Below are 72,089 nucleotides of genomic sequence, written 5' to 3' on the forward strand. Positions count from 1 at the left end.
GTCCATATGTTCCTGTTCAGTCAAGTATCTCAAAACAAAGAGCTTGTCTAAATGTAAAGTTGCACTAACTGAAACAGCAGCTTGATCTATGCCTATTAAAGCAATCTAAACCACATATTACTCGCAGTCCAAGGTCAGTGCTCCCACAGAGGCAGCCAGAAACAAACACATATCAGCTCTCTGCTGTGGCAATCCATGTATCACCAGCAACACTGACAAATGTGCTGAAGCCCAGCAGCTGAATGGTGGGCAGACAGCTTGGCCCTGCTTTACTGTGCTCCAGTTCATAATCCTTGGCAGAGACACCACATTAAAGGCTGTAACATCAGGTAACTGCAGCAAGAGCTGGATGTGCATAGGGTTTCAAAGCCCTTATAGAGTTAAAGCAGTATTTAAGTAACAAGAACACAACTTTTTCTGCAAGCCTTAACTGGAGCTAAGCAAAATGAAAGCCCAAACAAGCCCAATTTTTCATACACAGTTTGCATAAATTTATTCAAGTCAACACTCAAATGCAGTGACATTGTAAAAGTCTGAAAACTGCAAGGAGGTAATTTCTTACTAGAGACTAAAATTAGATATAACATGAGAAAATAACTAGAACCAAATTTACAGAAAACTGAAGTATACACAGGATCAGAATTTAATCACCAGCTGCTGCAACTCACAATCTCTTTCTCAGTCAAAGGAAAGGCTGCCTGTGCTGAAAAATTCATCAGTATATGGCCACCTCTTAACTGCAAGAAGTCCTCCCACAACTCTAAAATTACACCCATATAAATAAATAATGAGAAAACTCTCCTTCATATGAACACAAAATTATTTTCATTTTCACAGTATGTGTCTGAATTTCTTAGCTATTTATCTCTCTATAATTAGAGGGAGAGGACTATGTGTGATTTCAAACACAAACGTCCTACCAAAGCAAACTGGGGGGAGTGCATTCTCTAACAAAGAGAATCCGCTGGTCTGATCATTTAAGACTCGGTAGCATGTCTTAATAAAAAGATTTTTCTACTTTGATAAATTACAGAAGAATGTTGTTACGAGCAGATGAAGTCCCAGCCTCAAAGACCAGTTAACCAGCTACAGGTATCTTTAATTTTAGTTATAGATTTCTGAATTAGGGCAACATGGTCTGTCTCAGAGTTCCTTTATTTATCCTATAAGAGTATATAACAAAAATCTTCACACTCTCACAAAAATTACCATGCATTACTATCTCAGCTCATCAAGATATCTCAGTACAAACTTGACCTTCCATTCAATCTGAGTCATTAATAAGGAAGCATTATTATACACAGTTCAGATCCATGCAATACAGTATAATAAAGCTCAGCCACGGGCATACAGATCATGTGGAATTAAATTTACATCCATGGCCATGGCTAAAGTAAAGAATTAATTTTACTTGGTTTAGTTATCAACCAAGTGAAAACACAAGCTGCATCACATGATACTCATGAGTTTGACTGCCTCTCTCCTGTCCAGTGCAAAATCTATATGCCTTAACCAGGGAAAGATTGTTTTCTATTGATTTGTACTTTGTTGAGATACTTGTATGCCTAAAAGCATGAAAGCTTCAAATGAAATTTGCCTGTAATTGAAGCATTCCTAGCATCTATTTCCTGATTTGATTGCCACATATTTCATAAGGATGGATTTTCAGACTCTCTCACAGGGTACTTCCAGCAGATAAAGAACAACCTTTTAAACCTAGACATTCCAATGTCGATAGTCATTGATGGTCTGGCTTGAAAAGCACAAAAAACAGGAGAAAGACATGAAAAGCACACAATTTGCACTAGAAATTAGATCATATATACAGACAATAATTATCCATCTTTGGTTTTCTGCACAAGCAAAGCCTGTTAACTGGATCCCAACTACAAAAGAGAAGAAAACCAGATCAAATAATGTCTTGCATCCCAAAGAACCTGGACTTATTACCTGAGATTCCCTCTTTCCCAGACAATCTTTCCAATGATACCTTGACGAATTTTTCCATATTGCCGTATCAGTCATTTACCATTAGCTTAATCTGTTTTCCATTCTGCCACAGTTTAATAATTTGTACTATTAATGAGTTGTTTTACAGCTAGTTTAGGCAAATTTCAGGCAGGCTTATGATTAAAGCATAGATATAGTAGAAGACTTAGATATGAATTTAAAGCAAGGATAACTACTGAACATTAAAGTGAATTTTCTTTCAGGTGGAGTCTGCCAATCAGATGTGCTATGCCTCACTTGATCACAGTGTCAAGAGAAAATGCAGAAAACCAAGGAGAAAGAAAGATCCTTCATTAGAGGATGATGAAGAAGAAAGATCATCTAACCCCATGGTGGCTTCCAAAGTTAGCATTTACCTCAATAGTGAGCAGCTGGCTGCCGAAAACACAGCAAAAGCAGAAGCCATTCATGATGATCCCATCAGATTAATGGGCTTGATTCATAATACAAAAGGGGAGAACCGAATATGTAATGAACCAAAGATGTAAGCATAAAGTGAGATTTGCTTTTTCATTCTGGAGGAACAATGAATGATCAGAGAAAATATTCTGGAAAGCTGACATACTAAACAGTGGTATGAAATGGGTAATTTAAGTGTTCCAAACTGTCTACCAAGCATATTTATAGACTAAGCAAGACATAGGTCCAGACTGCCACTCAGATAGCTCTGCTCTTCTGAAGACAATTTGAAAGAGTTGCAGAAGCTGGTAGCTCAGCATTCACATGGTAGCGATTCCAGTCAGAATTGATCCTGTTTTAAACAATCGTCAGCTTTCAAGCAGTCCTATAAGACCCCTTTGTTGACTATAGAGCTCTAGCAGAGTACAGCTGTTCCATATTAACTTCAATACTTTTGAAGTGAGATTGCGTTTTGTACTTGCACGCTTGGTGGTTAGTTGTTTTACCAATTAAGAACTGATCTGCTGTTCCACACTGTGAACCTTCTGACTCTGACTGGTCTATGGCAATGACTGGAGAATAATTTAACAACTGATTTAAAGTAGTAATTGTACATTTCACAGGACTTAGCAGTATCTTTATGTACCTTTAGTTTCCTCTAACAATACTAGAATACATCTCAAATCTCAACTCCTCTGCTGTTGTATACAGCTGTATTAAAGGGCCCACAAAGATATTATCACACCATCTGTAACATTAAATCTAGGAAGGATTTCTTCCTTCTAATACTCCATGTTATGTTTATATTCCTATTGAGTTTTCCATTGCCACCCTTAACTAACTATTTTACAAAAAAAAACAAACAAAAAAACAAAGCTTTTTATTTCCCCAAACCCTTCACTTATGTAATGTGTGCACATACATTTGAAGACTAAGCACTTTAAATGGTAAGTTTTATAGAGTGGGTATTTATTTTTATATTCTGGGAGTCATTAAGTAGTTGCAGCAGGAAACAATAAAGCAAGTTGATGTAACGTGTCTGCCTCTAGGTGTCAGACACTTCTGCCTTCTCAAAAAGTCAGGATATTGGAGCCTTTAAAATCCACAGAGTACTGCCAAGGAGCTTAAAACTCTGAAGTCCTAAAACTTGCCAGGTCCTGAAAGAGACAGACCTGGAAACAAAAGGCCCATAGTACAGAGCCAACACCTTCCAACAGTAGAAATAGATGGACACATCAAGGGATGAGACAAATTTATGAAACAAAACAAAACAAAACAAACAAACAAAAAAAAAAGGTTAAATTCAACCTGTCATTTCAATCTGGTAACTAATTTAATGGAAATGAGGTACCCACTTCTCTCATTGAGTGTACACGTAACAGTAAGCTCACTTCATGGGATTTAAGTACATTTAGTTTCCTTTCTATTCTCAGTCTTCATTGTTTAGTACAGCTATGTGTTTACGCTAATTTTCATCAGCTGCTTTCCCTTGCAACATAGTTTGTTCATAGAGCAGGGCATTTTTTGTAAACATTCTCTATATTGTGTATAATGTGTATCTATACACATTTCCACATTTAATCAATGCCTCCAGTAAATTACTGATTGTGGCTCTCGGGATGATCTTTAATAGCCTATCAATTATTTCTAAGGCATTTGTAATGCTGCCACATTCAAATTTAGCTTTTTTCTTTTGGCTCTTTACCCTCCATCTGTTTAAATAAGCAAACAAACAACCTAATTTTTTTTTAACGAGTTTTGGGGTAGTTTTCAAGTGACTACTGAATCCTTACATAAAAAAGCATGTTCAGTATTGTTCCATCTTCAAGACATTAGAGAAAGACCTACATAAACTATTACATAGTAGTTAAATTCTTTACATATAAAGCAAGTTTCAGCTAATTACAACATAAGAGGAGATGCTAGGTTCTAGGTTTATACTGTCTCAGTAACCTCATCTGTTTTACTACTGTTCCTTAAAAAAAACTTTATAGCAAAAAGCAGCAGTGTAAAGCTTTTTCTTATTAACAGTAAGCTTAACATTCAAGTACCAGTTCAATGGAAGAGTAAAGAATGAGTAAAAAAGAGGAAATATGGTGGGAAAAGGCAAAACTGTTTGGAAGGGTAGAAGAATGGAACTCAAAACATGAGAGATCAGGTAGCACCACTGACATCTTTGTAAGACGAGGCAGATGTATTTCATCAGTAATTATAGCATTTGGTAATCACTGCAGATGTACCCGGCTAAACAGTATTGTTAGGAGTAACAACAGACTTTTGCTTGTATCATACTTTTAAGAGTCTGCTGGCTCACATGGCGTAGGAGGATCAACTCTAAAAATAGAAAACTCTTTCTCCCTTTTTTGCTACTGCTAGCACCCAAAACACGGCATTGGTAGGATCTTATCTTCCAACACTTAAAGGCTTTCCAAGAATGACCTCTTTAAATTCTTTCAAAGTAATCTTCATGAAGACAATTTTGCTATGTTGAATAAACCAACTTACCTTCCTTACCTGTCTGAGCTGCATTGAAGTTGCTGTGTAGAAGTCATACCTAGATTCAGAACAGGTCCAAAACCCAAATCCAGTTGACTTCTAAATTACGTTAGAACCAAACCCGATGAATTATGCAATCTCTCAGTACTAGTGTATCAAGAAATACTGGGAAATAATGACCTCAACAAATCCAAGAGGAAGATAGTTCATAAAATATATTCCCTACAGTGCATCCGTGTCTGGAAAAGGAAGACAAAAGAGCCCCAAGAGCATTCCTAAAAGACGCTATTTTGCTGCTGTCATGGAAAGACACATGATATCCAAATTATGAAGGATGGAGTGTGTGTGCAGAAGTTCTTATTGCAGAGAAAACCTCACTAGAGCTGGCTTCTTGTCCTATTCAAGAACAATACCTAAGATAACAAGATTTTGGTTTTAAGAGCTAATAAAACCCTCCTGTGTGTCTGGAAATACAGTAGAGCCAAAGAAAACCAATTCCTTCCTTTGCTGAAGCTCAGAAAGCTAACAAGGGGCAGTGCTGATAAAACAGCAAGTACCTGCTCTGACACCACAAACACAATCCCCTTGCCAAGAAAGGCCACAGCAGTGAAAACCTGTGGGACCCTCCGACCTCATTCTCATGGATTTGCTCATGCAGGTATACAAACTCCTCCTGAGAGAATTCACATAGGTGAAATAAAATGTTGAAGGCAGGTATTTGTTCAGAACAGTTTTTTATTTAGAACATATACTGTGCCAGGTACAACTCTGTCAAAACACAGAATGCAATTATCTAATCTAATAAAAAGTATAGAATCTTATTGAACAATCAACTCTGGAACATTTCAACATTAACATTGCACAGCAGAGTCAAGTCATAGCATACAGCTGTGATTTGGGTCTGCACAGATACATCCAAACACCATGAAAGAGCAGCAACTTAGGTAAATGAGTTTGTTCCTTATTATTAATACAAGTAAGAATTAAAGTGTATCAGCAAATACAAAGAATACAGATCACACTCTGTTATTACAAATACCATCAAATATAAAATTCCAACTTAGCCATAAATTGAGTATGAAGTGTCCTGTTAAAATGGACGAACCCTTTCCCAAAGATTTGAACTACAAGGAAGTATAAATCAGAACTAGCTGTGTACTGCTTACATATAATCATACATCCTTGATTCCTGGAAGAAGAAACAACACTGAATAAAACACAACCTATATAGAACTTTTTTAAACTGTAACAGTGCATTAATGCTTCCTGGTGAACTTGAACCAGAGAGTCATCCAAGGGATGATTTTCACAGTTGGTCTTTCCCATCACTGTAGCTTAGTTTTCTGCATACCCTAGGGAAAAAAAAAAAAAAAAAAAAAAAAAAACCCAAAACCTTTGTTTAGATGATTGAGTAAATGACACAAAAACAGTGTATTTGCTGAAACTCCAAGGAACAGGATTAAATTGAAACAAATTGTCAAAGCAAGGTATCTGAACGTCTTGACTGTGAACAGCAGCAGGGCTCCTTGTCTGCTTTCCTATGTGCTTTCAGATGGAAAGGAAGCTTTTCATGCAATGTCATTTAATGCCTCAGTAGTGCTACTAGATCAATCTACATTATGAATATCCATTAAACTTTGAGATGCAATCTTGGAATGTATTCACAACTAGTTAAAAGGTAAAGACAAGTGAGAACACCTTGCATATTACTTAAGAAATGGCATAAATTTTCTCTCCTATTTTAAACTAATTTGGTTTACATGCAACAATTAAATATAGCAGTAAAGCTGTAGGACAGTGTTCACACAGAGCTGAAGAGAAGTTCCTTAGATATGAACATTTCCTTTTCAGAAATCTCTTTCATAATCATCTTCTAGATAAAGTCAATCTGGTTCCAGAGAGAAAGACATTATTCCTTTTCTTTTCACAACCATTCATTACAAAATAGAGCATTTTTCCACATGGCTTAGGCTATAAACATCTGAGGGATCTGAAGCCATTTAAAAAGCTTCACTGCTGGGAACCACAGAAAGCTAAAAATATCACACCACAGGCCTCAGGAAGCTTTCCAGCTGACAGTCCATTTTGGCTACAAATCAGTAAACATGTATTTGTGTAAGTAAAGAAGAAAGGAATAAGATTTCATTCCAGATGACTTGGAAGAATACTCTGAAATCTCGACTTCTCTACTTATATGCGGTAAAGAAAGAAAAACCATTTCCTTTAAAACAGTGAGTAATCTTACAGGAATGGCTTTTTTGTATGGGGAGACAGGATGACATAGTAAGGAAAAAAACAAAAGGAAGAAATCCAAGACCTGAGAAGAACTTTGCTCAGCTAAGTGGGCATACTCAACATCACAGAAACATCCTTGCATACTCATCCGCTTGTCTCCAATCTTCCATTATATAAGAAATAATCCAAATATAATCTTCATCAATATTTTATGTATTTGTAATACAAGCCTCTAAATTTCAATTCCATCTTTGCGTAAACTGAAACTTTTTCCTTTACATCATTGAACTTCTTTTCTAATTAAATTCTCCATACAAGTAGTTTAAAAAAGCTTTCAGCCTTCCTTTGAACTTCTAATTCAAACACTGTCAGTTGATGTTGATATCACCCATATAGCCATCCCATCAAGCTTGAGCTTGATGAGCTCAAGCATAGTGAAAATATTTCCTGACTGAGCTTGGGATGTGTCAGGTGACAAATACATAGTGTCTGGTGACAAATTACACTTATGGCAAAAAAGCACGTCAAAAATGTTTTGCTAAATAAAATTAGGAATTTTTTAGAGAGCTTGTAATGATTTTAAAATCCTTAGAATATTAAATGCTTGTAATTAACAATCCAAGAGATCTGAAGCTTGATAGTCCTTTAAAAGTTACCTATTTTTTATGAAAACCCGACATTTTAAGCCAATATTCAGCGAACTGAAACGGGTGTCCTGCTTCCAGAGATCTAAATACACTGCCAGTAGTGATAATAGCAGGAGGAGAGGATCCCTGACATGTTCCAAACACGGGCACTGCTTGTTCACACAGAGCCAAAATGCAGGTAGTGATGCCCAACTGCACAGAGGCCAACTTTTGCAAGTCCTTTTAAATGGCAATATGCTGCACTCTTCTCTTGTCAGCTTAAACACAGAGCCACAATCAAAACAATTCCATAGCACATCTATATATAATAACTGCCTTTATAATGAACACCAGATAAGGATTACAGCAGGTATTCAGTCAGGTCATCTCACTGCCTTGTGCTCAGCAGCTCTCCTTGCTGGAGTCTGGCTAATTTTGACCACAGACACTTGCCTCTCAGTGTTCCAAGTCTGCAGGTGTGATTACCTTGGGCTCTCCCACACTCATTTCCATTCTACAAGTATGCATGTCACTTCCCTATCTTTAATACAGGCGTAAAGGAGCAAGAATTAATTTTGAAATCTCTTTTAAAAAGACGTTATTATTACCTTGGAGGACACTTCCTCACATTTCTGAAAGAGCTGCAATTCTCCATTGCCCCAGGCCAACCAGAGTGTGCACCTGCAGTCCCAGATTCTGGTGATTAGAAACAATGGATGAAAAGGGCATGAACATCACAGAATACTGTTTAAGTATCAGCATATTTAAACATTGGAAGCGCTTCAATGGGCAAATTTCCTTAAGAAAATACTCTTGCATGAATTAATGAAGTGTCTGAAACTAACCTTGCAGGAAAGTGCCAGGAATACCACGAAAACTTTCATCTGAAGAATCATGAGATCCAGAGCCCTGAAAATAAAGCAGCAACTTATAACTATTCATTAAAAATATATACTGTTTCACAACTTGCCTCAAAAGAAATGACTGTGAACTTGGAAATAAGTCTCTCATTTAAATCAACAAGTTTAATGATTCCTGTGAAACCCTATAAAGACTGTTTGTTTCACCTTGTCCATCTATAAAAGTAATCTCATCATTTCAGGACAACACCATAACTGAGTCACTATTTGAGACCATTTCTTCCAGTGACATTGTCTATTAAAATGGAGTAAAAACTTTCATTTAGAACCATTCCAAATTTATTAAGTATAGAGAGCTTCATCACATGGATCCAGGAGACCTGATGTCCCCAAGTCCCCAGAGCTGTAAAAGCTGACTGACCAAAAAGCACCAGAAGTATGCTATCCCTAGTTAAAACAGTTTGCAGCCCTAATCCATTCTTAAGCCCTTCTCCAAATATCTAAAGGTGCGCAATTTTTCCCCCCAAAGTCCTTAAATACCTGACAATGACAGTTGTGATCAGCAAAAGAGCTGGGGTTGCTACAGTTGTATCTGCTCAAGAAATCCATGCCACCTGTCTGAAGATCACCCTTTTTACTGTGGGAAATATCCTGACATTTACTTGAAGAAAAACAATGTTCTGGCCTAAGTTTCAGTCGCTTTACTGGTGAACAAGGAAGATGGTTTTGAAAATCTCCTCTTTTAACTCTGGGAATTCCAAAAGAAGTTTGGACAGGAGAATTAACAAGAGCATTTACAGTTTCAGGTATCTGTATTTCTTCATATTTCCTGAAGTTTGAAGCTGTCTGAAGCCCAGGAGATTTTGGAACAGACTCCCCACACAGTTTCTCATAGAGTCTGTCAAATTCTATATCACACTGTTTAGCAGACCTCCCAGAACCACTTAGATTACTCTTCACTGATCTTCCTTTCTCTTCCAGGTTCTGTGAGTTTAAAAGAGGTCTTGTCAATGTCAAAGGCTTTTGGAATTCTTCAGAACACACTTTGTAGTAGAGTTCCTCAAATGCATCTTCATATTTATTTGGCTTCTTTGAAGGACTCTGCTTCATAAACCAGGAGGAAAATGAGTCTTTGTGCTGGAAAGAAGTTTGTCTTTCAGAAATTATTTTTTGAGGATATACAAACACAGTATTTGATGATGATCTTGCAGGAGAACAATTTGTGATAGGCATAGAATTGTTTGTATTGCCATGGGAACTGCAAGCAGATGAAGACAACTCTGAGGCACCAACACAAGAGTCAGTTTTCTGAATCTTACTCTCTTTTACAAGATGAAATGCTCTTGAGTCTGAACTGGCAGTAGGTGTTATAAAACTGCGTTCTGAGAAACGTTTGTGAGTATATTTTTCAATTTTTCCATATTCTGACTTCTTTGGTGTGGCAGTAGTCTGTAATTCATCTTCAACTAGAAATGTCTCTCCCATTCTATCCATAACATCAGGAAAAGTAGTGTGTTTGCAGATTTCTAGGCTTTTTCCAGATGCCAAATGGTGTTCTGAACTTGAGTCAGAGTAGTGCATTTTGATTTCATTTGTATCAGCATGAGCATAAGGCACCAGCCCAGATGAACTACTACTGGGACAACTGTCACAACAGAATTCTCTGCTCTCATTTCCAGAAGTTGGATTTTGGTTGCCTTCACTTCTACAGCTACACATGCTGTGAGATGCTTTCATTAGTTTACAGGGTCTGAACCCTCTCATTTTGTCTACAGTGACATTGAGCTTTGGTCTTCTAGAATGCCTCTTCTTGGACTGTAGGTGTCCAAGTATGTTCTTCAACACTTTTCTCTGAGAATGCTTCGCCATGAGCTTTGTAAATATCTCTACCATTCCTGGATACAAGTCTGCAAGACTAATATTGCTGAAGGAGCATTCCTCATCTGCAAACTGGTATTCTCCAAGGATACTATCACATGAAGTTTTTCTCAGTTCTGGACAAGGTCGATGCCTGGGTGAGGCTCTTGTATTTGATGAAGTGGGAACAACAGAATGGTATAACTGTGGATATTTGGATGAAGAACACGTATTTGACAACTCTAGCTTCTTTCTGCAAACAGCAGCTTGACTGCCTATTCAAAAAAAAAACCAAAAAAAAAACCAAAAAAAAAACCAAAAAAAAACCACACACAAAACAAAAACCGAACAAAAAAACTACAATGAGTCAAAAAACAAAACTGAAGACAGAAAAAAATCCAAACCTATTAAGGCACTTCCAATGATAAATTGTATGACTTAAAACCAACTGCATATGATTCAGATAACCTTACTGATTACTACAAAAGAAAAAAATTAATACACTTCCTAACAATATGGAATTCACATATTATAGAGGAAAGAAATTAAATGTATTGGAAAAAAACACACTACTCAAAGTAGCATAATATACAGGTATTGATTGCAGAGGAAGACTTCTTTGCCATTTTGTGACTCCTGGTCAGAAGTAACAGCCTTCTCGAAAAGGTTTTATTACTTTTTCTCTGTGTTCCTTGAAAGCTTTGTACATGGCTAGTACAAGTGCAGCTTTTGCTTTCATAAACCACGATGAAAATAAGGCTTTCTGTAGATGTTAAGTCTAAAATATTTACACTAAAACAATTATGCTAGCACTAAGTCTGGAAAGTTCTGAACAAAGTTTACTAGCAAAGTACCACCTTGACTACCAGTTGCCAGCAGACCCAAAGCCAATGTATTACTTTCCTTAAATTTAAAATAAGCAGAACTAAAAACCACTGCTCTCAGTCAGCTAAACGCTGCCAAATTTTGTAACTATGCATATTTGCTCCTGAGGCTGCATAAGAAAAGCTGGATTTATATACGCAAGTTATTTGCTTTCTGTTTTCCAAATACATTCTGCCATAAGCAAAATCATGACTAACTTTCCTTTGAAATCCAGGCGATTGAAATTTTCTGCTGGATAAATAATGCCTTTGTTTATAAGAACGGAAATCTCTTTTATAATGAATTTTAATGAAACCATATTTTTCTAACTAATGTTTGACCAACAGACAAAAGACTTAATTGTACCAAGCAGTGTTCGCCCTGGCGAAGTTGAACGATGACTTTTCAATGAAACTGGAGTTTTTATCTGAAAAACAAAGAAAGAAAGAACTAAAGTAAAGTTCTGAGTTTTTTGCCTGTTAGAGATATCATCAAAACCTTACTTGTGACTTCCCTGCCTCTTGCTATTCCGGGTCATGGTCATGGTTTTTAGGGGCTCACCCAAGTTCAGACCAAGTGGAAAACATCTAGTCTAAGACTTCAGTAGGACGTTTTAGGAGTTACTAGTTTATTCTTGGAAAGCTGTTCATTATTTTTTCAACTTATACGTTATGTGTCATGTATTAATCCCTATCTCAAATATAAGAATTTATCCAGGGATCTATATCTACACACAGACCTGAATAATCTAGACATCTCTGGCAGCTCCAGCAGAAAAGAGAAGCTGTACCCTGTATCATGACACTTCACCTCTGATCTTCCTCACCCCCCAAATCAAAACAAAGCTAATCCTTTCTTTTTCTCCCTCAAGAAGCTCAGATTTAGACTTTTTGGAAAACAGACAGCTCAAAGATCAACCTGCACATCAGGGTTCAAAGATCAAAGTATAAAAGTAAAAAGTGAAAATAAATTTATAAAACATTTGCTCTGTTTCTTACATATCAAAGCTGTCAAAACACCAAGATCCTACAACATCTACACCGACATCAAGCAGAATGAAGAACAATGAGAGAACCACAGAGAAGTTGTGTTAGAATTCATTTAACTGCTACCCAGTTAAAGAGCTCTTTTATTCTAACTAATAACTTAGGAGAAATATGTTACCTTTATCCATTTGGGAATATTTCTCTCATCACCTTGTAATATCACATCCACTGGAACGATTTCTTCCTTGAAGATTTGTCCGTCCTCTACAATCAGATTCTAGGAGAAAAATAAAATATAAAAACACATAGAAATTATTGGCACAGGCAACTCCAAACCCATTACTCTGATTTACAGTAAACAAGTATACTTCAGATCAGGATATGCAACCAGCATAAACTTATCTTTACTGTATACTTATCAGGCAAAAACCCCCCCTCAAAAAACCAGAAAACCCCACAAATCCCAAGAAGGAACTACATGTGAAGATATATAAAAAAGAATAATTAACAAGTTTATTCAGGGAAGAGCACACACTGCGTTAAAGATCCACTGATAAAAACAATCGAACCAACAAACAAACCACCCAAATAAAGAAGAGAGTAAAAAAGGAAAATGGTTACCAAGCTCTGATAATTACAGCTGCAAATCTTTACATGTACTCTTAACATCCCATGAGAACTCATATACAAATTAAGGTCTACTCTGCAACAATCCTCAATATGACAGCCAAGAGAATTTTGTAAGAAAAGGCAATTCATTAGTCAAACCGTCCCTTTCTGAGAAGCAGATTGTATTAGCTGTTGTCAGACAGAGGACACCAGCACTGCGCTAAACGAGTAAGGAAAGTAAATCCCATTTTTGGCAACGCTATTTGAGCAAGCAGAACACAGGATTAAAATGGCTGCACACACAAAGTGTGTCGTATTTTTCCCCAACAATGTAAATACTCTGGCTAGTCCTGACCATAGTCTAGTTTGGGAAGCAACAGCAGAAGATTCCAGGCTGCTTTTGTTATAGCAGCCATTATTTCACATTTACCCTTTGCTTTAAGTCATGTTGCCTATTTATGCTAGACTCTCAGGTGAACGACCATACTTCTTATAAGTGTGTTCACCTTATGCTCCATCTGGTTCCTCTTTTTCCTTACCTATAAAGGCCCTTCTCAGAGCTGCCTGTGGATGAAGTACACTGTAGGGCTTTCTCTGGCCCACTGGTATTAGCAAGACAATAATATCACTTGTCACTGGTCTCTGTGACACTACTTATTGAACCCCTCACTTGCTAAAAATGTACATTAAGATGCAGACTATATCAAGTCTTCTGCTGACTGTATCAACTCATCTGGCATGTGTAAACTAGGCAAGAAGTTAATTAATTAATAGTATCTATTGAATCACTACATCCTATCAGACACCCAAAATTTTTACCTGGAGGTGAACGCCTTCAAATTTTCTTCCTACTGAGACTATGTCACCACTTCCTTCACCTGCAATTTGAAGGTAAATATTAAATAAAATCTAGCTGAACTCAAAACAGAAATGGTTTTAAACACACACTCTGCAAGTTATTGACTGCACTATTTTCATTCTAGAAAAGAGTTTTCTACACTGTAACTTTTGGCTGTATTACACTTCCGTTTCAATTCCAATTGAGAAGCACGGTTTGTTGGTTCATAAATGACTTTAGTAGAACAAAGAAGGGTAGAGAAAACTTGTTTGCAATCAGTTCTTTAGGATTTATATTAAACATTTCAGAGAGTAAAGTATCTTTAACGGTCTTTCTTTTGTTGCTCTGTAAGATTCATTAATCATTAACGCAGAATCCCCACTACATTCCTAACTATCCCAACAAAGACAGTAAGGGCTTCCTATCACACTTCCCTCTTAGCTGCTTCCTGTTGTCAAGACAACCTTAGCACTCACAAAGTGAGAAATAAGGCACACTTGAGAATATGAAAAAACAAGTCTGAATCTTTTAACTCAGGTTTAGGTAAAAGCACTCTGTGGGTGCTTTTGTGAATGAAATGCAAGAAAATATTTTTTCCTCGATGTAGCCAGACCTTCCAATTCATCATTAGCTAAAATCAGTCATCCATGAGCATAAAATACATGACTGCAGTTTCAGCCTGCTTTCTGAATTTCCCTGCACTCACCAGAAGGAAGGAAAAAGGAGAGGAGAATAACACTGGAAACTGTGAGTGGAAAAAACCTTGGTTATTATACCTAACACATCACTGCCTCGTCATACTACTCTTAAACTGCTGTTATTCTTTCTGCCATACAATCTTCTGCCTCCGGTATAATTGGGCACAAGCCTGTCAGATTGCTTCCTCTATGTTCATCAAGATGAACAGACTGGACTGCTACAAAAATGGGCAGGTCTTGAGATAAAGGGAACAACTCCTGTGTCCAGAAGTGGTTGACTCTATCATAACAATTATAAACTACTGAGAAATAGCTTGTATCAAAGCATGAGTTGATTTGTACGCAAGTGGAAAATTCTTCTACGTGTGAATCCTCAAGAAACTAATTTTAGTGTATCTTCAATGTGCTGGTAATAATACTTTCAAATCACAGGAACTTCAGTCATTAGCGGAAGGCCATGGCACAGAAAGGAAAAATAAAAGTACTTTCTCCACAGAACTGGAAAGTGGTTTTAAAGGCCAAAGGGAAATTCAGTAACACCTTTGCACCTCAAAGACAGAACAGAGAGGAAAAAAGAAAACTTCCACCTTTCACTCTCAAAAAAATGACCTTTATTACAGAAAGCTATTTCACAGGAAGTGCATTCAAAACACTACTATTCCCTAAATTATAACTTAGTTATCCCTTTCTCCAAATTAATTCAGCTTTCTGTGATAGGATAGTAGATACAAGTAACTGTTGTATATACAAGTTATTGTTGATGTATTCTGCCATGCTACTTCCTGAGAAAGCAAGAGGGTAATCCTAATAACTTTCCCTATCAAGGACAGACTAATACTTCCAGGGCCAGATGAGAGCTGTTCCACTTGCATTTTACCTGCTGTAGACAAGCTCTGCACACTTTCAACACAAAAATAGCGTATACTACCTGGAAGAAACTCTGCCTTCACTGAGAAGTGTGAAGTATTTGCATCTTTCAAAATAAAGTTAAATAGAGGTTAGATAAGTAGTAAAAGAAAAAACCCACCTGTATTAGATATTTCCGCACCAGAGTTGTCAGAAGATTCCTGACAAGCACACGAAAGGAATTTTAATAGCTGGTAGCTATAGCTATCTTAATTAGCCCATAGAATTTTCTGCTTTCACTACTTGCTCAATTTTTTTGGGGGGGTGGTGGTAGTGGTGAAACAAACACAGTTGTATTCCACAAATTCTGACCAAATCACACCATCTTTATTAACAAGTCTATACACAAACTTACTCTGAGTCAAAAGAAGCTATTCTAGACTACACAGATTTTACAAATAATACTTTAAAAGCTTACACCCACATATTGCCTAACTAAAAAGGTACTTGATGGTTAAAAGCCTATATCCAACTGCTCTCCCTCTCCCCCTTCAAATAAACCTAATAATCCAGTTGAAATCCAGTACAGGTATCATGACCACCTGCTCATAAATGATTTCTTAGCTTTTGACTCCCTAACTACATTTTCCCAAAGAGGTTGACACAGGATGGTTGGGGTTGAAGGGACCTTAAAGATCATCTCGTACCAACCCCTGTGGGGTGGCCAGATTGCTCCAAGCCTCACCCAGCCTGGCCTGGAACACTCCCTCAAAACAGATGCAATGTAGCACCCATACCTGGTGTACTGTTGAGTGCTCATCTTCAGAATCACTGCTCCATTCCTCTGATATTTTTTAGCATGAAAGGGAGGGAAAAAAAAGTTCTATTACTTTTACAATACTTAGCCTCTCTTGTTATTCTTGTTTTCAATTTCTTTGCTTTTTCCCTCTATTTATGTCCTATCACCAGTGGCTCTAGTAATTGGTTTCTTTTTATGACTCACTCTGGCCCATCACACTATAATGAAACACAAACCAAAGTACTCCAGCACACTTTTTATCACTGTTGAACGGTGCAGAAAACCTATTTTGTGTGCTTCATGTTCAAGGCACCTGTGCACATCTTCTAACACAGTGTGTGCTACTTTTACAGCGGAGTGTGATAGCCTTGGTCGGCTCAAACAGCTTTCAAAATTGTCTCTTCAGCATTTGATGATTCCAAAATAAGTCTATTACTTTAAACTTCTTTGCATGAAATTGAAGAAATTTTACTTTTAAGTTTTAGCCCAAATTTGTCAGATGCCGTTCTCTGTGGCCAACCCTACCTGCTATCATCTGAGAGTTAATTAAGGGTATTCCCTCTTCTGTTATTTACTTAAATAAAGCATAAACCAATAACGTGTGCAGGAGAAATCCTGCCAAAAAAAAAAAAAAAAAAAAAAAAAAAAAATCCCCTATGCTTCCCTCAAGATTGGACACAGACCACTGATAATTATTCTAAGCACAATTTTCCAACCAGTGGCTATAAAATCACTCTCTCATAAAATCCAGCAAGCATATACCTAGAAGGCTCTGGCTTAAAAGCTGTAACCTTCTCTGGAAATTAATTTTCATGATTTTGCAAAACTCTACTGTAATACCTTCCTTAACAACATATTCTTTTAGAAGCTGAATAGTGCCTTTTCCAAAGATAGCTGGATTGGGAACAGAGGGAATCAGAAGAACAAAGAAGTGTCCAGCTGAAATCCCTTACTGAGCAAGGTCTACGAAACACCACAGAGCGTATTCTGCTTCCACAAAACTCCTCCGGGAAAACCCTCATTGAGAACTGCAATATAGATCAATAAAAAAAAGCCCTCCACTCAAAGGATTGTCATTTGAATCAGTAAAACTTGATGAGGCTGCTGGACATTCTAGCCAAATAGTAAAGCTCAAGTCTAATAAAATGCAGGACTGTGAGTTAGAAAAAACAACACAAGTTATATTCAAAGGAAAGGGGTCCATTGACAGGTATTTGTTTAATGTTTACATGTAATAGCCCAAAGCTTTCTGTATCTTCCATTAAAACACTTAGGTCTACTTAAGAGAAAGCCAGGAAAATCTGTACATCATTGCCTTTAACAATCCATAGTCAGAGGTATATTTTTTGGGTTGAGGGTTTTAGGTGTATGGGCTGGTTTGGTTTTTTTTTTTTTTTTTTTTTTTTTTTTTTTTTTTTTTTTTTTAAGGCTAACAGCAACCACAACAGTTGAAATGTTTACTCGTGTGTCTTTGTGTTTCAAATAGAAAAACTCAAGAGCAAGCTATGGTTTTCTTAAACTGGATACAATCTGGGAGATTCTATTTTCTATGGAATAAATATAAATACATGCATAAGTATACAAATCTCTGCAGGCTTGTTTTTTTAAAAGAAAGCGGTTCACCCAACTTTAAGATTTAGTTAGAAATTTCTTCCCTAGGATGACTTAAAATGAAATGACACTTTACTCAAGTAACTTTAGAAGCTGCAAAAACACGTGTTTCTGCTTCTCTAGGTCATCTGTAACGCAGTACACTAAACTTTAAATTTATATGATCAAGACTTTCTAGCATTAAAGAACTACACGTAAACTCCTCTTTTTTTTTTTTTTTTTTTAAGAGCTTCTAGGACATTCAGATCTCAAAGTACATTAGCAAAGACTGGCAAAATACTTCTTGTAAAATACTTCAAGTACTGTATCTTTGGAAAAACCTAACTTTCTCTTCAAGTTTTACCACAGACTGTAGCCAAATTTTTGTACTACTTCACCCCATTAGCCAAATGGGACAAGAGCTAAAGACTGGGACCATCTGAATCTTTTTGTACCAGACCCTTATTTTCCAGCTCTACATTTAAATTTCTTAGGCTGCTTCAAAGCCTGTATCTGACCACCCTATGGACAAATTTGCTGGCAGTGCTGTGGAGGAAGAGAAGTGCTAGGCAGTGCTTTGTCCACTGGTGCTCCAAATAAAAGTTTCTCAGATGAAAGCCAAAACATAACACCAACCAAAAAAAACAAAACAAAACCAAAAAATAAACCAACCAAAAAAAAAAACCCCAAAACAAACAAAAAAAGCCCACTTCAAAACCTTGAGAGAATAGAGGCCAACATACCCTCCTTTAGTGAAGGGGGCATGGTGGCAGTTTGGCCGCAGTAACACCCAGCAATGCTACAGGCTGGGGACGGTGTGGCTGGACAGTGCCCAGGCAGAAAGGGACCTGGGGGTACATGAACATACACCAGCAGTGTGCCCTGGTGGCCAAGAAGGCCAATGGCATCCTGGCCTGTGTCAGGAATGGTGTGGCCAGCTGGACCAGGGAGGTCATTCTTCCCCTGTACTTGGCACCCGTGAGGCCACACCTTGAGTGCTGTGTCCAGTTCCACAATCCCTGCGAGGAACGACTGAGGGAGCTGGGGTTGTTTAGCCTGGAGAAAAGGAGACTCAGAGGTGACCTTATCACTCTCTGCAACTTCCTGAAAGGTGATTGTAGTCAGGTGGGGGTTGGTCTCTTTTTTCTCCAGGCAGCAACCAACAGAACCAAAGGACACAGTGTCAAGCCACACCAGGGGAAATACAGGTTGGCTATTAAGAGAAAGTTTTTTATGGGAAGAGTGATAAAGCACTGGAATGGTCTGCTGGGGGAGGTGGTGGAGTCACCATCCCTGAATGGGTTTAAAAAAAGACTGGATGTGGCACTCGGTACCATGGTTTAGTTGAGGTGTTAGGGCATGGCTTGGACTCGATAATTTTGAAGGTCCCTTCCAAACCTAGTCATTCTGTGTGATTCACTCTACTACTTTGGAAAATGTTCTCCCCCATCATTTATCCCAGTAGAGATATATATTTTACTGGAACACAGAGCTCCTTTTCAGAAAAAGTGTTCAGATGTCACATAGCGCGCCCCCCCTCCCCCCCCCCCCCCCCCAAGTAGTATCATAGTTACACTTTGGTGTACAGACTTGTTTTGATTGCTGTTCTGGAACTTGATTTCTAATAAAGTAGCTGTATGCTACTTTTTCCTGGAGGCATCCTGATTCATTGAGTACACTGAAAAATCTACTACATTTTCGACAGACCATTATGCAACCCCAGAGTTTCTTTTAGTACATGTTCTTTAATATGCCCACTTAACCAGAAATTTACAAAAAGCTAACAACATTCATATTTCATCACTACATGCATGGAAGTCAGGCCTGGAATTTTTAAGATTCAATGGTTATCTGACAAAACTGACAAATACAACAAAAAACTCTTTGATTAACTGAGAAGGGGTGCTTATTTTAATCGACTTGTTATGATAGCACCCTGAAATATAATGTATTTAATCTTAAAACATTTTAAATGACATTTCTGAATCCTTATGAACAGAAGTATTGATGACTTATTAGACGGTTTCCCACACAAAGCCCAATGAGTAGCCTAAAGGGTTTAGCATGAACCTGAATACCCTTCCTTTAAGCCAAGATTCTTGGCTTAAGATAATTTATAACAGGATTTTTTTTTTTTAAACAAACATTACCTGTGTCCCTTGGTCTTCGACTACTATGCTGCAATAGAAAAATAAGTCAGAATAATCAAAGAAAAACAAAATAATTTTAACCATTGTCTTTATTTATTTTAGTATAGCCCACAACTACAAAACCATTCTATTTGCTCAGGTTTGCCCTGGCCTGACCAGAAAAGCCACAAGTGTCTGGTAAAACTTACCTGACCATTTACTCTTTCCCTTACTGTTGCTGCTAAAGTCACTGCAAGAACATACCTTGGCCCACATAAGAGGCTAAGAAAAAGAATTTCCCTCACAGCCTTTTATGGATTTGGTCGGGAAACTTGTGCAGCAATGCTTTGTAGACCGTGCACAAGGTATTACCAGGAGTGGAAAGGGAACCCTAAATACAGCCTCTTTTTAGTCTCCATTAAAGGCACTCTTGTTCCCACAGTCTGAATTTCATTCCTCATGCCCTCACTCTGCGCGGTTCAGAACAGCTTCTGGGTTAACCACCAAGGCGCACCGTTACAGGCCATGGGTTTACCTGACACACTGACTGGTGACACTGCAGAGATTCTTTAATTAATCTGGCATTGTTTCACAGGGAAGAAAAAAAAGCAACTAAAGATGAAACCAGAAACCCCTGGGGAATCAAAGAGCTGATTACCTAACAAAGACAAATTGATTCAATGCATTAACTGCACTGAAAACATTCTGATGAGTTTCAAAACTAGACATTCCCAACAGAGAACAATTGAAAAAAAAAAAAATTTCTCCAGGTTTACCAGTGGTGCTTACCACTGAAAAATGGTCATCTATTTCAGCCTAACGCATTGGAAAAATCTTAAACTACCCTAAAACTCTATTTTAAAGCAGATGTTGACCTCTTCAATACCGCTGAAAATATTATATGGGAAAGGTAAGATTAGAATATAATCCTATCTACCTATACATCTATAAAGAAATATTGCTGCATTTTTGCTGTATGGTAGTAGGACTGTATTATTAAATACCTTTAATAACTTTTTTCTCCATTTTTCGACATCCTTGCGTGATACTTGTTCCCACTTTTTTGGTCCTAGAAGAAAACAAAATGCAAAAGTATTACCACATATTCTAATACCATCTATACTGAATATCACTCTAACAAACATTTAGGAACAACATATTACAGAATAACAAAGCATTAGCAAATCTGAACTATCTGCCACCACATTTGCTGAAATAAAAATTTAAAGGAAAACAAATCAGGAGAATGACAATTCAAGCTGAGAAGTCAGGCAATACAAAAAAGATAATCACATGCTGAGTCTCACAAGACTGAGCTAAAATCCAAAGAGCATTACAGCCCCATATTCTACCAAGACAGGAAAAAAAGGCAGATGATTCTAGTTTCTAGATTTTAGTTGATGAGGGCAGACTCCATGGTACCTGAGGTTAGTTAAAGCCATAATTAAGGCTCTTCAGGACGGAGATCCATATTCATTCCATATTGAACAGAGCCCACTAACCCAAAAGTATAACAAAACTTTTACAAATCCAAAGCTGTACAGTAAACAGCATCTATTAGGGTACTCTATGAATGTTTCCTCCCTCTCCCAATGGATAATGTATATGAGATGTAAGGCTGCCAGTCTGTAAAAACCTTTGGTGCACAACTGGTACATCCCCGATCTCTCCAGTAAGTTATAAAATCTGATGCGGTAATTCATGGTAGTTTTGATAGGGCTTGATTTTTGGTGAAGAGGGAGAAGGCCAGTCACAGAAGTGATTTTCAGGGAAGAGCTGCTAAAAGCTTCCCCAGTGCCTGTGCCTGGCAAAACTAATCGCTGGCTGGCTCTGAGAAGAGGCATGCTGCTAAGCCCATTAGAGAAGCTGGTAACGCCTCGATGACAATGTATTAAAGACCCAGAAAAACTGCAAGCAGCTCTTTTTCTCCCTGGTCTCCGAGGAGCAGCCAGGGCGCCGGCCGCTCCCTTTCCCGGCGGAGCCCACAGGGCCACGCCGCGGGGTCCGTCCGGCACAGCAAGGAGCCAACCACGCGGCCGAGAGCAGCGGCGGGAGAGCGGCCACGTGCCCGGAACGCGTGACAGGATTCGGCGATAGGGGCCGCTGCTGTCTCGGCACGGGCCGCTCGTAGCCAGCCGTGCTGCGGACACAGGGGCAAAGGGCGGCGCCGGCATGAAGAAAAGGCATGAAGAAAAGGCGTCGGAGGGGACCTCGCCTTCACAGAGAGCAATTCTCCCGCGCAGAGCCCGGACAGGATCCACCTTTCAATACTGCAGAACTCTCATCGACCATTACAATGAAAAACTGGATAAATATTGTCATGGGCCCACATGGTTTAGATTTATGCTAACCACATGGGAACATTCAATGAAAAGGTAAAGAGAACTGTCTACCTACTGCACCCTCATGTTTGGCACAGCGGCAATTTCTCAGAGCAGAATTCAGAATATTAAATGGAGATGAAAATACAGAATCCATTCATGCAGATCAACTCCTGCTAAATGTCTCCTTTCCTTTGCTTCCTCATAATCTTTTCCATTTTGATTTTTCTTCCTTCATGTCATCCAAAAAATTACCCATTTTTTGTCCTGAACTTTGCTAATAAGCATTGTCTCGTCTAAAATGGGGCATGCAATAGACTAAAAGTGCACATCGGAGTAAACTCTTGGTATTATACTAAAGTCTACATATGAGATGTGATACCTTAATGAACAAAATTCAGTATCTGTCGCACTTAAACATTCTGTAGCTACCAACACATGTATGTTTTACTAAGTCCACATGTACAGTATGCAAATATTGTAGCTTTAAGGACATCTTACCTTCAGTTGTATCATAGGTGAGAGTGTCTATGGAAACAAGTATATCATCCTCAAAAGGCCGGTTGTACTAAATAAAAAGAAGCATTAAATATCAGAACAAATGATCAAAGTAGTATCTTTAATGCCTGTTTTATGTATTGTTTTTAGGCCAGTTTTTTGTTTTGTGCTAAACATAAAGTTATCAGTATGTGGTTTTATTGGCTAAAGCTAGAAGTCAGCAGTCTGGTAATATTAACTCCTACAGGAAACTGGTGTATTTTAAGCATGCGTGCAAGCAATTCAACCTAAGACATGAGCCAGCCAGTGCCAAAACAAGGGCTCCAGGGGATTTTAAAATGCGGTTAAGTCGCCCTCTGAGTGTCACCCAAACGTCTGTTGTAGAAACTAAAAGCAGCCCCCAGCTAAGACCAGCAGCTCATGACATGTAAAAACATTCGATGTGCCAAAATCCTTCTAGAGCCCGATTTAGCCCGGCGGCAGCACAAAACTTTTCCCGAACGGGAAAGCCCGCATGCCGGGATAAGCGCGTGTGTCTGTGCACGGTGGAGGACTATTCCCACACCTTAAATACAGAACGGCTCCCAAGGAGAAGGATTCACGGAGGGAGTCCCCCACTTCCTGTAGCTTCATTGAAAACCCCGCGTCTAACCCAAAGCTAATCGGGGTTAAGGACACTATGAAGTCAGCTCGCACTTGTGACTAAGTCGCTTATCCAGGACGGTCAGTCCCAGGTGTCCGTCCTGCGGCTATATTCCGGGAGATGGCTCTTGCCGGCCCGCTCCTGCCAAGGCGCAGGAATGCGCGGCCCAGCACAGACGGCGCGGCTGCTCTCAGGCCCCGCTTCCCCGAGCGCCTCAGGACGGCGCCCGGAACGCACGGCCACCCCGGTCCCATAGCTCACCTCTTCAAAGATACGGCTCATGCATGCCATGAAGCGAGCCTTGCTGCGTCGCAGCCCTTCCTGCATCGCATCGCTGTCCATGCCGAGGGACAGCTCTCGCCGCCGGCCCACAGCCGGCCATCCCCCGCTCTGCACACGGGCACCGGCTGCTGCCCCGACTCAAACCGCGCGCACCACCCTTCGCCACCTCCGATTGGTTGTTGTTCAAATCAGTTCTGACGCTACAACCAATGGGATTCCGCGGTGGGCGGGCTTTGTATTCTGATCGGTTGCTGGCCCTCCTGTATGCCCGATCACTCCGCCTCCGAGTCCTGGGCTTTGGGCGCCAAGCCAGGCGTGACGCGGAACACTGTTCCGCCTGTCAACATCGGCCTGCCGTGGTCTCCCATTGGCTGCGGGGCTGGCGGCAGCGGCCGGCCGCGGTCTCCCATTGGCTGCGGCGCACAGCTCTGCCTGGGCACAAGATCTGCGTCCCGCTGGCCAGACGCGCCGCCGCCTCGAGGCGCGCTCCGGCCTGCGCAGCTCCTGGCAGAGATTTACAGAATGTTGTGTCTCTGTCGGATTCGACGCAGACGGCCCGAGGAGTCGGGGCTGGGGAATTTGGCGTTCAGCGGCCGGCGGTCACGCCCTCCCCAGTCGCTCTCCAGTTACTCCCTGAAGGCTGCAGGCCTCTGGAACTGGCAAAGCCAAAGCGTTACCTGCCCATTGGCACTGCTGTTTTGGATGCCATTCTGTTCCTTCCCAGTATTCTTCAAGTAACCATTGGTTTTCTGTAAATAAAGATTTTTTTTTTTTTTTAAAGTAAAATACCATCAGCACATTAAAGTCCCTGGAACCTCCCATTAAAAAACATTTGCCATTTTGGTAATGTTATAAACGCCAATCACTTGGTTTTTTAAAATTTTAAAAGTTTAATAATAATAAAATGGTTATAAAAATAGTAATACAATTAGAGTAATGAAAATTTAGAGTTAGGACAATTACAAGACAATAAAAAGCAAAGAATTACGGACGTCCGGATGCTCTCGGGCACTTAAGCCCAATAAGCATGCCTTGTGAACAAAGGAATAATCTTTAAAAGCAGTAGCCTGTTGCATATTCATACATCTCATACATGATGCATAAATTCCTTGCAAATTAAGAACTTTTTCTGGGTTTTGTCAACTTCTTCCCCTTAATCCTGGTGGTTCCATAAAGACAGAGAGAAGGTGGAAGAATGTTTGTCTTTTCCGATAAGGAGGCAGTAATTCTTTATGGGCCCCCTTCATTGTCATCTCTGTGTGAAGAGTTTCTTCATTATCTCATCTCTTGCTTGAGTTAGTAAAAAAAACCCCACATACATAGGCTCTATTTTAACTACAAAACTACATTTACCATACTATTAAAATGTTAATACAGCACTTCTAATCAATATAACATAATACATATAGTATTCAATTTAATATTTGCGAAAAGCCAATCATAAAATATGCATTTTTCACAATCCCTCCTCTTATTCTTTATAAATCATTTGGCTTGAGCAATATTTCTTATCTAATTGCATTCTTTAGACTATGTTAGTAATCAAATTAAGGATGGGATTAAACAAGGAAGAAACATCGGAACAGTTGTAATCTTAATTTCTTCCACTATCCATTCTTCAATACATTATCCCATCAGTTAGTTTTTAACATTGTTTTCCCACTTTTGGACTGGTATCTGGGTTATTTCTTTAATTCTAACGCCTGAGCGGCTTTGTTTGTTATCTTTTTATGACTGCTTGGAGTCTTATAATACGATTCAGTATATAATTTGGGTTTAATACAGAGGTAGATTGCTGTGCTGATTTCACTTTTTTTTTTTACTAATGGCCTTTTTGCCTAATCTTGGACTGTATTCCTGAAATCAAATGTAAAACAAATTAATCTCTCTCATTTTGGACATTCAATGCCCCATCTATTACCACTTTTTCCTAAGTTCCTTGTAATTCAATATTTTTCCCCATTTTTCCTGCAGGTACTCAGTTTGGATGGGTTATGACAATGGCTGTTGACATGGGAGTGTGTAACAAAAAAGGAACTTTGTTTTTTTTCCATGTAATATTTTTGTAGCATTTGTGACACGATCTTGCCAGTATCTCAAAAGGTAAAAGACAACAAATGAGAGACAGAAACAGGAATAACAGAGGTCTGGTATGGCTTATACCCCCACCTCCCCTGCCTATGGAGTTGCTTTCCATAGCAGGTATGTGTGATCTTCTCGGTGGCGAGTACAGTGGTCAATCCAGGCTTGCCCTCTGTTTCCTTTGTTACTCTTTTTACTAAATATTTTTAGGCAAGTCCTTTTCAACACTCTTTAACTGAGGTTTCTTACCATTCCTCAAGTATCTCTCAGTCAACAGGCACTGATAATTCCCATCCACAAAACAAAGTTATTACCTCAGTTGCTTTGAGTTCTATCTCTATAGGGGATAGATTCAGTACTCAATACTTATTGCAATGAGAACATAGATTTTGTGAGGTCCAATACCAATTATTCTCATAATTTGAACATTTACTTATAACCCAGTTAGCGTGTCCAGCACTGGGATGAATCAAATAAAGTATACAGTATAATACTGATGGTAATTTCCCTTCTTCCTTATATAAGTCACAGGCTAAGGCCAGAATGTGAGAACTCTGATTAAAATAATCTTGTTCTTCTTGTTTGAAGTGGAAATGTTCCTCTCCTAAGGAGGTGTCGGAGGCGTCTGAGGACTTATTTAGGCAGTGCTTAAAACTAGTGATGTAAGCTTTGCCTTATTTCTCAGTTAGGTGTTATTTTTTTTGTACTTTCCTTGGTTCATTTGGGTTTTCCCAGACTATTACCACCCAGTCCCAGTCGAAAGTCAATTTGATATCACCCGGTTTAGATGTGATAGTCCATTCTTCAAGGTTCTTCACAAGTTCTTTGATTTTGCTGTCGTGAATTCACTCTCTTTCCGTAGCTCAGATTGCTGCTTTAGTGGTACCTGGAAAGGACTTCTTAATAACACAGTGTTAAAAGAAAGACAATACTGCATTAACTTTTACCATTAGTTTTCTTCAAAACTTTCTGGGTTTAACTAAAAGCTTTTTTTACAGCTGCTTCTTCTTCTTGTATCCAGCTGTTTCAATAGCTGCAGAGGCCAATTCTTCTTGTGAGCTATAAGTAGTTAAATAGAAAGACCAGGCCAATTTTAACACGACATGAATCACATCTTTTGTTTTTTACTTTTTGGGCAACATTTAACTCATTCTTCAGAACAAAAAGCCTCTTCTTCTTAACAACAAAAACTAGAAAGAGAAAAGAGTTCTTGCTTAAACAAATAAATCACTTTGTGAAAGTCAGCTATCTCTGCCTTGATCTTATCTCTAGTGGTGGTCCCTTTCTTTTATTTATTTATTTATTTTAACAGTCTTGCCATTAACTCTGTCCTTCACCTCCCTCTCTCTTTTTCCTCTCCATTTCTTTCTCTCTCTTCGCATTTTAACATTCACATTCCAGCATCAGTCCACCTTCTAACATCAGTCCACATTCCAATGTCTCAGAGAGGTAAGTCTGCCAACCACCCCTCCCCCTTTTTCAACTTCTTTCATGCAATTCATGGCACTCTTCACCAAGGCTACAAGCCACTCACAGCTGACACAGTACTAAAACTAAAGACTTGTTTTTTTATCACAATTTTCTCCATTCACAAGCTCAAAAAGGTTATAAGAACAAGGTAAACAACAACTTACTTCCAAAGTGACTCTACTTGTACCAAAAAATTTAAGACAATGTTAGTTAGTGTACTGCAATTTGCAACGAAGCCAAGGTTTGATTTGGGAAGGGCATCTGAGAACACAGAGCATGAGTTTTACAAATCCATATTTTGAAGAGAGAATGGACAAAACATGAATACAGTGGGGGGAGACAGAAAGTAAGGAATTTGTCTCTGCAATACCATCTCTTTGACTGCTAGGAAACGCTGATCAAAGAGGCTCCTGTGGTGCAAACAATAATTGGATGGAAAGAGGCACTCTTGAATTTAAGCTTTAATGTCACAATAGGAAACAGCACCTGAGCACTGCAGTGGTGAAGCACCCTGCCTGCAAACTCACTAGAGGCAAGCTACTGCTGCCACGCTGCAGGGCTACCTGCAGCACAGAAGGAATCACGACTAAGCCCTCCCTGCAGGCTTGGGTAAACCACACAAGGAACCCACAACTTCTTCATAGCTGTCTAACTCATTCCAGAAATAAAACTACAGCAAGCACAGATTCCCCCCACCAATTTTTTTTTTTTAATGTGTGTGTGTGTCACACACCCACAGTGATGCTGAAAGTAACAAATTAACAGCTTATATTAGAAGATACTGAAACCTTTTCTTCATCCAGCTTTGTGTGTTCCCATTTATATATGTAGCCATCTCCAATTCGAGGTCAAAAAAATAAGCCCTATTTTTCAAAAGTGCTATGCATGCACAACTCTAGCTGCTGTTCTAGGTGCACTGCAAGTAGTCAGCACTTCCAAAAACACAAACAAAACAAAAAACTAAAAAAGCAAAACACATTTGGGTACATGTAAAAGGACTGGCTGGAAGAAAAAAATGTTTCTCATTGACCTGCCAAGTAGCTGGTGTTACCTTTAGTTTAACTTTACACACTGAGAACCATGTGATTGAACAGCTTCACATCGATTCAAAATAAATTAAAAGTAGGTCTGGTTATGTCACAGCTGTAAACTAGTTTCTCAACTTTAGAGTATAGCAAGTTACAAATTTCAAAATAAAAAATCACAATGCAAATTGAAAGAAATAATTTAAACTACTTGTACACAGTAATGGGAAAAGAATTAGCTGAATCAACAGCTCAATTAAAACATTTGCTCAGTATGAAGCATCCTTCCCTATTTCCTTCTCTAGCCCAAACTTCCTTGTTAATTTTTTTTTCTTGTTACTTTTACAGTATCTTTGCTCACACTATAATATTTTGGAATATTTAACAGACAGGTTCTTTTTGCCCCTGTGTCTACTACAAATTCTAATCCTTTTTTTTTTTCTTGGGGACTCACTTTTAAAGTTATCACAGACTCTAGATGGTATTTTTCCCTTAAAAAAATAGAGCCTCTAATATCCCCATTCTTCTTCTTTGCTCTTCTCTCAGAAGATTTTCAGATCTGTTGCTCTCTTAGGACAATCTCTCTTATAATGTCCTTTGTTCTTACAGTAAAAGCAGACATTCCTGGAATGCTCCTGAGACTTGGTTTGTATTGGGGTTTTATTTTTTTCTGTTCCCCTGTCTCTACTACTGTCATATCTAGTAGTGTTTGTGTGTTTTTGATTTTTTTCTTGTAATTGTTTTCTCACATGGTGACTGCCACAATCTTTGCTTTTAGTTTGGCTTTGGCCATAGACTTTCTGAGCCTCCTTTAATAAATCATCTAATGATTTGTTATGCTGATCTTCAATTTTTTCCATTATCTGGCTAAGCACAAAGTTAATCTTTAACAAAGCTTTTCTCACATCAGTCTCAGGATCCATTCTGGAACGTTGCCTTATATTTTTCCCAAGTCTGTCCAACCATTCAGTTGGAGCCTCCCCTTTCCCTTGTTGTGCCTCAAAAGTCTCTTCAGCATTTTGCCCTCGAGATGATGCCCCTTTTTTTTTCTTGATTATTAAATTACAATACTCATTCATATGTTTTCTCCCCTCCTCATTATTTCGACCCTGCTCAGGAGGTGCAGTTGGCATTTTGTCCTCTCCAGGGAGGGGATGTGGTTTTTTTTTTATTACTCCCGGCTTCTTTGTTTGCAATTTTGATCATTTCCCTTTCTTCTGGAGAAAATAGTATCTTTATTATCGACCACATTTCTTCCCAGGTATAAATGCTTGAACATAAAAATTGGTCTAATTGTTCAGCAGTGCTTATGGGATCCTTTAAAATCCCTTTGATTTCCTCTTTAAAATTCCTGACCTCAGAAGAAGTTAAAGGAGCATTTACAAACTCAGTTCCACCCCCTCCCATCGGGACTTCTCTTAGTGGAAACAGATCCCAGTCTTTTTCTATAGCTTTGCTCCCGTGTTGTGAGGAAGAGTCTGGAGAATGTTGTTTTCTAACTGAACTTCTCGTGTTCCTATAAGGGGCGTCCTCCAGGTGCGATTTTCTTTGAGCTGGAGCTGCGGTTACCAGGGGAACGGAGCTCAGGGGAGCATGGGCAGGGCTCGCTGCCGGAACCGCCAAACGAGGGGGCATTTCTAGGGGATACCAGCCGGGAGTGTGGTTAATGGCGGCTGGGTCAGCTGTTCCCAGCAGAGGCGAAGCAGCAGCGGCGGTGCCCAGAGCAGCTGGCACGGTCAGAGTCGCCGGGGATGGGGCAGAGGAAACAGCCGCAGGAGGAGCTGCCAAGGATGGGACAGACGGGACGGACGGGAGCCCGCCAGGCGCGGCCGGCGGAGCGGCCTCGGACCAGCCGGGCGGGATGGGGGCAGGGACCGGTTGGGCAGCCGCGAGCAGCGAGACGGGGACTGGTACAGAGGCTGCGGGCGGCGAAACAGGCACCGGGACAGGCGCCGGCACCGGGGCAGGCGGAGCCGAAACGAGCGGCTCGCTGGGACCTGGGACAAATGCCGGGACTGGGACAGGCGGAGCTGAAACAAGCGGCGAGCCAGGGCCCGGGACAAGCGGCTCGACTGCGAGTGGTGTGGTTCTCTCTTGTTCCACTCCCTTTTCCTTTTTACTGGTTTTCTGTCCCATTTTTTTTTTTTTTCCTCCAAAATCTTCCTCACATTTTCTAACAACCTAAATACTACCTTCTTTCAACTACCCATGCAAAAAATCCTTTCTCTCACAAACCATTCAACACAATACACCTCCCTCCAAAAAAAACAAAGCTCAAAATAAACAATCCACACCACATATCTTCCACTCGTTTCCATTTACTCACCTTTATCTCTCGCTCACTCTCACTCACATTCACACCCTCAAGCCTGTTAATTCATACTTCCAAACTTCACAATACTGTTACATATACTTACATTCGTGCACACTTACTCACTTTTATTTAACTCAAAACAAACAATCTGCATTGCATATCTTTCACTAATTTCTATTTACTCACCTTTATTTTCCACTAACTTTCGCACACACATCTACACCCTCAAGCCTGTCCATTCATACTTCTACATTTCCCTTTATTTTATTGCACAGAGGAAGGAAACGTTAGCAAACCTCTTAGACTTACACAAAGGGATTTCTGTTGCCAGAGAATCGTGAATCGTGTAAGCCCCCACCCTGACCCCTTCCACCTCCCCGAGGTTTGGCTATCCCTCTTCCCTAGAGATAGCCTCAGAGTCAGGGGTTCGGACCTCCGTACCTTGCCCGATCTGGACTCCCCACACCCCCTCCCCCCGGGGGAATGGGTTAGACGACTACTTTACGCAGCCGCGGTGCTAAAAGGTCCTACGATACTGAGCCATCCTTGCTTTGGGGGCAGCCTCTCTGGGTTTCAGTACCGCTGGGCCTCTGGGAAGGGCCCTGAGTTTTGCAGGGTTTTGCCTAAGCCCCCACCCTCAGGGGACTTGTTGGTGCGGGACCCACCGTCGCGTACACAACAAGTAAAGGTACCTTTTGTCAACCCTGGGTGCTCTTGAGGATTAATATCTCAACCCAGCAGCAACCCTGGGTGCTCTTGAATATTAATCCCTCAACCCAGCCCATTCAATTCAATCTCGCCGGGGGGATTCTCTCACTCTTTTATCATTCGCTTCGTCTCTGTAATGGCCGCTTTTCTCGCGAAAAAGACGGAAACGCAGCATGGGAGACTACAGCACTCACTTAGCAGGTCTGGGGTAACCAGCCCGCCTCTCATTCACACACATTCATCCCCCCTTATCCACCCCATTCACACACATTCATCCCCCCTTATCCACCCCGACCCAACAAATACTTCCCTATCCCTTGTCCTTGGGTCTTTGTTCTTCGTGTACACTTTGGTCTTAGGGGCCAATTACCGCGGTTTTAGGGAATCCTTTCCCTTTTCTTTGTTTTATTGTCTCCTTTTGTCCATCGGATCGTAACCTGCATCTGTCGGCAGCACCAGGGGAGCAGAGTGAGGCTGCCTAATCAGGGCAGGACGCGTCTTCTCACTCTGACTCTCCTAAGGCACCGGCAGAGAGGTGTTAGGAACCATCCTCTGCTACCATTTGTTATAAACGCCAATCACTTGGTTTTTTAAAATTTTAAAAGTTTAATAATAATAAAATGGTTATAAAAATAGTAATACAATTAGAGTAATGAAAATTTAGAGTTAGGACAATTACAAGACAATAAAAAGCAAAGAATTACGGACGTCCGGATGCTCTCGGGCACTTAAGCCCAATAAGCATGCCTTGTGAACAAAGGAATAATCTTTAAAAGCAGTAGCCTGTTGCATATTCATACATCTCATACATGATGCATAAATTCCTTGCAAATTAAGAACTTTTTCTGGGTTTTGTCAACTTCTTCCCCTTAATCCTGGTGGTTCCATAAAGACGGAGAGAAGGTGGAAGAATGTTTGTCTTTTCCGATAAGGAGGCAGTAATTCTTTATGGGCCCCCTTCATTGTCATCTCTGTGTGAAGAGTTTCTTCATTATCTCATCTCTTGCTTGAGTTAGTAAAAAAAACCCCACATACATAGGCTCTATTTTAACTACAAAACTACATTTACCATACTATTAAAATGTTAATACAGCACTTCTAATCAATATAACATAATACATATAGTATTCAATTTAATATTTGCGAAAAGCCAATCATAAAATATGCATTTTTCACAGTAATGTAAAGACAGATGCATTTTTTTGTAATCCCTTATTTTAAAAAACTGATCTGTATTTACTTATTATTCGGTTGTATTAAATTTTACTTTTTAAACGGTAGGACTTCAGAAAAAATCTTTGATCCATATTTAAGCATTCTTACCAGTATGATTGCGAAGTTTTCGCAGCTGACAAGATCTGCCCTAAGGCCTTACCCTGTTTCTGGCAGGTCTTGCCCTTTCTCTGGTTCTTCATTGTGAAAAACGCCAATCACTTGTGTGAAAAATGCAGATTATATGGCTCTACGCAGATATTTACAATATGTATTATGCTAGGTTGGAAAGTTATGCTGTAGTAACACTTTAATAATATAGTAAATGTAGTTTTGTAATTGAAATTAAGCTTTAGTAGTTAAAATAGAAAATATGTGTGTGTGTGGTATTCTTTTTGCTCAAGAGAAGGAGAAGATAATCAAGAAATTCTTCACACAGAGATAACAATTACAAAAACCCCTAAATCTTCCAGAGGAGAGGAATTTATGGCTTTCCTTATCAACAAAAAACCGAACTTCTCCAAACTCGACTTAGACTTCAAGGCGCCTGGGATTAACAGGAATTCCTCAACAAGTACCAGACGAACTTCTTGTTTTAAATAAATATATGCATATTCATGAAGTGATTCGTGTATGCAACAGGTTACCCCTCTTAAGGAGGGAATTCTTTTTTAACGGGGTCCTTCTCCTGGCTCACTTTTGTCCAGAGAGAGGTACCCAGCCTGGGCTGTAACTTTTTGCTGTTATTGTCTCTTTAATTGTCCTAACTCTAATTGTTTAATCTTTATTACTATACTTGTATTAATTTTTTTCCATTTTATTTTTAGTAAACTTTTATAAATTTTTAAAACAAGTGATTGGCGTTTATAACAACTTGGTTTTTAAAATTTTAAAAGTTTAATAATAATAAAATAGTTATAAAAATAGTAATTGTGAAAAATGCATATTATATGGCTCTACGCAGATATTTACTATATGTATTATGCTAGGTTGGAAAGTTATGTTGTATTAACATTTTAATAATATAGTAAATGTAGTTTTGTAATTAAAATTAAGCTTTAGTAGTTAAAATAGAAATTATGTGTGTAAGGTATTCTTTTAATTAGCTCAAGAAAAGGAGAAGATAATCAAGAAATTCTTCGCACAGAGATAACAATTACAGAAACCCATACATTTTCCAGAGGAGAGGAGTTTATGGTTTTCCTTATCAGCAGAAATGGGCTTCTTCAAGCCGGACTTAGACGGGAAGGCGCCTGGGGATTACAGAAAATTTCTTGACAAGTACCAGATGAATTTCTTGTTTTAAATAAAATATATGCATATTCATAAAGTGTTTTGTATATGCAACAGATTACCCTTCTTAAGGAGTAAATTTTCTTTTAACGGGGTCCTTTTTCCTGGCTCACTTTTGTCCACAAAGAGGTACCCAGCTCGGGCTGTAACTCTTTGCTGTTATTGTCTCATTAATTGTCCTAACTCTAATTGCTTAACCTTTATTACTACACTTGTATTATTTTTATAACCATTTTATTTTTTATTAAACTTTTCTAAATTTTTGAAACAAGTGATTGGCGTTTATAACAAATGGTAGCAGAGGATGGTTCTTAATACCTCGCTGTGGGTGCTGTAGGAGAATTAGAGCGAGAAGACGCGTCCTGCCCTGATTAGGCAGCCTCGCTCTGTTCCCCTGGTGTGACCACAGAACGCAGATAACGATCCAGGGACAAAAGAGACAATAAAGCAAAGAAAAGGGAAAGGATTCCCTAAACCGCGGTAATTAGCTCCGAAGATCAACGTGTGCACGAAGAACAAAGACCCAAGGACAAGGGATAGGTAAGTATTTGTTGGGTCGGGGTGGATAAGGGGGGGATGAATGTGTGTGAATGAGAGGCGGGCTGGGTACCCCAGACCTGCTAAGCGATTGCGGGGTTTCTTATGCTGCGTTTCCGTCTTTTTCGCGAGAAAAGCGGCCAGTACAGAGACGAAGCGAATGATACAAGAGTGAGAGAATCCATCCCCCCGGGGAAAATTGGGATTGCGTCTAGGGGAAGGAGTGGGACCCCTTGGAGAGAAGAAGCCGAGGGTGTTCCTGGCATAATCCATTGGGGAAAATAAGAAGGTAAAATGTGTGGAAGGGGCCTTTAAAATTTTTTTTTTTTCCCTTTTTTTTTCTTTTTGCTAGGTTGAATTAAATGGGCTGGGTTGAGGGATTAATCTTCAAGAGCACCCAGGGTTGAATAAAAGTCTGCTGGGTTGAGATATTAATCCTGAAGAGCACCCAGGGTTGAATAAAAATCTGCTGGGTTGAGATATGAATCTTCGAGAGCACCCACGATTGAGGAAAATTTTGCCGGAGTGAGGGTACACCCGAGAGAATCTGGGGTTGGGAACAACACAGCCAGATTGAGGGGTATCCAAGAACACCGGGACTGGCCAGGGACACCTAAAAGTGTAATAGGTGTGTTGAAAAATAAAAAGTACCTTGTTGTTGTGGTCGTTTTGTTGTGTGTGTGAGTAAGTGAAAAATAAACTTGAGTGAATGGGGACGAATGAAAGTATATGTAATTCAGATTGCTTATTTTAAGCTTTATTATAGTTCCTTGGAGGAAAGTGTATTGTACTGAAAAGTAGTGTGAGAAAAGGAGGTTTTTTTTGAGCATATAGTCGAAAGAAAAGTGGTATTTAGGTAGGGGGAGGAAAGTGAAAAACAGAGGCAGGGGGTGAATAGATAAGATCTTGAAAAATGGGACAGAAATCCAGTAAGGAAAATACAGGAAAGAAAAAAAGGAGTAAGAAATTATCAACAGAGATACCCCAAGATAGTCCCCTGGGAGTTATGTTAGCCAACTGGGGAAAAAAAACCCTTGTACAAGAAAAAAGGACAAAGTAAAGATGATACAATTTTGTATGCTTGAATGGCCAACAAAGGAAATAAGATCTGACCACGTTTATTGGCCTAGATATGGTTCTTTTGAAAGATGGATTTGTCAGGCTCTAAATGTATTTGTAAACTCAAAGGAATCGTTTAATTCAGAAGAAAGAGAATCTGCCACGTGTTGGACAGGGGCTTTTAGGAAAATAAAAATCTTTAAGGTATCAGAAATCCCCGAAACAAAACAAGAAAAGAAAAAAGGGAAAGAGAAGGGAGGGGAGCAAGAGGAAAAAAGAGGAAAAGAAAAAGAATGGGATCCTTTGCAGGTTTTGCCTCCTCCCTTCCCATTCGCGCCTGCACCGCCTGCGGCCCCAGCACCGGTTTCGGGGCCCAGCGAGCTGCTCCCTTCAGCTCCGCCAGCCCCGGTGTCGGTGCCTGTCCCGGTGCCTGCGCCCACCCCGGGCTCTGGCTCGCCGCGTGTTCCTGCCCCGGTTCCCGTGCCCGCGGCGGCGGCTCTGCGGGTTCCCGTCCCGCTGCCTGCGGCGGCCCTCCCGGTCCCTGTTTCGCCGCCTGCCGCTTCGGTACCGGCCCCCACCTCGCTGCTCGCGGCTGCCCGACCGACCCCCTCCCCCATCCTGCCCAGTTTGTCCGCGGCTGGTCCGCTGGCCGCGCCCGGCGGGCTCCCGTTAGTCCCGGCTGTCCCGTCTCTGGCCGCTTCTCCCGCAGCAGTTTTCTCGGCTCCATCCCCCGCGGCTTTGCCCATTCCGGCTGCGCTGAGTGCTGCTGCCGCTGCCCTGCCTCTGCTGGGAGCGGCTGGCTCTGCCGCCAGCAGCCACACGGAGGCTGACCGCGCTGCCGGGTACTCCCCGGACATGCTCCCCCCTTCAGCAGCTCCGGCAGCAAACCCCGCCCGTGCTCCGCCTCTGGAGGACCACGTCTCTAGGGTACACCCCCCTCACACCCCCCTTCCGGCCCAGAGTCCCGTTCCCTTGGAAACCGCAGCTCCGGCTCCAAGGAACTCCCTGTCCCTAGAAGATGTTCCTTATAAAAATACTAGAGGTGCAGTTAAGAGGCAGCTTTCTCCTGATTTTTCCTCACCACACGAGAAAAACACTGGAATAAAGAAATTGGTCTATTTCCACCAAGAGAGGTCCCGATGGGAGGGGGTGGGATTGGATTTGTGAATGCTCCCCTGACTTCTTCCGAAGTCAGAAATTTTAAAAAAGAAATCAAAGGGATTTTAGAGGATCCCATCGGCACAGCTGAACAACTTGACCAATTTTTAGGTCCAAACATTTGTACCTGGGAAGAAATGCAGTCTATAATGAAGATACTATTTTCTCAGGAAGAAAGGGAAATTATCAGAGTTGCAGGCATAAAAGCCTGGAATAAAGAACATCCACAGGGGCCCTCTGGAGAAGACATAATGCCAACTGAACCTCCGGAGTGGGGTCAAAATAGTGAGGAGGGGAGAAAACTTATGAATGACTATCGCAATACATCAATCAAGGGAATAAAAGGGGCAGCACCTCGAGGGCAAAATGCTAAAAAGGCTTTTGAGGCACAGCAGGGGAAAGAAGAGACCCCAACTGAATGGTTAGACAGACTTAGGAGAAATATAAAACAATATTCAGGAATAGATCCTGAAACAGATGTGGGAAAAGCTTTGTAAAGGATTAACTTTGTAACAAATGCTTGGCCAGATATTAGAAAGAAATCAGAAAAAATTGAGGATTGGCATGATAAACCATTAGATGACTTATTAAAGGAAGCTCAGAAAGCTTATGTCCGGAGAGATGAAGAAAAAGCTAAACTGAAGGCAAAAATTATGGCAGTCACCATGAGAGAAAACAAGTACAAGAAAAATCAGAAACACACAGACACTACTCCTAACGGTCGTAGAGACAGAGGAACAGAAAAGAATAAAACCCCAGTACAAACCAAGCCTCAGGAGCATTCCAGGAATGTCTGTTTTTACTGTCAGGGCGAAGGACATTATAGGAGGGACTGTCCTAAACGGGCAAAAGATCTGAAAATCTTCAAAGAGATGAGCACCGAGGAAGAATAGGGGTGTCAAAGGCTCTATTTTCTAGGGGACAGATACCATCTGGAGCCTGTGATAACTTTAAAAGTAGGTCCCCAAGAAGAAGAATTGGAATTTGTGGTAGATACAGGAGCAGAAAGAACCTGTTTGTTAAATATTCCAAAAGGTTATAGTGTAAGTAAAGATACTGTAAAAGTAACAGGAGCAAAAGGAGAGAGTTTCACTGTTCCTGTCATTAAAGACGTGGTAATGGAGGGAGAAACTAGATTTTGGATGGGGGATGTCTTGTTAGTCCCAGGAGCAGGTAGTAATTTATTGGGACGAGATTTTCAAGTGAAATTAGGAATAGGAGTTATACCAGAAGATGGGAAGATGACAGCTAAAGTGCTAAAATTAGACCAAGAGGATGAAAAGAAAATTAAAAAGGAAGTTTGGGCTGGTGAAGGAAATAGGGGAGGACTAAATATCGATCCCATAAAAGGTACAATTGAGAGAGAAGATTGTCCCATACGTGTGCTATCCTATCCTATCCTATCCTATCCTATCCTATCCTATCCTATGAGTATCCTATCTCATTAGAAGGACGGGAAGGTTTGAAGCCAGTAATAGAAGGGCTAATAAAGGATGGGACATTAGAATCTTGCATGTCTCCTCACAATACCCCTATTCTCCCAGTAAAGAAGTCTGATGGGACTGGTACAAGATTTAAGGGAGGTAAACAAACTGGTACAAGATTTAAGGGAGGTAAACAAAAGAACTCGGACTCGCTACCCAGTGGTACCAAATCCCTATACTCTCCAAAGTAAGGTCCCTCCCCAGCATCAGTGGTTTAGTGTAGTGGATCTTAAAGATGCTTTTTGGGCTTGCCCATTAGCCAAGGAGAGCCGAGATATCTTTGCCTTTGAATGGGAGGATCCACAAACTGGGAGAAAGCAGCAATTAAGATGGACGAAATTACCACAAGGCTTTACAGAGTCCCCGAACTCATTTGGACAAGCTTTAGAAACAATATTACAAGCTTTCCCCACTCCCCCTGGGATACAAATTCTCCAATATGTGGATGATCTTCTACTATCGGGGGAAGTTGAAGCTGAAGTCAGGGAGGCTACTATAAAACTTTTGAATTTTCTTGGGGAAAAAGGATTAAGGGTATCAAAAGGGAAGCTGCAATTTGTGGAACCCGAGGTAAAATATCTTGGACACTTAATAAGTAAGGGTAGTCGGAAGCTTAACCCAGAGAGAATTGCTGGAATTTTATCCCTTCCCCCTCCCTCTTCCAAGAGGGAGATCAGAAAACTACTCGGGTTATTGGGATATTGTAGATTATGGATTGAGGGATACACACAGGCAGTAAAGTTTTTGTATGAAAAATTGACCGAGGGAGATGACATAAAATGGACCAAGGAAGATGATGATAAATTAGGAGAACTGAAGTTAAAACTGGCCTCAATACCTGCTTTAAGCTTACCTTCACTAGAAAAACCCTTTCATCTGTATGTGAATGCAGAAAAGGGGGTGGCTCATGGAGGTCTGGTTCAGGAGTGGGGAGGAGTAAAGAGACCAGTGGCTTATTTATCAAAGATGTTAGATCCAGTAAGCCACGGCTGGCCAGTGTGTATTCAAGCTATAGCAGCTACTGCAATCCTGGTGGAAGAAAGTCATAAACTGACTTTTGGAGGTAAACTAATTGTGTGCACACCTCATGCAGTACGAAATGTGTTAAATCAAAAGGCTGAAAAATGGTTGACAGACTCTAGGATGTTAAAATATGAAGCAATCTTGATAGACAGTGATGACTTGACACTAGAAGTAAACAGAAGTTTAAATCCAGCTCAATTTTTATATGGGGAACCAATAGATAATCTAATGCATGATTGTCTAGAAATTATCCAATACCAACCAAAAGTTCCAGAAGACCTTGAAGAACAAGCCCTTTCAGAAGGGGAGATAATTTTTGTGGATGGTTCCTCCAGGTGTCTACAAGGAAAAAGAATGTCAGGGTATGCAGTAGTTGATGGGAAAAACATGCAAACTATTGAAAAGGGGAAATTACCTTCAAACTGGTCAGCTCAAACCTGTGAATTATATGCTCTAAAAAGGGCACTCGAATATTTAGCACACAAAAAGGGAACTATATATACTGATTCAAGGTATGCCTTTGGAGTAGTACATACCTTTGGGAAAATTTGGGAAGAAAGAGGATTGCTTAATTCAAGAGGAAAAGGATTAGTACATGAGGGGCTCATTTTAGAGGTTTTAGAAGCATTAAAATTACCAGAAGAGATAGCTGTAGTGCATATTAAAGGTCACCAAAAGGGAGTGACTCCAGAAGTAAGAGGAAATAATTTGGCAGACCAGGAAGCTAAGGATGCAGCAGAAGATGGAACTGAAAGAGTTATGCTAATATTAACTCCAAATGAGGAGAAATTGGAAATTCCAAAATTTAGTGAAGCAGAGGAAAAAGAATGAAAGGAGATAGGAGGTGAACAAGATGAATCAGGGAAATGGAAACTTCCTGATGGAAGACAATTACTTAATAAAATACTTACTAGAAGAATATTAGAAGACATGCATCAGAAAACTCACTGGGGTACTCAGGCTCTGTGTGATCATTTTCTAAGGAACTACGGGTATATTGGGATTTTTGGGATAGCAGAGAAGGTAACTGAAAAATGTATAACTTGCCAAAGGATAAATAAAAAGGTAATGAGAAAAACCACATTGGGAGGTCAGGAATTAGCTCTTAGGCCATTTCAAAGTATCCAAGTAGATTTTACTGAACTTCCTCAAGTTCAAAGATGGAAGTATTTATTAGTAATAACAGACCATCTAACTCATTGGGTGGAAGCGATTCCCACTGCCACGGCCACAGCCAACGTGGTAAGTAAAACCCTTTTGGAACAGATTATTCCAAGATATGGAATGGTTAATAGGATAGACTCAGACAGAGGAAGACATTTTATGTCAAAAGTGTTACAACAATTAATTCAGACCTTGGGGATAAAATGGGAATTACACACCCCATGGCATCCACAGAGTTCTGGCCGAGTAGAGAGGATGAACCAGACTTTAAAAAGAACTTTAACTAAATTAATAGTTGAAACCCGAATGTCGTGGGTACAATGCCTACCTTTAGCCTTACTGAAGATTCGAACACAACCCAGGTCAGACCTGGGAGTGTCACCTTATGAAATGATGTTTGGATTACCTTTTTTGACTACTCTACATGAAAATGCTACCTATGAGGTAGGGGAAAAAACTGTTAAAAGATATGTGAACACTATTGCAAAAACTCTTGAAAATTTGAGGTTAAAAGGAATAATCCCCCAAACCACACCTTTAGACTTTAAAATCCATAATATTCATCCAGGGGAATGGGTGTTGGTAAAAACATGGAAAGAACAATCTTTAACTCCACAATGGGAAGGTCCTTTTCAGGTATTGCTGACGACCGAGGCTGCGATCCGGACCAGGGAACGAGGGTGGATCCACGCCAGCAGGATCAAAGGACCTGTGGAAGAACCTAAGGAGTGGACGATAACCTCTGAACCGGGTGATACAAAATTGACTCTTAAACGGGGAATGGGTGGTAATGAACTGGGAAGACCCAAATGATCCAAGAAATATACACAGGATCACACCTGACTGGGGAGTAAGGCGCCTCCGATATCCTCCTTGGGAAGGAATACTGCCACCACAGACAGGAGGATCAGGACTGTTTCAGACAGAAAACACCTGTATTTTGCCCTTAGCCTGTGATTTATACAAAGAGGAGGGTGAATTACAATCTCAGTCAGTGCCACGTCATATACCCTGTTTGATTCACCCAAATACTGGGCACGTTAGTTGGGTTAAATGTAAATGTTTGAATTGTGGGAAAAACTGGTATTGTAGTTCACACAAGCGACGCCCTCGTTGCAGGAAGTGTCGAGTGCCAACTAGAGCCCCTATTCAAGTAGAGCTCGAAGCAACTGAAACAATAACTTTGTTTTGTGGATGGGAATTATTAGTGTCTGTTGAATGGGAAATAGCTGAGGAACAGTGGGAGACCACCGTTCAGGAGTGTCAAAAACGATTTGCCTGGAAATTAGCTAAGAGAAAGTGACAAGAGAAGAGAGGGCAAGACCAGATTGGCCTCTGTAATCGCCACCAAGAAGATCACATACACCTGCTGTGGGTTGCATGTGGGTTCCCATAGGCATGGGAAGTGGGAGTATAAGCCATACTGGACCTCTCCTTTTTTTTTGTCACTCATTTTCTGTCTTTTCCCTTTTGGGATATTGACAAAGCCATGCTACAGGTGTTACCGGAAGCTGTATACGGAAAGGCACCGATGTTCCTTCTTTATCTCTCACACTCATGTCAACAGTCACTGTTATAACCCATCTAAATTAGGAAACTGCATGCACAATGGACAAAAGTACTGGATTACTGAGAATTTAGGAATAAGTGGTAAGAGGATGGGAAGTGAATGCCCAAAAGGGGAGAAATGGATTTGTTTCACATACGCTATTGGGAATAAAGCCCAGGATTTGGTAAAAGAGCAATTGATAAACAAAAAAGCTAAGCCGGCACCACCACCTAAACCTGTACCAATCTCACTTGACAATTTGTATACAAAACTGGAACAACAATTAGAAAAAGAAATATATATTTCAAGGATGGGTAAAAATCAGTTTGTAGAATTGGGAGAAAGAATAAGTAAGGAACTTAACATAACCAATTGTTGGGTCTGTGGAGGGGCTCTGATGCCAGAAGAACGGCCATGGAAAGGCAGCAGCTTAGGCCCAACTGAGCTTCTTAAGTGGAACCAGACAAGTATAAGGGGAGAAAACCGACCAGAGGGGTGGGTTTTGAGTTCAGTAGTCATAGGGGAAGAATGTCTTTGGTGAAATGGGAAAAAGTTCCTTCATGAAGTAGGAAAAACTCCCTGTAAAAGATATAAGGTCAGTAATGGAACTTCTGTATGGCGGCTCCCAGAAGAACCCACCATGTATTGGACCCAGGAAAAAGTAAAAAAAGGAAATTGTAAGTATAATAATAAAACCAGACTTTTTCAGTGTAATGACACAGGAAAAAATCCTTACGTTGGCATCCCAGAGATTTCTAAATTTTGGGAGAATATAGATGAGCAAAAATTTGATTATTGGAAAGCCCCAGATGGCTTATTCTGGATATGTGGGAAAAGGGCATACCCAAAACTCCCCTCTCAGTGGAAAGGGAGCTGTACTCTGGGAGTCATACAGCCGGGATTTTTTCTTTTGCCAGGGTCTGAAGGGGATCACTTAGGGATACCAGTTTATGAGGATCTAAAAAGAAACAAGAGAGACTTAATTGGAGGATTCCAAAAATGGGGAGACGAGGAATGGCCCCCTGAACGTATATTGGAAACATATGGGCCAGCCACCTGGGCACAAGATGGGAGTTGGGGATATCGAACCCCAATTTATATGTTAAATCGTATTATAAGACTCCAAGCAGCTGTAGAGATAATAACAAACAAAACTGGTCGGGCAATGGTATTAATGTCAAGACAACAGACCCAAATCAGAGCAGCCGTGTATCAGAATAGGTTGGCTTTGGATTATCTATTAGCTGAAGAAGGGGGTGTTTGTGGAAAATTCAATACATCAGATTGCTGTTCGAAAATAGATGATAACGGGGATGCCGTCCTAGATATAGTCAATGATATCAGAAAAATAGCCCATGTACCAGTTCAAAAGGTGGGAACCAATGCTGAATACTAGCTGGTGGGATAACGTGTTGGGAGTAGAATGGTGGAAAAAGCTAGGCTTCTTCCTGTTATGCGCTACAGCTGGTCTAATATTCCTTCCTTGTTTGATCCCCTGTTTCATTCGACTCATCACCAGTGTAGTTCAAGGCATGCAAATAGTGACCATGGATCAAAAATTGGATACAACAAAAACGGTGCAAAGGATTATGGTATTAAAGAAACAAAATAATATAGAAGACCCCTTTCAGGAAGCTAGACTGATTTATGAAGAAAATGAACAAAAAATGAAGGCTAGAAAGCAATAAATATTGCTCGAGCCAAAGTAATTATAAAAAAGAAAGAGGAAGGATTGTGAAAAATGCACATTATATGGCTCTACGCAGATATTTACTATATGTATTATGCTAGGTTGGAAAGTTATGTTGTATTAACATTTTAATAATATAGTAAATGTAGTTTTGTAATTAAAATTAAGCTTTAGTAGTTAAAATAGAAATTATGTGTGTAAGGTATTCTTTTAATTAGCTCAAGAAAAGGAGAAGATAATCAAGAAATTCTTCGCACAGAGATAACAATTACAGAAACCCATACATTTTCCAGAGGAGAGGAGTTTATGGTTTTCCTTATCAGCAGAAACGGGCTTCTTCAAGCCGGACTTAGACGGGAAGGCGCCTGGGGATTACAGAAAATTTCTTGACAAGTACCAGATGAATTTCTTGCAATTTTTCATTGCAAATGATTTAGCTGAGATTTATACACAGTGCATTCTACACCAAGTGTACAAATTATGCACAAACAAGCTCAAGCCCACAAGGTTGGCTAACACTTGAAGTGGTCAGAATAAATATTTGGTCTTCATGATTGAACAACATATGCCTGGTCCCTCAAATCATATGAAACTCAAATGATTCCTCAGCTAGAAAAGATTTGTTTCATTACAAGGATGTGTCTATGACTTAATTAGAAAACTGCTCATAAGCATTTACAATTGGCTGAGAGAACTACTGTGTGCAGGGAGTGAAAGGCCACGTTCAGAATGGCAAAGGTGCTGTGGCAGTGTCTAGTTATAGAGGGTCCGTGGGGTTAAAGAGCACAACAAGTGTTTGCCAGGAGAAAACAGGAAATTGCTTTTCTGTGCTCTGGTTGTGAAGACTTACACTTTTCTAAGCTAAGCTCACTGCTGTGGAGAACAAGACCAGAACAGAGCTGAACTACTATTTCCCTTCCCCTTTCAATCCTCTGCTTCTCTTACATCTGTGGCAATCTTTATGGAAGACAAGTGTTACTGGGTCTGTCCTGCAAAGGGAGATGTTAATGTAGCCAGGGCAGCAGTATTTCAGTGACTTCTAAATAACTGAGACTGCAGCATTAGCAAGGATGGTAGGGTTACACAGGGCATGGGCACCTTCTCTACACATCAGGAAGTCCTCAAACGTGCTGCTGTGTTCTCAGGTATTTTTGTATAGGAGGTACCTGGCTAAGTCACAGTTATGTGGTATGTACACTTATATGTTGTAAAATTTACTTATTTCCTACCCAAAAAAGGGTGTGCTGTGAATCCTTCCCCCTTTGCAAAGCTTGTAGGAATTTATGGCTACAGGGTCGGTGGGTGGCATAGCTTTACAGATATATCCTGATGGTCTCTGACTCCTGATGACTGTGAACTGCAAATGAGGAGCTAAACCTGTCTGGGCTCATAGGCTTCAAGTTTCTTTGTCTGGCCTGTCACTTCTGAGATGCAAAGGACAGTTGCATTGGTACCTGGAGTTCTGAATTTCTGTCCTTTCTCTTTCTGCCCCCACCCTTCTGTTGCCTTCTGTGAGATCTCTTCAAGGAAGTGGAACGAAATTTCATACATGAAGAATACTTTAAAATTAAGACAGTGTCTGTGTGAAGGTGGCTGCAAAATCAGAGTGGAAAAAAAAAAATCAAAAGGGATAAAAGACCTAGCAGCAAGTGCTAGGTAGAAAATAAAAACGTGTATCATTGGTGGGGGTGGCTTGGGTGGAGGTAGATACAATTAGGAGCAAGGTCAAGAGGAACCGGGAAAGCCTTGAAAATCTATCAACAGATGCTCACAGTATGTATGTATGTAGGCTCTTTTCTCAAGGCAAGAAGAAGGAACAGCATCTTCCTACTTGAGAAAATACCAATAAGCACACAAAACCAACAAGAAGATATAAACTAATTCTTCTTGTGATTTATCTGGGAAGGAAACAGCCAAAGTAGCAAGTCCAGAGCACAGGGCTCTGCAGAGCTGTGGTGTCATGAAGCACCTTGCCTACATTCACTTATCCAATTCTGCATCTCACGCTCATGGATTCATAGTACAGTACCCCTAGCTCCAGCTGTATGCCCTCTACACAAGCCAGTACAGTGCTTCCTAATGGAACCTGTGCTTGGAAATGCCCCATTTGAGGATATGTTCCCAGTCTACACTCTTACACCATGGTCCTTCCCATCATCCAGCACCCCTAGTGCCTTTTGTGTAACTCTGAGCTGCATGTCTGTTTATTGTGCTGCTTTGACAAGATGAGTGTTATGCTCCCTGTAAATTAACCCAATATGCTCAGTTAAAGATTCAGTTTGCTTTTTGGCACAATTAAATCAAATAATTCAGAAAGAAAACAAAAAGTATTGCGTTTTCTGCCGTACTCTTATGATACATGAGGTTAACATTTATTTGCTTAGACATTCCTCTGTGATTAGAGGATGTCTGGTAAGGTCAAAAAAGACCTATCCTGTGAAGTGGGGGGTAAGACCATCTCAGCAAGGAGATGGGTGCTGGGAGGGAGCAAAGGAGCTGCTAGTGAAGGGGTTGTACCTTTTTCTTCTGTGTTTTAAAGGATTACATGGATTAGCAACGTGTGGAGAAACAACAGCCGATCAGGAATCATTTACAGATATATAGTAGGATTATTTATAGAGAGGAAGTTAGAACTGTATTTATGCAGCTCACTATATCTGGTTCCCAGATTACCATGGAGGTTGTTGTGATACTGAGTCTCAACAAAATCTCCTTTAAGAAAAAATTTGCTTATTTGGGCTGCTCCATCTCTGCGCTCTTTTCAGTATCACAGAAACATGTGAAGACAGACTTGTAACCAAATACTAATCTCACAAATTCCACAGAAGTTAACTAACACCATCTGTGTCAGTTTTTACTGCAAATTACCACAGTTTGTTGTGGTGTTATATTTTAGTTGAATGGTATGCTCTGTCTCACCCCTGGAAAATGTATGGAAATGTATGGTTTATTCCAAGCCTGTGATCCTCCCCTGCAGTATCCTGTGTCTGTAATCCCATTGGCCCACTCTGTTCAGCGCCCACTTTGAATCTCCCTGTTCAGTGTGCCGGGGGGGGGGGGGGGGGGGGGGGGGGATGTTTTGCTCTCTTCGCTCTCTTCGCCAGCTCTCCTGGCTGGTGCCTTCTCAGCCCCTCTCTCCCCCTCCCCTTTGCCACCTCACTCCCCTTTCCCCTCCTCTCCCTCAGAAACCATGCTGCCTCCCGGGGGTGGGACCCCCAATAAACCCTCATCTAATTAGCACCCTCAGAAGCCGCGTGGAGTCTCCTTGCCTGCCTGCTGCTACCAGCGAACTCACAGCCTAGGGGGGCCCCCCCGGGGACACCCCTGGGGGGTCCCCCCCCCCCCCCGAAACACACCGCAACAACATGTGAAACGTTTTTCCGTGATTAGTAGAGCCTTGTCCTGAGAATAGTGTCACAAGGCCTCCTTGCACCATGGCTCTCATTTCCAGATGTCTCTGTTTCAGATATATAGGAAAGTGTTACATGTAACAGGTATAATTTGCGCCATTTTTTAATATATATTTATATAATGTTAAATAATTGTTAGGATGTACCCTTTGGCATTAAAAGCCTCCCTTCTCAGGCAGAACTGAGTGTGTGTTAAAACCTGATTTACAAGCAAGGGGATGTAGCTCACCAGGAGATGGGCCTTATCTGAAGCAATATGGAGACACTCAGGCGCTGATCATCATCAGGAACATTCCCCCCTCCCTCCCCCCCCCCCGGGCCGATACATGTGAATACTCTGTTCCCGTAAATTTCATCAAGAGTTTCCACGACACCAGACTTTGAATTTCTCTGCCTTGTCGCCGAGAAGGAAATCTCATCAACTTATGGGACTTTGAATGAAACAAAGGACTGAATGCCGAAATCCTGGCCTCAGGCAAAATTTTCCCTATAAAAATCGCTTGTACCAGGATAGCGGTGTGGAGGCATAGAGTGAAACCTCTGCTGAGGCTGATCTCTGTGTCTTGCACCCAGCGCCGATCCCGGGCTCGGCACTGTCCTTTTCCGTGTGGCTGGCTAAGTTAGATCTCTATTGCTAAAATAAATTCTTTTTATTTTTTTAATTTGGCTGGATCATTTTTCATTTATAATAAAAGGATGCTTGATTATATCTCTTCAGTAAAAAGGAAGATTCTTCTTCTCAGTGTGCCTTGAATGTTAATGCAAAGCAGAAATGAAAGAAATTAAACCAAGCAGCACGAGTGGCACATATGTAAGTAAGAAGTTTTCTCTATCACAAAGCTGCTCCCTAGATGTCGAAAAGCCATTTTCATCTGTCCCCTCCTGCTTGTTCTCAGGATCTGTTTCCCTCTTGCTTGATCTTGCAGTAGTACTTTGGACAAGCAGAAGAAAGCAGGAAGGATTTGGAGAGGGAAAAACCCCACCTCAGCAACAAGCAGACCAAAACACTGAGAATAGAAAAAAAGACATGAACAGTCAGTGAGTCCAGAGGAGAGTCACCAAGATAATTAAAGGGATGGATCCCATCTTCCAGGGGAAAGGCTGAGGGAATTGGGATTGTTCAGCCTAGAGAAGAAAAGGCTTTTAGGTGACTTAATTGCAGCCTTCCACTACCTGATGGGTACCTGCAAGAAAGAAGAAGAGAGACTTTTTACAAGGGCAGGTAGTGACAGGACAAGGGAGAGCAGCTTCACACTGAAAGAGGGCAGGTTTCGATTGGATATTAGGAAGAATTTTTTTCTGTGAGGTGGTGAGACTCTGGAACGCGTCCAGAGAAGCTGTGAACACCCCATCCCTGGAAGTGTTCAAGGCTGGGTTGGCTGGGGCTATGTACAACCTAGTCTGGTGGGAGATGTCCCTGCCCGTGGCAGAGGGGCTGTAAGCAGATGATCTTTGAGGTCCCTTCCAATCCAAGCCATTCCGTGATTGTGTGATTTATTTGACTGTTACCCCCTAACTTTTATACCTGCAGGAAGGTAATTCCTTGCTGCTCCATCCTCCTTTTGTCTGTTTTAAGACCATTGATTACTACTTCCCTTTAGTCCTGGCAACTGGTTCTTGCCTATTGTGCACATTTGGCTTCTCTCTAAGGATGTGGCAGCATTTGGCACTTTTCTAGAGAGGAGGCTGTGAAGGAGATAGCAGAACACATCCTGAATCTGAGTAGGCACAAATGTGCTTTCTACAACAATCAAAACCACCAGAAAATAGCAAATTAAGATTTATAATTGTGTCCTCCAGAGGCATTTACTAACCCTGGCAGACAGAACACATTTCTGAGGGCTTCCCTCTTTGGGGGGCAAGACTATGCATTTATTTTGCTTGTTCTTTTATAGTTAAGCTTCTTAAGATGGTGGGTGGGTCTCATGTGCTGACCTACCACTACAAGAACTTCCTCTTTCCACTGATGATCTAAGAAAAAGGGCTTGAAATCTTCCAGGAGAGAAGCAATTTGTCAAATATTTGTAATTTAAATAAAAAAGAGAAGAAAAAGTGTAAACTCTTCAATATTGTCCAGAACCATTAAAGCTAAGTGCTGGAGGTATGCTGCAAGTTAAACAAACAAACAAACAAACAAAACCCAAAAAAAAAAACAACCCACCATATCATTTTTATTGCTTTGGGAACAAAGATGGAAGGGACATGTGACTGGATTGTAAGAATGAAAAGCTGTCCCTGAAGCCTGATGGGATTTTAGTCTCTTTTGATACTCTCAAAACTGTGTCAACCCTTTCCATTAATATTTCATTAGTTTTTAAAAGGAAAATTATCATGATTCTAATACATCACCTGTTTTTACAAAATGTCTACAAAATACTTCTTTCATTTCTTCCCTACATCCTTCACCAGTAGCCCACTGAAATACATAAAAGGTTAATAAAAGGTTAATGAATGCTACACAAAAAGTTAATAAGAGTCTGAATAAATCAAGACTTTGATATATTCTTTAGATGCTAGTGAAAAAATTCTGTTCTGGTTTGCAATCGATGGGATAATTGACTTATATGGGACCACAAATAGATTGCAATTTCATATTCCTTTGTCATTCTGAGTGTACTTTGAGTTTTCCAGGAAAGGAGAAATTTTAAAACATCTGTAATAGCTATGTATATGCAAGTGACTGGATGGCTCATGGGATGGAAGATCTGAAATACTACCATTTTCTCTTTTTGTCAGTTGCTTACACTCAGCTGCCAATTGCCATTCAGAGGGCACTTGTGAGGAAGAATTTACTGTGGTTCCTAAATAAATAGCAGTTTTCCACAGCATGGAAAACTCTCCATGCCAACACATCAGTTGCTACCTTACTAACTTGCACAGCTAATGAAAATAATCTAGAGAGGGACAATGAAAAGTATCTTTGTTTTATTAAGCTTTTGAATATTCTCAGTGAATAAACAGAAGACGTCTTGAGTGGTTAGTTCCCTTGGTATTGGAGAAATCAGGTGCAGTACCAGTGCAGAAGAAACTGCTGGGCAGATTATCACTATTTCAGATTCTTTATTTGTAACATTGTTAATCTGATCTTTTCTGAATGCTAGAAAATTTCAGAAGACTATTGATTTTTGTACCTTTGCACAGGAGATGATAAAGAGATGACAGACTAATGTGTCTGACCTCCTTTGAGGTTTACCTTCAGTGCATGGTTGGAAAAGATTTTGGTTCTATTAGGGCAGCAAGGACAGCCAAATTTCAGACAGACCCTCAGATTAAGTACCATATATTCCTGGTTTTGTTGTGCACTTGTTATCAGGTATTGTCTGAGGTACAGAACATGAATGTGCCCCTGTATCGCCTCAGCCTCTTCTTCCTTTTCTTCTTTTCCCTACTTTGACATTTAGACTCATCTTTAGAATATGTCATTAGGGACAGAGATTGTCACATCATGATATTCCTTTGATGAGGCCTGATCTTTGCTGCCTCCTTTCCCTTTTAAAGTTTCTTCCCCTGCTTATTTTCCTTTATGGCTTTTGGGTGTTCTGTGACTCCATCCAGTCCTCCCTCCCAGCATCTCCAGTATTCTGCACAGGACATGAGTTTCTGTAAACAATGCAGCTTCAAATGTGACAAAAAATTCAGGCCTTAATTTCAAACTGGAGCCAGATGGTTTAGGAACTCAAAAGTTATTGTTTCAATACAGTGTTGTTTTCAAGCACAGTAAAAACTTTCTAGCAAGGTGTCTTGAATTTTCTTACAGGTTGTGGACTCTCTGTCCTTGGGGTGTTCAAGATCAGGCTGGATGAAGCTCTGAGTAAACTGGTCTAGTGGAAGGTTCCCTGCCCATGGCAGGGGATTTGGAACTAGGTGATTTTTAATGTCCCTTTCAACGCAAACACTTCTGTGATTCTACTACAGAGGTGGTGGAAATAAAAATTAAGCAGTGATACAGCAACACCTTTAGAATAACTAAGTTACCTTTAATGACTGACTCTTCTGTCACATGGCTGCTGTAAGGCAAAAATCAGCGCAGGCCTAAGCAGGAGATGTCAATTTTCAGGTCAATCTATGTAGTCCAACAATGAAGTCCAACTCCTGGCCCTGCACAGCAATATCCCCAAGAGTCACACCCTGTGCCTGAGAGCATTGTCCAAACACTTCTTGAACTCTCTTAGGCTTAGTGCTTGTGACTGCTTTTCTGGGGAGCCTGTTCCAGTGCCCAGCCACCCTCTGGTTGAAGCATGGAAAACTCTCCATGCCAACACATCAGTTCATATGAACACAAAATTATTTTCATTTTCACAGTATGTGTCTGAATTTCTTAGCTATTTATCTCTCTATAATTAGAGGGAGAGGACTATGTGTGATTTCAAACACAAACGTCCTACCAAAGCAAACTGGGGGGAGTGCATTCTCTAACAAAGAGAATCCGCTGGTCTGATCATTTAAGACTCGGTAGCATGTCTTAATAAAAAGATTTTTCTACTTTGATAAATTACAGAAGAATGTTGTTACGAGCAGATGAAGTCCCAGCCTCAAAGACCAGTTAACCAGCTACAGGTATCTTTAATTTTAGTTATAGATTTCTGAATTAGGGCAACATGGTCTGTCTCAGAGTTCCTTTATTTATCCTATAAGAGTATATAACAAAAATCTTCACACTCTCACAAAAATTACCATGCATTACTATCTCAGCTCATCAAGATATCTCAGTACAAACTTGACCTTCCATTCAATCTGAGTCATTAATAAGGAAGCATTATTATACACAGTTCAGATCCATGCAATACAGTATAATAAAGCTCAGCCACGGGCATACAGATCATGTGGAATTAAATTTACATCCATGGCCATGGCTAAAGTAAAGAATTAATTTTACTTGGTTTAGTTATCAACCAAGTGAAAACACAAGCTGCATCACATGATACTCATGAGTTTGACTGCCTCTCTCCTGTCCAGTGCAAAATCTATATGCCTTAACCAGGGAAAGATTGTTTTCTATTGATTTGTACTTTGTTGAGATACTTGTATGCCTAAAAGCATGAAAGCTTCAAATGAAATTTGCCTGTAATTGAAGCATTCCTAGCATCTATTTCCTGATTTGATTGCCACATATTTCATAAGGATGGATTTTCAGACTCTCTCACAGGGTACTTCCAGCAGATAAAGAACAACCTTTTAAACCTAGACATTCCAATGTCGATAGTCATTGATGGTCTGGCTTGAAAAGCACAAAAAACAGGAGAAAGACATGAAAAGCACACAATTTGCACTAGAAATTAGATCATATATACAGACAATAATTATCCATCTTTGGTTTTCTGCACAAGCAAAGCCTGTTAACTGGATCCCAACTACAAAAGAGAAGAAAACCAGATCAAATAATGTCTTGCATCCCAAAGAACCTGGACTTATTACCTGAGATTCCCTCTTTCCCAGACAATCTTTCCAATGATACCTTGACGAATTTTTCCATATTGCCGTATCAGTCATTTACCATTAGCTTAATCTGTTTTCCATTCTGCCACAGTTTAATAATTTGTACTATTAATGAGTTGTTTTACAGCTAGTTTAGGCAAATTTCAGGCAGGCTTATGATTAAAGCATAGATATAGTAGAAGACTTAGATATGAATTTAAAGCAAGGATAACTACTGAACATTAAAGTGAATTTTCTTTCAGGTGGAGTCTGCCAATCAGATGTGCTATGCCTCACTTGATCACAGTGTCAAGAGAAAATGCAGAAAACCAAGGAGAAAGAAAGATCCTTCATTAGAGGATGATGAAGAAGAAAGATCATCTAACCCCATGGTGGCTTCCAAAGTTAGCATTTACCTCAATAGTGAGCAGCTGGCTGCCGAAAACACAGCAAAAGCAGAAGCCATTCATGATGATCCCATCAGATTAATGGGCTTGATTCATAATACAAAAGGGGAGAACCGAATATGTAATGAACCAAAGATGTAAGCATAAAGTGAGATTTGCTTTTTCATTCTGGAGGAACAATGAATGATCAGAGAAAATATTCTGGAAAGCTGACATACTAAACAGTGGTATGAAATGGGTAATTTAAGTGTTCCAAACTGTCTACCAAGCATATTTATAGACTAAGCAAGACATAGGTCCAGACTGCCACTCAGATAGCTCTGCTCTTCTGAAGACAATTTGAAAGAGTTGCAGAAGCTGGTAGCTCAGCATTCACATGGTAGCGATTCCAGTCAGAATTGATCCTGTTTTAAACAATCGTCAGCTTTCAAGCAGTCCTATAAGACCCCTTTGTTGACTATAGAGCTCTAGCAGAGTACAGCTGTTCCATATTAACTTCAATACTTTTGAAGTGAGATTGCGTTTTGTACTTGCACGCTTGGTAGTTAGTTGTTTTACCAATTAAGAACTGATCTGCTGTTCCACACTGTGAACCTTCTGACTCTGACTGGTCTATGGCAATGACTGGAGAATAATTTAACAACTGATTTAAAGTAGTAATTGTACATTTCACAGGACTTAGCAGTATCTTTATGTACCTTTAGTTTCCTCTAACAATACTAGAATACATCTCAAATCTCAACTCCTCTGCTGTTGTATACAGCTGTATTAAAGGGCCCACAAAGATATTATCACACCATCTGTAACATTAAATCTAGGAAGGATTTCTTCCTTCTAATACTCCATGTTATGTTTATATTCCTATTGAGTTTTCCATTGCCACCCTTAACTAACTATTTTACAAAAAAAAACAAACAAAAAAACAAAGCTTTTTATTTCCCCAAACCCTTCACTTATGTAATGTGTGCACATACATTTGAAGACTAAGCACTTTAAATGGTAAGTTTTATAGAGTGGGTATTTATTTTTATATTCTGGGAGTCATTAAGTAGTTGCAGCAGGAAACAATAAAGCAAGTTGATGTAACGTGTCTGCCTCTAGGTGTCAGACACTTCTGCCTTCTCAAAAAGTCAGGATATTGGAGCCTTTAAAATCCACAGAGTACTGCCAAGGAGCTTAAAACTCTGAAGTCCTAAAACTTGCCAGGTCCTGAAAGAGACAGACCTGGAAACAAAAGGCCCATAGTACAGAGCCAACACCTTCCAACAGTAGAAATAGATGGACACATCAAGGGATGAGACAAATTTATGAAACAAAACAAAACAAAACAAACAAACAAAAAAAAAAGGTTAAATTCAACCTGTCATTTCAATCTGGTAACTAATTTAATGGAAATGAGGTACCCACTTCTCTCATTGAGTGTACACGTAACAGTAAGCTCACTTCATGGGATTTAAGTACATTTAGTTTCCTTTCTATTCTCAGTCTTCATTGTTTAGTACAGCTATGTGTTTACGCTAATTTTCATCAGCTGCTTTCCCTTGCAACATAGTTTGTTCATAGAGCAGGGCATTTTTTGTAAACATTCTCTATATTGTGTATAATGTGTATCTATACACATTTCCACATTTAATCAATGCCTCCAGTAAATTACTGATTGTGGCTCTCGGGATGATCTTTAATAGCCTATCAATTATTTCTAAGGCATTTGTAATGCTGCCACATTCAAATTTAGCTTTTTTCTTTTGGCTCTTTACCCTCCATCTGTTTAAATAAGCAAACAAACAACCTAATTTTTTTTTAACGAGTTTTGGGGTAGTTTTCAAGTGACTACTGAATCCTTACATAAAAAAGCATGTTCAGTATTGTTCCATCTTCAAGACATTAGAGAAAGACCTACATAAACTATTACATAGTAGTTAAATTCTTTACATATAAAGCAAGTTTCAGCTAATTACAACATAAGAGGAGATGCTAGGTTCTAGGTTTATACTGTCTCAGTAACCTCATCTGTTTTACTACTGTTCCTTAAAAAAAACTTTATAGCAAAAAGCAGCAGTGTAAAGCTTTTTCTTATTAACAGTAAGCTTAACATTCAAGTACCAGTTCAATGGAAGAGTAAAGAATGAGTAAAAAAGAGGAAATATGGTGGGAAAAGGCAAAACTGTTTGGAAGGGTAGAAGAATGGAACTCAAAACATGAGAGATCAGGTAGCACCACTGACATCTTTGTAAGACGAGGCAGATGTATTTCATCAGTAATTATAGCATTTGGTAATCACTGCAGATGTACCCGGCTAAACAGTATTGTTAGGAGTAACAACAGACTTTTGCTTGTATCATACTTTTAAGAGTCTGCTGGCTCACATGGCGTAGGAGGATCAACTCTAAAAATAGAAAACTCTTTCTCCCTTTTTTGCTACTGCTAGCACCCAAAACACGGCATTGGTAGGATCTTATCTTCCAACACTTAAAGGCTTTCCAAGAATGACCTCTTTAAATTCTTTCAAAGTAATCTTCATGAAGACAATTTTGCTATGTTGAATAAACCAACTTACCTTCCTTACCTGTCTGAGCTGCATTGAAGTTGCTGTGTAGAAGTCATACCTAGATTCAGAACAGGTCCAAAACCCAAATCCAGTTGACTTCTAAATTACGTTAGAACCAAACCCGATGAATTATGCAATCTCTCAGTACTAGTGTATCAAGAAATACTGGGAAATAATGACCTCAACAAATCCAAGAGGAAGATAGTTCATAAAATATATTCCCTACAGTGCATCCGTGTCTGGAAAAGGAAGACAAAAGAGCCCCAAGAGCATTCCTAAAAGACGCTATTTTGCTGCTGTCATGGAAAGACACATGATATCCAAATTATGAAGGATGGAGTGTGTGTGCAGAAGTTCTTATTGCAGAGAAAACCTCACTAGAGCTGGCTTCTTGTCCTATTCAAGAACAATACCTAAGATAACAAGATTTTGGTTTTAAGAGCTAATAAAACCCTCCTGTGTGTCTGGAAATACAGTAGAGCCAAAGAAAACCAATTCCTTCCTTTGCTGAAGCTCAGAAAGCTAACAAGGGGCAGTGCTGATAAAACAGCAAGTACCTGCTCTGACACCACAAACACAATCCCCTTGCCAAGAAAGGCCACAGCAGTGAAAACCTGTGGGACCCTCCGACCTCATTCTCATGGATTTGCTCATGCAGGTATACAAACTCCTCCTGAGAGAATTCACATAGGTGAAATAAAATGTTGAAGGCAGGTATTTGTTCAGAACAGTTTTTTATTTAGAACATATACTGTGCCAGGTACAACTCTGTCAAAACACAGAATGCAATTATCTAATCTAATAAAAAGTATAGAATCTTATTGAACAATCAACTCTGGAACATTTCAACATTAACATTGCACAGCAGAGTCAAGTCATAGCATACAGCTGTGATTTGGGTCTGCACAGATACATCCAAACACCATGAAAGAGCAGCAACTTAGGTAAATGAGTTTGTTCCTTATTATTAATACAAGTAAGAATTAAAGCGTATCAGCAAATACAAAGAATACAGATCACACTCTGTTATTACAAATACCATCAAATATAAAATTCCAACTTAGCCATAAATTGAGTATGAAGTGTCCTGTTAAAATGGACGAACCCTTTCCCAAAGATTTGAACTACAAGGAAGTATAAATCAGAACTAGCTGTGTACTGCTTACATATAATCATACATCCTTGATTCCTGGAAGAAGAAACAACACTGAATAAAACACAACCTATATAGAACTTTTTTAAACTGTAACAGTGCATTAATGCTTCCTGGTGAACTTGAACCAGAGAGTCATCCAAGGGATGATTTTCACAGTTGGTCTTTCCCATCACTGTAGCTTAGTTTTCTGCATACCCTAGGGAAAAAAAAAAAAAAAAAAAAAAAAAACAAACCCAAAACCTTTGTTTAGATGATTGAGTAAATGACACAAAAACAGTGTATTTGCTGAAACTCCAAGGAACAGGATTAAATTGAAACAAATTGTCAAAGCAAGGTATCTGAACGTCTTGACTGTGAACAGCAGCAGGGCTCCTTGTCTGCTTTCCTATGTGCTTTCAGATGGAAAGGAAGCTTTTCATGCAATGTCATTTAATGCCTCAGTAGTGCTACTAGATCAATCTACATTATGAATATCCATTAAACTTTGAGATGCAATCTTGGAATGTATTCACAACTAGTTAAAAGGTAAAGACAAGTGAGAACACCTTGCATATTACTTAAGAAATGGCATAAATTTTCTCTCCTATTTTAAACTAATTTGGTTTACATGCAACAATTAAATATAGCAGTAAAGCTGTAGGACAGTGTTCACACAGAGCTGAAGAGAAGTTCCTTAGATATGAACATTTCCTTTTCAGAAATCTCTTTCATAATCATCTTCTAGATAAAGTCAATCTGGTTCCAGAGAGAAAGACATTATTCCTTTTCTTTTCACAACCATTCATTACAAAATAGAGCATTTTTCCACATGGCTTAGGCTATAAACATCTGAGGGATCTGAAGCCATTTAAAAAGCTTCACTGCTGGGAACCACAGAAAGCTAAAAATATCACACCACAGGCCTCAGGAAGCTTTCCAGCTGACAGTCCATTTTGGCTACAAATCAGTAAACATGTATTTGTGTAAGTAAAGAAGAAAGGAATAAGATTTCATTCCAGATGACTTGGAAGAATACTCTGAAATCTCGACTTCTCTACTTATATGCGGTAAAGAAAGAAAAACCATTTCCTTTAAAACAGTGAGTAATCTTACAGGAATGGCTTTTTTGTATGGGGAGACAGGATGACATAGTAAGGAAAAAAACAAAAGGAAGAAATCCAAGACCTGAGAAGAACTTTGCTCAGCTAAGTGGGCATACTCAACATCACAGAAACATCCTTGCATACTCATCCGCTTGTCTCCAATCTTCCATTATATAAGAAATAATCCAAATATAATCTTCATCAATATTTTATGTATTTGTAATACAAGCCTCTAAATTTCAATTCCATCTTTGCGTAAACTGAAACTTTTTCCTTTACATCATTGAACTTCTTTTCTAATTAAATTCTCCATACAAGTAGTTTAAAAAAGCTTTCAGCCTTCCTTTGAACTTCTAATTCAAACACTGTCAGTTGATGTTGATATCACCCATATAGCCATCCCATCAAGCTTGAGCTTGATGAGCTCAAGCATAGTGAAAATATTTCCTGACTGAGCTTGGGATGTGTCAGGTGACAAATACATAGTGTCTGGTGACAAATTACACTTATGGCAAAAAAGCACGTCAAAAATGTTTTGCTAAATAAAATTAGGAATTTTTTAGAGAGCTTGTAATGATTTTAAAATCCTTAGAATATTAAATGCTTGTAATTAACAATCCAAGAGATCTGAAGCTTGATAGTCCTTTAAAAGTTACCTATTTTTTATGAAAACCCGACATTTTAAGCCAATATTCAGCGAACTGAAACGGGTGTCCTGCTTCCAGAGATCTAAATACACTGCCAGTAGTGATAATAGCAGGAGGAGAGGATCCCTGACATGTTCCAAACACGGGCACTGCTTGTTCACACAGAGCCAAAATGCAGGTAGTGATGCCCAACTGCACAGAGGCCAACTTTTGCAAGTCCTTTTAAATGGCAATATGCTGCACTCTTCTCTTGTCAGCTTAAACACAGAGCCACAATCAAAACAATTCCATAGCACATCTATATATAATAACTGCCTTTATAATGAACACCAGATAAGGATTACAGCAGGTATTCAGTCAGGTCATCTCACTGCCTTGTGCTCAGCAGCTCTCCTTGCTGGAGTCTGGCTAATTTTGACCACAGACACTTGCCTCTCAGTGTTCCAAGTCTGCAGGTGTGATTACCTTGGGCTCTCCCACACTCATTTCCATTCTACAAGTATGCATGTCACTTCCCTATCTTTAATACAGGCGTAAAGGAGCAAGAATTAATTTTGAAATCTCTTTTAAAAAGACGTTATTATTACCTTGGAGGACACTTCCTCACATTTCTGAAAGAGCTGCAATTCTCCATTGCCCCAGGCCAACCAGAGTGTGCACCTGCAGTCCCAGATTCTGGTGATTAGAAACAATGGATGAAAAGGGCATGAACATCACAGAATACTGTTTAAGTATCAGCATATTTAAACATTGGAAGCGCTTCAATGGGCAAATTTCCTTAAGAAAATACTCTTGCATGAATTAATGAAGTGTCTGAAACTAACCTTGCAGGAAAGTGCCAGGAATACCACGAAAACTTTCATCTGAAGAATCATGAGATCCAGAGCCCTGAAAATAAAGCAGCAACTTATAACTATTCATTAAAAATATATACTGTTTCACAACTTGCCTCAAAAGAAATGACTGTGAACTTGGAAATAAGTCTCTCATTTAAATCAACAAGTTTAATGATTCCTGTGAAACCCTATAAAGACTGTTTGTTTCACCTTGTCCATCTATAAAAGTAATCTCATCATTTCAGGACAACACCATAACTGAGTCACTATTTGAGACCATTTCTTCCAGTGACATTGTCTATTAAAATGGAGTAAAAACTTTCATTTAGAACCATTCCAAATTTATTAAGTATAGAGAGCTTCATCACATGGATCCAGGAGACCTGATGTCCCCAAGTCCCCAGAGCTGTAAAAGCTGACTGACCAAAAAGCACCAGAAGTATGCTATCCCTAGTTAAAACAGTTTGCAGCCCTAATCCATTCTTAAGCCCTTCTCCAAATATCTAAAGGTGCGCAATTTTTCCCCCCAAAGTCCTTAAATACCTGACAATGACAGTTGTGATCAGCAAAAGAGCTGGGGTTGCTACAGTTGTATCTGCTCAAGAAATCCATGCCACCTGTCTGAAGATCACCCTTTTTACTGTGGGAAATATCCTGACATTTACTTGAAGAAAAACAATGTTCTGGCCTAAGTTTCAGTCGCTTTACTGGTGAACAAGGAAGATGGTTTTGAAAATCTCCTCTTTTAACTCTGGGAATTCCAAAAGAAGTTTGGACAGGAGAATTAACAAGAGCATTTACAGTTTCAGGTATCTGTATTTCTTCATATTTCCTGAAGTTTGAAGCTGTCTGAAGCCCAGGAGATTTTGGAACAGACTCCCCACACAGTTTCTCATAGAGTCTGTCAAATTCTATATCACACTGTTTAGCAGACCTCCCAGAACCACTTAGATTACTCTTCACTGATCTTCCTTTCTCTTCCAGGTTCTGTGAGTTTAAAAGAGGTCTTGTCAATGTCAAAGGCTTTTGGAATTCTTCAGAACACACTTTGTAGTAGAGTTCCTCAAATGCATCTTCATATTTATTTGGCTTCTTTGAAGGACTCTGCTTCATAAACCAGGAGGAAAATGAGTCTTTGTGCTGGAAAGAAGTTTGTCTTTCAGAAATTATTTTTTGAGGATATACAAACACAGTATTTGATGATGATCTTGCAGGAGAACAATTTGTGATAGGCATAGAATTGTTTGTATTGCCATGGGAACTGCAAGCAGATGAAGACAACTCTGAGGCACCAACACAAGAGTCAGTTTTCTGAATCTTACTCTCTTTTACGAGATGAAATGCTCTTGAGTCTGAACTGGCAGTAGGTGTTATAAAACTGCGTTCTGAGAAACGTTTGTGAGTATATTTTTCAATTTTTCCATATTCTGACTTCTTTGGTGTGGCAGTAGTCTGTAATTCATCTTCAACTAGAAATGTCTCTCCCATTCTATCCATAACATCAGGAAAAGTAGTGTGTTTGCAGATTTCTAGGCTTTTTCCAGATGCCAAATGGTGTTCTGAACTTGAGTCAGAGTAGTGCATTTTGATTTCATTTGTATCAGCATGAGCATAAGGCACCAGCCCAGATGAACTACTACTGGGACAACTGTCACAACAGAATTCTCTGCTCTCATTTCCAGAAGTTGGATTTTGGTTGCCTTCACTTCTACAGCTACACATGCTGTGAGATGCTTTCATTAGTTTACAGGGTCTGAACCCTCTCATTTTGTCTACAGTGACATTGAGCTTTGGTCTTCTAGAATGCCTCTTCTTGGACTGTAGGTGTCCAAGTATGTTCTTCAACACTTTTCTCTGAGAATGCTTCGCCATGAGCTTTGTAAATATCTCTACCATTCCTGGATACAAGTCTGCAAGACTAATATTGCTGAAGGAGCATTCCTCATCTGCAAACTGGTATTCTCCAAGGATACTATCACATGAAGTTTTTCTCAGTTCTGGACAAGGTCGATGCCTGGGTGAGGCTCTTGTATTTGATGAAGTGGGAACAACAGAATGGTATAACTGTGGATATTTGGATGAAGAACACGTATTTGACAACTCTAGCTTCTTTCTGCAAACAGCAGCTTGACTGCCTATTCAAAAAAAAAACCAAAAAAAAAACCAAAAAAAAAACCAAAAAAAAACCACACACAAAACAAAAACCGAACAAAAAAACTACAATGAGTCAAAAAACAAAACTGAAGACAGAAAAAAATCCAAACCTATTAAGGCACTTCCAATGATAAATTGTATGACTTAAAACCAACTGCATATGATTCAGATAACCTTACTGATTACTACAAAAGAAAAAAATTAATACACTTCCTAACAATATGGAATTCACATATTATAGAGGAAAGAAATTAAATGTATTGGAAAAAAACACACTACTCAAAGTAGCATAATATACAGGTATTGATTGCAGAGGAAGACTTCTTTGCCATTTTGTGACTCCTGGTCAGAAGTAACAGCCTTCTCGAAAAGGTTTTATTACTTTTTCTCTGTGTTCCTTGAAAGCTTTGTACATGGCTAGTACAAGTGCAGCTTTTGCTTTCATAAACCACGATGAAAATAAGGCTTTCTGTAGATGTTAAGCCTAAAATATTTACACTAAAACAATTATGCTAGCACTAAGTCTGGAAAGTTCTGAACAAAGTTTACTAGCAAAGTACCACCTTGACTACCAGTTGCCAGCAGACCCAAAGCCAATGTATTACTTTCCTTAAATTTAAAATAAGCAGAACTAAAAACCACTGCTCTCAGTCAGCTAAACGCTGCCAAATTTTGTAACTATGCATATTTGCTCCTGAGGCTGCATAAGAAAAGCTGGATTTATATACGCAAGTTATTTGCTTTCTGTTTTCCAAATACATTCTGCCATAAGCAAAATCATGACTAACTTTCCTTTGAAATCCAGGCGATTGAAATTTTCTGCTGGATAAATAATGCCTTTGTTTATAAGAACGGAAATCTCTTTTATAATGAATTTTAATGAAACCATATTTTTCTAACTAATGTTTGACCAACAGACAAAAGACTTAATTGTACCAAGCAGTGTTCGCCCTGGCGAAGTTGAACGATGACTTTTCAATGAAACTGGAGTTTTTATCTGAAAAACAAAGAAAGAAAGAACTAAAGTAAAGTTCTGAGTTTTTTGCCTGTTAGAGATATCATCAAAACCTTACTTGTGACTTCCCTGCCTCTTGCTATTCCGGGTCATGGTCATGGTTTTTAGGGGCTCACCCAAGTTCAGACCAAGTGGAAAACATCTAGTCTAAGACTTCAGTAGGACGTTTTAGGAGTTACTAGTTTATTCTTGGAAAGCTGTTCATTATTTTTTCAACTTATACGTTATGTGTCATGTATTAATCCCTATCTCAAATATAAGAATTTATCCAGGGATCTATATCTACACACAGACCTGAATAATCTAGACATCTCTGGCAGCTCCAGCAGAAAAGAGAAGCTGTACCCTGTATCATGACACTTCACCTCTGATCTTCCTCACCCCCCAAATCAAAACAAAGCTAATCCTTTCTTTTTCTCCCTCAAGAAGCTCAGATTTAGACTTTTTGGAAAACAGACAGCTCAAAGATCAACCTGCACATCAGGGTTCAAAGATCAAAGTATAAAAGTAAAAAGTGAAAATAAATTTATAAAACATTTGCTCTGTTTCTTACATATCAAAGCTGTCAAAACACCAAGATCCTACAACATCTACACCGACATCAAGCAGAATGAAGAACAATGAGAGAACCACAGAGAAGTTGTGTTAGAATTCATTTAACTGCTACCCAGTTAAAGAGCTCTTTTATTCTAACTAATAACTTAGGAGAAATATGTTACCTTTATCCATTTGGGAATATTTCTCTCATCACCTTGTAATATCACATCCACTGGAACGATTTCTTCCTTGAAGATTTGTCCGTCCTCTACAATCAGATTCTAGGAGAAAAATAAAATATAAAAACACATAGAAATTATTGGCACAGGCAACTCCAAACCCATTACTCTGATTTACAGTAAACAAGTATACTTCAGATCAGGATATGCAACCAGCATAAACTTATCTTTACTGTATACTTATCAGGCAAAAACCCCCCCTCAAAAAACCAGAAAACCCCACAAATCCCAAGAAGGAACTACATGTGAAGATATATAAAAAAGAATAATTAACAAGTTTATTCAGGGAAGAGCACACACTGCGTTAAAGATCCACTGATAAAAACAATCGAACCAACAAACAAACCACCCAAATAAAGAAGAGAGTAAAAAAGGAAAATGGTTACCAAGCTCTGATAATTACAGCTGCAAATCTTTACATGTACTCTTAACATCCCATGAGAACTCATATACAAATTAAGGTCTACTCTGCAACGATCCTCAATATGACAGCCAAGAGAATTTTGTAAGAAAAGGCAATTCATTAGTCAAACCGTCCCTTTCTGAGAAGCAGATTGTATTAGCTGTTGTCAGACAGAGGACACCAGCACTGCGCTAAACGAGTAAGGAAAGTAAATCCCATTTTTGGCAACGCTATTTGAGCAAGCAGAACACAGGATTAAAATGGCTGCACACACAAAGTGTGTCGTATTTTTCCCCAACAATGTAAATACTCTGGCTAGTCCTGACCATAGTCTAGTTTGGGAAGCAACAGCAGAAGATTCCAGGCTGCTTTTGTTATAGCAGCCATTATTTCACATTTACCCTTTGCTTTAAGTCATGTTGCCTATTTATGCTAGACTCTCAGGTGAACGACCATACTTCTTATAAGTGTGTTCACCTTATGCTCCATCTGGTTCCTCTTTTTCCTTACCTATAAAGGCCCTTCTCAGAGCTGCCTGTGGATGAAGTACACTGTAGGGCTTTCTCTGGCCCACTGGTATTAGCAAGACAATAATATCACTTGTCACTGGTCTCTGTGACACTACTTATTGAACCCCTCACTTGCTAAAAATGTACATTAAGATGCAGACTATATCAAGTCTTCTGCTGACTGTATCAACTCATCTGGCATGTGTAAACTAGGCAAGAAGTTAATTAATTAATAGTATCTATTGAATCACTACATCCTATCAGACACCCAAAATTTTTACCTGGAGGTGAACGCCTTCAAATTTTCTTCCTACTGAGACTATGTCACCACTTCCTTCACCTGCAATTTGAAGGTAAATATTAAATAAAATCTAGCTGAACTCAAAACAGAAATGGTTTTAAACACACACTCTGCAAGTTATTGACTGCACTATTTTCATTCTAGAAAAGAGTTTTCTACACTGTAACTTTTGGCTGTATTACACTTCCGTTTCAATTCCAATTGAGAAGCACGGTTTGTTGGTTCATAAATGACTTTAGTAGAACAAAGAAGGGTAGAGAAAACTTGTTTGCAATCAGTTCTTTAGGATTTATATTAAACATTTCAGAGAGTAAAGTATCTTTAACGGTCTTTCTTTTGTTGCTCTGTAAGATTCATTAATCATTAACGCAGAATCCCCACTACATTCCTAACTATCCCAACAAAGACAGTAAGGGCTTCCTATCACACTTCCCTCTTAGCTGCTTCCTGTTGTCAAGACAACCTTAGCACTCACAAAGTGAGAAATAAGGCACACTTGAGAATATGAAAAAACAAGTCTGAATCTTTTAACTCAGGTTTAGGTAAAAGCACTCTGTGGGTGCTTTTGTGAATGAAATGCAAGAAAATATTTTTTCCTCGATGTAGCCAGACCTTCCAATTCATCATTAGCTAAAATCAGTCATCCATGAGCATAAAATACATGACTGCAGTTTCAGCCTGCTTTCTGAATTTCCCTGCACTCACCAGAAGGAAGGAAAAAGGAGAGGAGAATAACACTGGAAACTGTGAGTGGAAAAAACCTTGGTTATTATACCTAACACATCACTGCCTCGTCATACTACTCTTAAACTGCTGTTATTCTTTCTGCCATACAATCTTCTGCCTCCGGTATAATTGGGCACAAGCCTGTCAGATTGCTTCCTCTATGTTCATCAAGATGAACAGACTGGACTGCTACAAAAATGGGCAGGTCTTGAGATAAAGGGAACAACTCCTGTGTCCAGAAGTGGTTGACTCTATCATAACAATTATAAACTACTGAGAAATAGCTTGTATCAAAGCATGAGTTGATTTGTACGCAAGTGGAAAATTCTTCTACGTGTGAATCCTCAAGAAACTAATTTTAGTGTATCTTCAATGTGCTGGTAATAATACTTTCAAATCACAGGAACTTCAGTCATTAGCGGAAGGCCATGGCACAGAAAGGAAAAATAAAAGTACTTTCTCCACAGAACTGGAAAGTGGTTTTAAAGGCCAAAGGGAAATTCAGTAACACCTTTGCACCTCAAAGACAGAACAGAGAGGAAAAAAGAAAACTTCCACCTTTCACTCTCAAAAAAATGACCTTTATTACAGAAAGCTATTTCACAGGAAGTGCATTCAAAACACTACTATTCCCTAAATTATAACTTAGTTATCCCTTTCTCCAAATTAATTCAGCTTTCTGTGATAGGATAGTAGATACAAGTAACTGTTGTATATACAAGTTATTGTTGATGTATTCTGCCATGCTACTTCCTGAGAAAGCAAGAGGGTAATCCTAATAACTTTCCCTATCAAGGACAGACTAATACTTCCAGGGCCAGATGAGAGCTGTTCCACTTGCATTTTACCTGCTGTAGACAAGCTCTGCACACTTTCAACACAAAAATAGCGTATACTACCTGGAAGAAACTCTGCCTTCACTGAGAAGTGTGAAGTATTTGCATCTTTCAAAATAAAGTTAAATAGAGGTTAGATAAGTAGTAAAAGAAAAAACCCACCTGTATTAGATATTTCCGCACCAGAGTTGTCAGAAGATTCCTGACAAGCACACGAAAGGAATTTTAATAGCTGGTAGCTATAGCTATCTTAATTAGCCCATAGAATTTTCTGCTTTCACTACTTGCTCAATTTTTTTGGGGGGGTGGTGGTAGTGGTGAAACAAACACAGTTGTATTCCACAAATTCTGACCAAATCACACCATCTTTATTAACAAGTCTATACACAAACTTACTCTGAGTCAAAAGAAGCTATTCTAGACTACACAGATTTTACAAATAATACTTTAAAAGCTTACACCCACATATTGCCTAACTAAAAAGGTACTTGATGGTTAAAAGCCTATATCCAACTGCTCTCCCTCTCCCCCTTCAAATAAACCTAATAATCCAGTTGAAATCCAGTACAGGTATCATGACCACCTGCTCATAAATGATTTCTTAGCTTTTGACTCCCTAACTACATTTTCCCAAAGAGGTTGACACAGGATGGTTGGGGTTGAAGGGACCTTAAAGATCATCTCGTACCAACCCCTGTGGGGTGGCCAGATTGCTCCAAGCCTCACCCAGCCTGGCCTGGAACACTCCCTCAAAACAGATGCAATGTAGCACCCATACCTGGTGTACTGTTGAGTGCTCATCTTCAGAATCACTGCTCCATTCCTCTGATATTTTTTAGCATGAAAGGGAGGGAAAAAAAAGTTCTATTACTTTTACAATACTTAGCCTCTCTTGTTATTCTTGTTTTCAATTTCTTTGCTTTTTCCCTCTATTTATGTCCTATCACCAGTGGCTCTAGTAATTGGTTTCTTTTTATGACTCACTCTGGCCCATCACACTATAATGAAACACAAACCAAAGTACTCCAGCACACTTTTTATCACTGTTGAACGGTGCAGAAAACCTGTTTTGTGTGCTTCATGTTCAAGGCACCTGTGCACATCTTCTAACACAGTGTGTGCTACTTTTACAGCGGAGTGTGATAGCCTTGGTCGGCTCAAACAGCTTTCAAAATTGTCTCTTCAGCATTTGATGATTCCAAAATAAGTCTATTACTTTAAACTTCTTTGCATGAAATTGAAGAAATTTTACTTTTAAGTTTTAGCCCAAATTTGTCAGATGCCGTTCTCTGTGGCCAACCCTACCTGCTATCATCTGAGAGTTAATTAAGGGTATTCCCTCTTCTGTTATTTACTTAAATAAAGCATAAACCAATAACGTGTGCAGGAGAAATCCTGCCAAAAAAAAAAAAAAAAAAAAAAAAAAAATCCCCTATGCTTCCCTCAAGATTGGACACAGACCACTGATAATTATTCTAAGCACAATTTTCCAACCAGTGGCTATAAAATCACTCTCTCATAAAATCCAGCAAGCATATACCTAGAAGGCTCTGGCTTAAAAGCTGTAACCTTCTCTGGAAATTAATTTTCATGATTTTGCAAAACTCTACTGTAATACCTTCCTTAACAACATATTCTTTTAGAAGCTGAATAGTGCCTTTTCCAAAGATAGCTGGATTGGGAACAGAGGGAATCAGAAGAACAAAGAAGTGTCCAGCTGAAATCCCTTACTGAGCAAGGTCTACGAAACACCACAGAGCGTATTCTGCTTCCACAAAACTCCTCCGGGAAAACCCTCATTGAGAACTGCAATATAGATCAATAAAAAAAAGCCCTCCACTCAAAGGATTGTCATTTGAATCAGTAAAACTTGATGAGGCTGCTGGACATTCTAGCCAAATAGTAAAGCTCAAGTCTAATAAAATGCAGGACTGTGAGTTAGAAAAAACAACACAAGTTATATTCAAAGGAAAGGGGTCCATTGACAGGTATTTGTTTAATGTTTACATGTAATAGCTCAAAGCTTTCTGTATCTTCCATTAAAACACTTAGGTCTACTTAAGAGAAAGCCAGGAAAATCTGTACATCATTGCCTTTAACAATCCATAGTCAGAGGTATATTTTTTGGGTTGAGGGTTTTAGGTGTATGGGCTGGTTTGGTTTTGGTTTTTTTTTTTTTTTTTTTTTTTTTTTTTTTTTTTTTTTTTTTTAAGGCTAACAGCAACCACAACAGTTGAAATGTTTACTCGTGTGTCTTTGTGTTTCAAATAGAAAAACTCAAGAGCAAGCTATGGTTTTCTTAAACTGGATACAATCTGGGAGATTCTATTTTCTATGGAATAAATATAAATACATGCATAAGTATACAAATCTCTGCAGGCTTGTTTTTTTAAAAGAAAGCGGTTCACCCAACTTTAAGATTTAGTTAGAAATTTCTTCCCTAGGATGACTTAAAATGAAATGACACTTTACTCAAGTAACTTTAGAAGCTGCAAAAACACGTGTTTCTGCTTCTCTAGGTCATCTGTAACGCAGTACACTAAACTTTAAATTTATATGATCAAGACTTTCTAGCATTAAAGAACTACACGTAAACTCCTCTTTTCTTTTTTTTTTTTTTTTTAAGAGCTTCTAGGACATTCAGACCTCAAAGTACATTAGCAAAGACTGGCAAAATACTTCTTGTAAAATACTTCAAGTACTGTATCTTTGGAAAAACCTAACTTTCTCTTCAAGTTTTACCACAGACTGTAGCCAAATTTTTGTACTACTTCACCCCATTAGCCAAATGGGACAAGAGCTAAAGACTGGGACCATCTGAATCTTTTTGTACCAGACCCTTATTTTCCAGCTCTACATTTAAATTTCTTAGGCTGCTTCAAAGCCTGTATCTGACCACCCTATGGACAAATTTGCTGGCAGTGCTGTGGAGGAAGAGAAGTGCTAGGCAGTGCTTTGTCCACTGGTGCTCCAAATAAAAGTTTCTCAGATGAAAGCCAAAACATAACACCAACCAAAAAAAACAAAACAAAACCAAAAAATAAACCAACCAAAAAAAAAAACCCCAAAACAAACAAAAAAAGCCCACTTCAAAACCTTGAGAGAATAGAGGCCAACATACCCTCCTTTAGTGAAGGGGGCATGGTGGCAGTTTGGCCGCAGTAACACCCAGCAATGCTACAGGCTGGGGACGGTGTGGCTGGACAGTGCCCAGGCAGAAAGGGACCTGGGGGTACATGAACATACACCAGCAGTGTGCCCTGGTGGCCAAGAAGGCCAATGGCATCCTGGCCTGTGTCAGGAATGGTGTGGCCAGCTGGACCAGGGAGGTCAGAAGTAACAGCCTTCTCGAAAAGGTTTTATTACTTTTTCTCTGTGTTCCTTGAAAGCTTTGTACATGGCTAGTACAAGTGCAGCTTTTGCTTTCATAAACCACGATGAAAATAAGGCTTTCTGTAGATGTTAAGCCTAAAATATTTACACTAAAACAATTATGCTAGCACTAAGTCTGGAAAGTTCTGAACAAAGTTTACTAGCAAAGTACCACCTTGACTACCAGTTGCCAGCAGACCCAAAGCCAATGTATTACTTTCCTTAAATTTAAAATAAGCAGAACTAAAAACCACTGCTCTCAGTCAGCTAAACGCTGCCAAATTTTGTAACTATGCATATTTGCTCCTGAGGCTGCATAAGAAAAGCTGGATTTATATACGCAAGTTATTTGCTTTCTGTTTTCCAAATACATTCTGCCATAAGCAAAATCATGACTAACTTTCCTTTGAAATCCAGGCGATTGAAATTTTCTGCTGGATAAATAATGCCTTTGTTTATAAGAACGGAAATCTCTTTTATAATGAATTTTAATGAAACCATATTTTTCTAACTAATGTTTGACCAACAGACAAAAGACTTAATTGTACCAAGCAGTGTTCGCCCTGGCGAAGTTGAACGATGACTTTTCAATGAAACTGGAGTTTTTATCTGAAAAACAAAGAAAGAAAGAACTAAAGTAAAGTTCTGAGTTTTTTGCCTGTTAGAGATATCATCAAAACCTTACTTGTGACTTCCCTGCCTCTTGCTATTCCGGGTCATGGTCATGGTTTTTAGGGGCTCACCCAAGTTCAGACCAAGTGGAAAACATCTAGTCTAAGACTTCAGTAGGACGTTTTAGGAGTTACTAGTTTATTCTTGGAAAGCTGTTCATTATTTTTTCAACTTATACGTTATGTGTCATGTATTAATCCCTATCTCAAATATAAGAATTTATCCAGGGATCTATATCTACACACAGACCTGAATAATCTAGACATCTCTGGCAGCTCCAGCAGAAAAGAGAAGCTGTACCCTGTATCATGACACTTCACCTCTGATCTTCCTCACCCCCCAAATCAAAACAAAGCTAATCCTTTCTTTTTCTCCCTCAAGAAGCTCAGATTTAGACTTTTTGGAAAACAGACAGCTCAAAGATCAACCTGCACATCAGGGTTCAAAGATCAAAGTATAAAAGTAAAAAGTGAAAATAAATTTATAAAACATTTGCTCTGTTTCTTACATATCAAAGCTGTCAAAACACCAAGATCCTACAACATCTACACCGACATCAAGCAGAATGAAGAACAATGAGAGAACCACAGAGAAGTTGTGTTAGAATTCATTTAACTGCTACCCAGTTAAAGAGCTCTTTTATTCTAACTAATAACTTAGGAGAAATATGTTACCTTTATCCATTTGGGAATATTTCTCTCATCACCTTGTAATATCACATCCACTGGAACGATTTCTTCCTTGAAGATTTGTCCGTCCTCTACAATCAGATTCTAGGAGAAAAATAAAATATAAAAACACATAGAAATTATTGGCACAGGCAACTCCAAACCCATTACTCTGATTTACAGTAAACAAGTATACTTCAGATCAGGATATGCAACCAGCATAAACTTATCTTTACTGTATACTTATCAGGCAAAAACCCCCCCCTCAAAAAACCAGAAAACCCCACAAATCCCAAGAAGGAACTACATGTGAAGATATATAAAAAAGAATAATTAACAAGTTTATTCAGGGAAGAGCACACACTGCGTTAAAGATCCACTGATAAAAACAATCGAACCAACAAACAAACCACCCAAATAAAGAAGAGAGTAAAAAAGGAAAATGGTTACCAAGCTCTGATAATTACAGCTGCAAATCTTTACATGTACTCTTAACATCCCATGAGAACTCATATACAAATTAAGGTCTACTCTGCAACGATCCTCAATATGACAGCCAAGAGAATTTTGTAAGAAAAGGCAATTCATTAGTCAAACCGTCCCTTTCTGAGAAGCAGATTGTATTAGCTGTTGTCAGACAGAGGACACCAGCACTGCGCTAAACGAGTAAGGAAAGTAAATCCCATTTTTGGCAACGCTATTTGAGCAAGCAGAACACAGGATTAAAATGGCTGCACACACAAAGTGTGTCGTATTTTTCCCCAACAATGTAAATACTCTGGCTAGTCCTGACCATAGTCTAGTTTGGGAAGCAACAGCAGAAGATTCCAGGCTGCTTTTGTTATAGCAGCCATTATTTCACATTTACCCTTTGCTTTAAGTCATGTTGCCTATTTATGCTAGACTCTCAGGTGAACGACCATACTTCTTATAAGTGTGTTCACCTTATGCTCCATCTGGTTCCTCTTTTTCCTTACCTATAAAGGCCCTTCTCAGAGCTGCCTGTGGATGAAGTACACTGTAGGGCTTTCTCTGGCCCACTGGTATTAGCAAGACAATAATATCACTTGTCACTGGTCTCTGTGACACTACTTATTGAACCCCTCACTTGCTAAAAATGTACATTAAGATGCAGACTATATCAAGTCTTCTGCTGACTGTATCAACTCATCTGGCATGTGTAAACTAGGCAAGAAGTTAATTAATTAATAGTATCTATTGAATCACTACATCCTATCAGACACCCAAAATTTTTACCTGGAGGTGAACGCCTTCAAATTTTCTTCCTACTGAGACTATGTCACCACTTCCTTCACCTGCAATTTGAAGGTAAATATTAAATAAAATCTAGCTGAACTCAAAACAGAAATGGTTTTAAACACACACTCTGCAAGTTATTGACTGCACTATTTTCATTCTAGAAAAGAGTTTTCTACACTGTAACTTTTGGCTGTATTACACTTCCGTTTCAATTCCAATTGAGAAGCACGGTTTGTTGGTTCATAAATGACTTTAGTAGAACAAAGAAGGGTAGAGAAAACTTGTTTGCAATCAGTTCTTTAGGATTTATATTAAACATTTCAGAGAGTAAAGTATCTTTAACGGTCTTTCTTTTGTTGCTCTGTAAGATTCATTAATCATTAACGCAGAATCCCCACTACATTCCTAACTATCCCAACAAAGACAGTAAGGGCTTCCTATCACACTTCCCTCTTAGCTGCTTCCTGTTGTCAAGACAACCTTAGCACTCACAAAGTGAGAAATAAGGCACACTTGAGAATATGAAAAAACAAGTCTGAATC

The 72,089-nt window shown here is 39.4% G+C and overlaps 3 protein-coding genes and 1 long non-coding RNA gene across 4 annotated transcripts in view; 2 read left to right on the top strand and 2 right to left on the bottom strand.

The window, feature by feature from the left end:
• Positions 1-1,033: 1,033 nt before the first annotated feature.
• On the top strand, positions 1,034-2,521 carry LOC137466977 (T-cell receptor-associated transmembrane adapter 1-like; the record flags this gene model as incomplete). The annotated part of the gene is made up of 2 exons (XM_068178565.1): positions 1,034-1,092; positions 2,214-2,521. Coding segments are annotated over 2 exons (344 nt in total), but the record flags the coding sequence as incomplete, so codon positions are not given.
• Positions 2,522-5,622: 3,101 nt separating this feature from the next.
• On the bottom strand, positions 5,623-23,718 carry LOC137466978 (uncharacterized). Its single transcript, XM_068178566.1, has 12 exons — positions 23,566-23,718; positions 22,665-22,731; positions 20,780-20,911; positions 20,052-20,092; positions 18,457-18,769; positions 13,762-13,820; positions 12,512-12,610; positions 11,714-11,774; positions 9,167-10,758; positions 8,612-8,675; positions 8,375-8,462; positions 5,623-6,257 (listed from the first exon to the last, which is right to left on the bottom strand). The coding sequence occupies exons 1-12, from the start codon at positions 23,644-23,646 to the stop codon at positions 6,212-6,214; spliced, it is 2,643 nt and encodes an 880-aa protein (XP_068034667.1). The 5' UTR covers positions 23,647-23,718; the 3' UTR covers positions 5,623-6,211.
• A 27,448-nt stretch (positions 23,719-51,166) lies between these two features.
• LOC137466976 (uncharacterized) lies at positions 51,167-52,750 on the top strand. The gene is made up of 2 exons (XR_010995353.1): positions 51,167-51,321; positions 52,443-52,750. It is a non-coding gene; the product is annotated as an uncharacterized lncRNA (long non-coding RNA).
• A 3,101-nt stretch (positions 52,751-55,851) lies between these two features.
• Positions 55,852-72,089, bottom strand: part of LOC137466980 (uncharacterized) — a gene marked incomplete at its 5' end in the record, with an annotated part of 22,087 nt that continues 5,849 nt past the window's right edge. The window contains 10 exons of the mRNA XM_068178567.1: positions 55,852-56,486; positions 58,607-58,694; positions 58,844-58,907; positions 59,399-60,990; positions 61,946-62,006; positions 62,744-62,842; positions 63,994-64,052; positions 69,496-69,556; positions 70,294-70,392; positions 71,545-71,603. Of these exons, the coding sequence (XP_068034668.1) occupies positions 56,441-56,486; positions 58,607-58,694; positions 58,844-58,907; positions 59,399-60,990; positions 61,946-62,006; positions 62,744-62,842; positions 63,994-64,052; positions 69,496-69,556; positions 70,294-70,392; positions 71,545-71,603 (2,228 nt within the window). The remainder of the gene's footprint in view (positions 56,487-58,606; positions 58,695-58,843; positions 58,908-59,398; positions 60,991-61,945; positions 62,007-62,743; positions 62,843-63,993; positions 64,053-69,495; positions 69,557-70,293; positions 70,393-71,544; positions 71,604-72,089) is intronic.

This window comes from Anomalospiza imberbis, unplaced genomic scaffold (genome assembly GCF_031753505.1).
Source record: "Anomalospiza imberbis isolate Cuckoo-Finch-1a 21T00152 unplaced genomic scaffold, ASM3175350v1 scaffold_483, whole genome shotgun sequence".
Lineage (NCBI taxonomy): Eukaryota > Metazoa > Chordata > Aves > Passeriformes > Viduidae > Anomalospiza > Anomalospiza imberbis.

Bases quoted from the DNA above. Each gene is read 5' to 3' on its own strand.
- LOC137466978 (XM_068178566.1), bottom strand. From the start codon at position 23,646: ATGGACAGCGATGCGATGCAGGAAGGGCTGCGACGCAGCAAGGCTCGC. The intron at 18,770-20,051 runs GTAAGTTTTACC...CCTTTTCTCCAG, and splicing joins GGGAAAGAGTAAATGGTCAG to GCTAAACAACCCCAGCTCCC. The intron at 10,759-11,713 runs GTACAATTAAGT...TTTTTTGAATAG, and splicing joins GCCAGGGCGAACACTGCTTG to GCAGTCAAGCTGCTGTTTGC.